The sequence below is a fragment of the Somniosus microcephalus genome, unplaced genomic scaffold, assembly GCF_052327205.1.
Source record: "Somniosus microcephalus isolate GS21.2 unplaced genomic scaffold, FLI_Smic_1.0 unresolved_chr9, whole genome shotgun sequence".
NCBI classification, from domain to species: Eukaryota; Metazoa; Chordata; class Chondrichthyes; order Squaliformes; family Somniosidae; genus Somniosus; species Somniosus microcephalus.
This window is the reverse complement of record NW_028225187.1, coordinates 23,902,422-23,974,510: the sequence shown is the minus strand read 5'-3', so window position 1 is coordinate 23,974,510 and position 72,089 is coordinate 23,902,422. Positions and strand designations below refer to the sequence as shown.

Genomic DNA, 72,089 nt, shown 5'->3' with positions numbered 1-72,089 from the left:
CCTTAACAACGGGGAACCTTCCTGTGGGCACTTATTATGGGGGCTGCATTGGTGGGGAACGTCCTGCTGCTGCATCATCTGCAAAGGGCACTGAGATGCAGGGAGAGAGGGGCAGGCATGACCAGACGGAGGAGGGCCAACAGACGTCGTCACACAGGACCTTATGCTGGCAGGGTTTTGCGTCAGCACTTTTCCTACATGAGCATGTCGGAGGAGCAGTGTGTCTGAAGGCTGCGATTTACAAAGGAGATGGTGACTGAGCTGTGCCAGCTGCTTCGGACAGATCTGCAGCCTCAGATAAGGTGCAGGACATCTCTGTCGGTGGCTGTGAAGATGACTGTTGCCCTGAACTTCTACGCGACCGGCTCTTTTCAGGCTGCATCTGGGAACATAGCCAGCATCTCGCAGTTTGCGGTTCATTGCTGCATCCGTCAAGTGACTGATGCCCTGTATAAAAGGAGGCAGCAGTGCCTATCCTTCCCAATGACCCCGGTCAAGCAGCGGGAGTGCGCAGAGTGCTTCGCACAATAGCGCAATTCCCCATGGTGCAGGGTGCCATTGACTGCATGCACGTGGCTTTGCGGACGCCTATTTTAAATCTGGAGGAGTTTTGCAACTGCAAGGGGTTCCATTCCATGAATGTCCAGCTGGTCTGTGACCATGGACAGCAGATCCTCGCAGTGAATGCGCATTTCCCAGGCAGCAGACATGACACCTTCACCCTGCGCCAGACTTCTGTAGCAGACATTTTCGAGGCCCCGGCTCACCCAGAAGGCTGGATTCTCGGGAACAAGGGCTATCCTCTGTGCCTGTGGCTGATGACCCCGCTCCGGATGCCCATTACCCCTGCTGAAGAACACTACAATGCGAGCCATCAGGCGACGAGGAAGATTGTGTAGCTCACAATCGGTGTGCTGAAGCAGCGGTTCCGCTGTCTGGACCATTCAGGAGGAGCACTGCAGTACTCGCCTGAGTGAGTCTCGCACTTCGTGGTTGTTTGCTGCATGCTCCATAACCTCGCAATCCAACGTGCCCAGCCAATGCCTACAGACATTGATGCACCAGCAGAGGAGGAGGGGGAGGAGGAGTAGGAGGAGGAGGCCCAAGATGGGAGGGAGGGACTTTCTGGAAAGGCCATGAGTCAGGGGCTCATCAGAAGTCACTTCTAGGCCCCTCTGACGGAATGCTTGTTGCCATTGCAAGAACCGAAATGAAACCAACCTCATACCACCAAGCCTGTGAAGGGCAAAATGCATGTAAATAGCAGACATGGTCATTGTAAATGAATAAAGGGTTTTATTACAAAAAATCTGCTTCCTTCCAACATGATAAAACAAGACGGACAGAAATGTAAACTTAAACACAGACACGTTAGGCTCTCCCTCCCGTGAGATTGGTCAAATGATAAGTAACGATACAGACAGCTCCCTTGGGCTTGAATCGACCTCAACAGAGGCTTCAGGTCCTCCCTTCAGTTCTGGCCCCTGATGGGGATCTTGCTCTTTTGCGAGTCTGTCCCCGTCCCTCGCTGCAGCTCCTCCTTAAGGGGACCCCCGTGGCTGCAGCAAGGCTGGGGGAGGCCTGCTGACTGTCCCTGAGCACAGGTGCCCCTGAGGTGCGGCTTGGACGACCTCTGGGCCTAGAGGGCCCAGCTGCTGACTGCTCCACCTGTGCAAGGGTGGAACCAGTCTGTCCTGCAGGTGGTGGCAGCTGCAGTGGAGAAGTGCCAGTGGTGGCAGCAGGAATGCTGTCATCTTGAGAGAGGACAGCACCTACCTGCTCCAACAACACACTGGCACTCCCACGGGGCAGCACTTCAGCATCCGGAGCAATCTGATGGAGCACAGATTGCTGGCCTGCTGTGGTGCTGTGAGGTCCCCGGGTAATCATGCCAGAGCCATCGAGGGTGGCAGCAGTCACTGGTCGCGTGGCCACAATATGCGGTTGCAGGAGACCAGCGAGTGACTGCGTGGCAGCACTGAGCACTTGCGTAGCAGGTGCCAGTGCTTCGGCGAAGCCCTGGACAGTCCTATCCATTACTTCGGCGAAGCCCTGGACAGGCCTTTCCAATGCTGACCCGAAGTCCTGCGCACTCCGGGCCTGTGCTGCGCCGATGTCTTGGACACTCCTCGCCAGTGTCTCGATGGTTTCAGGCAACCTTGCCACTGCAGCCATGATCTCAGTGTGCATCCGGCCAGGCTGGGTGCTAATCTCAGTGAGAGCACGCACCTCCTCTGTGCTCTCTGCAGCAGCACTGGTGGCCTGACTCGCCGTCCGGGGAGACGGCCCCCGAGCTTCCCTTCCCCCCCTGCGTTGCTGCAGCCCGCTGGTGCCTGGCAATGAGTCCTCCTCCGAGCTGACCCCCCCGCTCCCCTCTAGGGAAGGTGTGCCCCCGGTCCCCCATTGTGCTGGCTCGCCTGAGGCTGGTTCCGATGGGCCGGCTTTCTCCTGATCATTGCCTCTGGAGTCACTCATGGTGGCCACTTGAGGGCCCACCTCCTCACCGGACGAGTCAGCATCTGAAAGCAGGGAGGTACAGGAGTGGCTTTAGCGTGAGGACAGGGTGGCAGCGAGGGAGGCATGAGTGCTGCAATGAACAGTAGTGGATCGACAGGCAAGAATCATGCTGCTGGGGGTAAAAGTGGTAGGAGAGATTTCAAAAAGGGGAGAGCCTTACCATCGTAGGCCACTATGGGGCTGGCATGTCCAGAGGGGACAGGGTCAGTCAGCCAGTGTCCCATGATCCTCTGGACCCTTTCCTCCAGATCGCTGAGGATGTGGCGGTCAGGAAGGCCTCCACCAGTGCACAACTGGTCGCGCCTGTTGCTGGCCAGCTTCGCCTGCATGAGAAAGGAAGGGAAGTGTTGAAACATCCTGCGCTAAGCAGACATCACCTGCCCCCCATGATTGAATAGCCCTATCATCCTACACTAAGCAGATATAACCTGCCCCCCATGGTTGAATAGCCCATGCATCCTGCACTAAGCAGACATCACCTGCCCCCCATGGTTGAATAGCCCATGCATCCTGCACTAAGCAGACATTACCTGCCCCCCATGGTCGAATAGCCCATGCATCCTGCACTAAGCAGACATCATCTGCCCCCCATGGTAGAATAGCCCATGCATCATGCACTAAGCAGACATCACCTGCCCCCCATGGTTGAATAGCCCATGCATCCTGCACTAAGCAGACATCACCTGCCCCCCATGGTTGAGTAGCCCATCCATCCTGCACTGAGCGGCATGTGCGTGTGTGTTTCCTAAAAGGGCCATGGGTGCTGGCTGACAGATGGCCTTTGGGGGTGCGGGCACCCTCTAGCCATGAAGTCAGGTGCAGGTGGAGGATGAAGATGATCATGGAAAAGGCACTCACCCTGACGACCCGAGTGAGGTCGTTGAACTTCTTCCTGCACTGAACGGCTGTCCTGGGGACCAGGCTTCTGGATGCCACTCTGGTGGCCACATCCCTCCAGGCTCGCTGGAACTCTGCAGGTGGCGCCCTCCTCCCATCCTCAGGGTACAGAGTTTCTTGGCGGCGCTCAACAGCGTCCACAAAAATTTCAAGGGCCAGGTCTGTGAAGTGCTCTGCCCTCTGCCTCTGCCTCACCCGCTGCATGTCTTCAGAAGCTGTTGCGCCTCTGGCAAGTCTGCGCTGAATTTAAGTCATGCCAGGAAGTGCTGTGTCTGGTGATCCTAATTGACCTGCCCCTTTAAGAGCTGTCCGGCGCCAGTGTGTCTCGGGGTCAGTGATTATTGACAGCACCTGCGCTGCGCCTGGCCAACGCGAAATTGGGTTGCGCCGCCGGGTTAGCGCCTTAGGAGTCCCGTGCAGCACCTGATTTAATGCCGCAATCACCATCAGGGGCGCGACTACCCAATATCATGCTCGGTGGCGCTAAATTGCGTCTGGCGCTAAACTTAGCGCTTCGCCAGTACTAGCGCCCCAAACAGGGCATTAATATTGATCAATGTTTTCAATGGGAGACTCGATCGGCACTTGTGGGAAATAAACTTGCTAGGTGGGGGAAAATTCGGTATCGCCCCATTTGGGGCACCATTACTGGCGGTGCGCAAAGTTTAGCGCCTGGCACTAATTATCGCCTCTGGCAGCAAACTTGGCTGGAGGTGATTGGAGCGCTAAATCAGGTGCTTCACACCTGTCTTAAGGCGCAAAGGCCGAGAGCGAGGCGCTACTTCAGAGCGCTGGCGAAGCAAGGAAGGGCCAATCAAAATAAACCTGCAATGTGCTGCTCAGTACTCAAAACTCCTTCACACAGCGTTGAATCTCTCCAGAAGTCTCTCGCTCTCTCTCTCTCAGAATGCGTGGTGCAAAAATGTCACCGACGAAAAAAGGCAGGAAGCGGTCGCCTTTAAATAGCGCTCCCCCAGTCCCTTTCTGACAGCATATCGCTCCCCTCAACCTGTCATTGCTAGCGGCAGGCGGTAAGGCAGAGGGCGCCACTCAATGTCCGGTCCAGGGCGCTAACGGGACGTTGCGCACTCAACTGACGTCATGACCTGCCGGCGCAGGAGATCGTGGCGGTAGTGTTTCGCACCGCCGCAAAATGTCCAGTTAATTTCACGAGCGGCACAACCATCGCGGCGCCCGGCATCTAGTTGCTTTGCACCCCACTTGGTGCCCTCTTAAGGCACTAACGGGAGGCGCAAACAACTGAATTTTTCACCCTATGAGTAGGAATTTCTCCACTCAGAGGGTTGTGAATTTTTGGAATTATCTGCCCCAGATGCTTGTGCCTGCTGAGTCTTTGAGTATGTTCAAGGCAGACCCTAACTCTCTGTAGCTTTACTTAGTATTGCATTACATAGGACATACGGCACATACACAGGACATTCGGCCCAAACAGTCGATGCCTGCATTTACGCTCCACTCGAGCCTCCTCCTTTCTTTCTTCATCTAACTCTATCAGCGTAACTCTCTATTCCCTTTTCCCTCATATGCTTATCTAACCGCCCCTTAAATGTATCTAACCTATTCATCAGAACAACTCACCCTGGTAGCGAATTCCACATTCTCACCACTCTCTGGGTAAAGTTCAGATAATCGGCTTTTAGTGATGTTGGTTGAGGGAAAAATATTGGCTACTTCACTGGGCAGAAGTCCTCTGATCTTCCTCAAACTAGTGCCGTGAGATCATTTACGTCCATCTGAGAGGGCAGACGGGGCCTCGGTTTAACATCTCATCCGAAAGTGGGCACCTCCGACACTGCAGCACTCCCTAAGTACTGGCAGTCGTCCACTGAGAGAGCATTATTGTATAAATCTACAACGCTCTCACTCAGATACTTTCAGACATTAGTCGATGTAATACCATTTCTTATTCAGGGCATTTGCCCACATCAATACTTTCCCTGGATGAACCGTCGAGTGTAATGCTGATCGGAAGACTAGTTTCCTTCACTTTAAGCTGTCAGCGACCCGGTTGGAAAATTTATCTCCATGAATCCAGCTCCAGGTTTAAAGATAAGGATGTCCGTTCCAACTTTCTTTGGGATGCTAAATCAATGATAAATGGAAACAGCTTCACATGTCAATGCATGGTCACTAACAATTCTTAATTTACAGCCTTCTGGACTCAACATAGAGTTCAACAATTTCAGGCCATATTCTCTGCCCCTATTCTTTTTTTCCTTTTATTTCTTTATATATTTCTCTCTCACATGGCAACTGTCTTTCATTCGGCCAGTGCCACTTACACTTCGACTAGAGCCACATCGGTGGCAAAAACTGGAAGGCAGATTATTATCTGAACGGTAATAGATTGGAAGAAGGGGAACTGCAACGAGACCTGGGTGTCCTTGTGCACCAGTCATTGACGGTAAGCATGCAGGTGCAGCAGGAGGTTAAGGAGGCAAATGGTATGTTGGCCTTCATAGCGAGAGGGTTTGAGTACAGGCACAAGGATGTCTTGCTGCAATTGTACAAGGCCTTGGTGAGACCACACCTTGAGTATTGTGTGCCGTTCTGTTCGCCTTATCTGAGGAAGGATGTTCTTGCCATGGAGAGAGTGCAGCGAAGATTCACCAGACTGATACCTGGGATGGCAGGAATGAAGTATGAGGAGAGATTGGGTCGATTAGGCTTATATTCGTTGAGTTTAGAAAAATGAGAGGGGAACTAATTGAAACTTATAAAATTCTAACCGGAGTAGACAGACTAGATGCACGAAGGATGTTCCTGATGGCGGGCGAGTCCAGAACCAGGGGTCACAGTCTAATGATAAGGGGTAAACCATTTAGGAGAGAGATGAGGAGGAATTTCTTCACCCAGAGAATGGTGAAGCTGTGGAATTCTCTACCACAGAAGGCATTTGAGGCCAACTTATTAAATATATTGCAGAAGGAGTTAGATATTTTTTTTAAGACTAAAGGGATCAAGGGATATGGGGAGAAAGCAGGGACAGGGCACTGAATTTGGAAGAGACGCCATGATCTCATTAAATGGCGGAACAATCTCGAGTGGCCGAATGGCCTACTCCTGCTTCTATCTTCCATGTTGCTATGTTTCTCTGTTCCTTAACTTGTCCTATTACCATCTCTTTTTGCCTTGCACCATCTCTTAATGTCTCTTAATCTCTCCTGCCTTCCATCCTATCGCAGACCTTCCCTTTTGTTCTTTACTCCCCTCCCCACTTTCCCTGCCCCTGCACTTGCTATAAACCTGTTCCATCTTCAGCTTTTCTCATTTCTGACGAAGGGTCATCGATCTGAAACGATAACTGTGTTTCTCTCTCTGTTGGATCCGTGGTTCAATGGATAAATAATTACACGGACGCTGTACATTATCAAATAACAGGTCTTTACTGGAGGAGGGTAATCTCTAGACTGGGGGTACAGAAGCATGCGCAAAGCTTATATACTGGTGTGGTCACTGCCGGTACTACAGTATACAGGAGCTGTAAAAGTAGTTCTAACTTAAAGGCACATACACTACAATTCCTCCCCTTTTAGATTAATAATACCCCCTAATATTCAAATAACAATTAACATTTTTACATGTACATTAAACAACAAATGTCCATTTATAGATTCAATCTTTGGGGCGGCTTCCTGACCCTTTCGGGATAGCGCCTTTCCAGAGGTTCTTGCTCTTGGTGCAGAGGCGATTCTGACCCCTTTTCATTGGGTAGTTCATCGGGTTCCACTGCTATTGGGTCTGAAGTAGATACTACCGGTATGTCGGATTCATCCCCAGGTACTCGAGACATGGGGTTGACGCGTTCCTGTGATGCTAAGATCTGATCGACGTGGCATCTCACAATGTTCTCCCCGAAATCCACTGTGTACATCAATGGCCCCTGCCTTGTACATATCGTTCCGGGTTGCCACTTCTCTGTTCGATAGTCATGGGCCAAGACTGGTTGCCCTACATTGAAGCTCCTTGTCGGCTTCTCATTGATGTGCTGGAATTGTTTGTCCTCAACATTTCTTCGCACATTTGGTCTGAGCAAGTCCAGACGAGATCTCAAACTTCGGTTAAAGAATATCATGGCCGGGGTCTGGTTGGTAACTGCATGTGTCACGTTTCGGTAGGCTAATAAGAAATTGTCCATCTTATGCTGTAGTGGAATTTCATCATCGCACATGGCCTTTATCGCCTTCTTAAAGGTTTGTACGAACCTCTCAGCCAATCCATTTGTAGCTGGATGATATGGGGCGGATGTGTAATGCCTTACCCCAATTATTTTCATGAATTTTTGGAACTCGTCGGACACAAACTTTGATCCATTATCAGAGCAAATCTGCTCTGGCAAACCGTTTCTGGCAAATATGGTCCGTAGGACTGCAATCGTTTTCTCTGTAGTGGTTGAAGACATTTTTATCACCTCAGGTCACTTTGAATGAGCATCCACTGCTATTAAGAACATTGAGTCCATGAATGGACCAGCGAAATCAATATGCACCCGTTGCCATGGAGAGGAGGGCCACTCCCAGGGGTGTAGAGGGGCATGTGGAGGTGCATTTTGGACCTTCTGGCATCCTAAGCAGCTCTTAGTTAGGTCTTCGATTTGTTGATCGATTTCCAGCCACCACACATAAGCCCTAGCAAGGCTTTTAATTTTCACTCCCCCCAGATGACCTTCATGTAGCTCATTTAGCACTCTCTCCCTTAACTTGGGTGGAATCACCACTCTGGATCCACACATCAATGTCCCCTGGCATACTGACAGCTGTTCTCTTCTGGATGAGAATGCTGGCAACAGTGAGTCACCATGTGTTGGCCATCCCCTCACCGTCAATTCATATACCCATGACAGCGTCGGATCATTGCGGGTCTCCTTCTCTATATCCACATTTGTTACTGGCAATCGTTCAATTATCGATGAATAAAATATCTCCATAGGATCCACCACTGGTGCTTCCTCCACAGTAGGCAGTGGCAGGCGCGATAGCCCATCAGCATTCCCATGCTGTTTCGTGCCTTTATATTCTATTTCATATTGATTCGCCCCTAGAAACAGGGACCATCTTTGTAACCGCTGTGCAGTCATTACTGGAACGCCCTTCTTAGGATTAAAGATGGAGACAAGTGGTTGGTGGTCAGTCAGCAAAGTGAACTTCTGCCCATGCAGATAGTGGTTGAATTTTTTTACTCCCCATACTAGGCTGAGGGCTTCCCTGTTAATCTGGGCGTAGTTGCGCTCGGCTGAGGTTAGTGACCAAGACGCTAAGGCTACTGGCCTCTCCAACCCGTCTGGGCATTTGTGCGACAGCACCGCTCCAATACCGGAGGGTGATGCATCACATGCCAAACGAATTGTTAGTGCTGTGTTGAAATGGGCCAACACCTCTTTTGATGTGATCAATTCTTTACACTTCTGGAAAGCTCATCTACGTTCGTCATCCCACTTCCATGGTACCCCTGTTTGCAGTAGGGTGTTCAGCGGGTGTAATACCGTAGACAAATTTGGTAAGAACTGGTGGTAATAGTTTACCAGCCCGAGGAACGACCTCAGTTGTGACACATTTTCCGGTGCTGCAGCCTTGACTACTGCCTCAATCTTGTCAGGGGACTTATGTAACCCCTCTTCATCGATGACGTGGCCACAATACGAGATCTGTTTCTGGAAAAACTCGCACTTGTGGTGATTAGCTCGTAGCCCATACTCCTTTAATCTGGTGAGCAGCTTCTCCAAGTTGGCGAGGTGATCACTTTCATTTTCGCCCGTGACCAAGATGTCGTCCAAATAACACTGGGTCCCTGGAAACCCTTGCAGGACCTGATCCATCGCCCTTTGCCAGATAGCCGGAGCCGAGGCTACTCCAAACACCAGCCGGTTATATTGATAGAGGCCTTTATGAGTGTTGATCGTAAGGTAATGTTTCAAAGCTTCTTCTACCTCCATTTGCAAGTGCGCCTGGGCAAGTTCAATTTTGGTGAAGCGTTTACCTTCAGATAGCGAGGCAAAAATATCCTCAATTCGTGGAAGCAGATATTGCACCGTGTGAAGGACTGGGTTCACTGTCACCTTAAAATCCCCACAGATGCGGACCTTCTTTGGTTCCCCAGGCGTATTACTCAATGACCTCTTCATTACAGGAACGATGGGTGGAGCCCACTCGCTCCAGTCCACTTTGGACAGTACTCCTGAACGTTCCAACCCTTCCAGCTCTGCTTCAACAGCTGGTCTGATAGCATAAGGCACTGGTCTGGCCTTCAGAAACTTTGGTCTTGCATTTTCCTCTATTTTAATCGTTGCTGTTATTCCTTTTAGTGTTCCTAGTCCCTCCTGGAACACTTCTTTTGCGTCAGTTAGCATTTTTGACAGTCGTCCAGGTGTGACGTCATCATCCTTTTTGGCCTCAACCTTCAGTGCCTGTATGGAATGCCATCTAATTGTATCTTCCAGATCCATTCACGTCCTAGCGGTGCTGTCCTCCATTTGGCAATACATATATATCCATTTTAGGTATTTCCTGGCCTTTATATGTCACTTTCACCCTTATTTTTCCTTTGGGGCAGACTTTTTGCCCCGTATATGTCTTCAAGACAATCTCTGTAGCTTTCAAGGGTATGTGTGAAAATAGCCGCTTGTAGTCTCTTTGATTTATGACTGTTAGAGCTGATCCTGTGTTCAATTCCATTTCCACTTGGACTCCGTCTATCTTGAGTGTAACCCAGATAGTCTGGTGATCCTCCATTTCGGTTACCTTATGTAGTTTCAGACAACCCAGCTCCTTGTTTCCAGAGTCTGTGTCACTTTTCTGTTCGTCTGCACCACTGTCCATCACCTGGTGTACCTTTTTGTACTTCTCCTGTGGAGATTTCTTACTGTTGGTTATCTTCCCAGACCTGCAGATTTTGCTATGTGTCCTGCTTTCCCACACTGTCTGCAAACTTGGTCCTTGAACCAACAATCTTTCTGGTCATGTGTTGTTCTGCCGCAGCGATAGCACTTCCCTGTTCCATAGGACATTTCATTGGTGCCATATCCTTGCGGTCTCCGTTGTATCTCTGCAGCGCCCCTTGCGGCTGTTTCGTGTGATACTGCCATACTGAAAGCTTTGTCAAGCGTAATGTCCTTTTCTGAAAGAAGCCGTTTCTGGGTTCCTTCACTTTGTAGCCCACACACAAACTTGTCCCTTAACGTGTCTGCTAGTCCCGCTCCAAACTGGCAGTGCTTCGATAGCTTGCGCAGTTCAGTTAGGTACTCAGCATTGCTTTCGTCTTTGTGTTGGTTCCTTTTATGGAACTTAAATCAATCTGCTATCAGCAGCGGTGTGGGGTTTAAGTGGTCCTGTAGTATTTCTACTATGCTTTCAAAATTCTTGTTTACCGGCTTCTCTGGGGTTATTAGATTTTGCAGTAACCAAAAGTTTTTGCACCCATGGAATTTAACAGAACCAGTGCTTTATTAGCATCTGGCACTTCATTCGCCCTGCAGTACACCTCAATACGTTCCACATATGCCGCCCAATCTTCGACTTCATTGTCGAACGTAGAGATACTGCCACTCTTCGGCATCCTTGGGTGTGCGTTAAGTATCACCAATGGCGCCTCCCGCACTTCCCCTTCTTCACCGCTGCCACAAAATGGCGTCTCCCGCGCTTTCCTTCCTCCCCGTGCACGCCCTTCTTCTCCGCTGCGGCTTCTCAAAATGGCATCTCCCACGCTCTTCCTTCTTCTCCACGGCTCAATGGCATCTCCCGCTCTCTCCCTGCTTCTCCGCGGCTTAATGGCGTCTCCCACGCTCTCCCTGCTTCTCCACAGCTCAATGGCGCCTCCCGCGCTCTTCCTTCTTGTCCGTGGCTCAATGGCGTCTCCCCTTTCTTCACCTCGCGGACCCTGTTCTGCCTGTGATCCCTGGCTGTGCTCTGTGCGTTCTTCTTTTGATATTTTTCGACGCCGCTCATTCTAGAACCCGGCTATTTCTTACCCTCTCTCTCTCCGGTTTGTTTAATTTTCCTCAACGCCGCTCTGTGTTCAACCCCCGGCTGTGCCCTGCGCTCTTCACCCTCTGTCTTACCCCGTCGACGCTGCTCGGCTCTCTCTCCACCGTTGGTCGGCTCCAGCCTCCTCTGCTGGGGAAGGGTCTGCGCTGGACCTGTCATTGGTCTCTTACTGCTCATTTTGGCTGGGGAACCAAGTCCGGCTCTCCACAGCCTCCCCTGCGAAGTTGGATCTCTGCCTGACTGCTGGACGGTTGCTCATGGTCGACGCCTGTGTTCCTGGCCTCGACTATTTTTTTTTTCTTTCTTTTATGTTGCAGGTAGATTCGAATCGACACTCGTCGCCACCGTTGGATCCATAGTTCAATGGATAAATAATCACACGGATGCTGTACATTAACAAATAACAGGTCCATACTGGAGGAGGGTGATCTCTAGACTGGGGTACAGAGGCATGCGCACAGCTTATATACCAGTGTGGTCACTGCCGGTACTACAGTATACAGGAGCTGTAAAAGTAGTTCTGTCTTAAAGGCACATACACTACACTCTCCATAGTTTCTGCCTGACCTGCTGAGTATTTCCAGCATTTTCTCTTCTTAATTTGATAAATGGCCCAGAAATTCGGGTCCCAACACGTGAGTACGCACGGGGTATTCATGCGTAGACCTAACGAAAGTGCCAGTTTTATGCATGCACTGTGCATGCACGGGAAACCGGCACTTCTGTTCCCTTGGAAGAAGGGGTTCAGAAGTCGAACGCATGCGCCGGAGAGGCAGCGCGTGTGCATCGAACTTACAGGTTTCTCTGGGAGGGTAATTCTCCAGCAGTTACACTTTTAAAAAGCAGGTGCAAGGCCTGCTTTTAACAAGGTAAGTGGTGAATTATATTAAAATTAAAAAAAAATTTCCACAGGTTTATTATTTTTAAATACTTTAAAGAAAAGTAAGTTTATTTTTAGCCCCGTTAGAAAATGTAATTATTTTTTACTAAAAATTAAATTATTGTTTAAAATAGTTATTTCATGTAATTTATAGTTTATTTTAAGAATATAATTTTTAAAACATTTATTTGAGGTTTTAGTGATGTTTTGGGGCTTAAAGTATTTATAGGTTTGACAGCTCTTCCTGTCAAACTTATGAATGAAGCATTCCCTGCTACCATTCGCTCTGCATGGCCCACGTGATCCCAGGGGATGCAACAAACTAATTGCGCCCCTGGGATATGCAAGCACTGCGCGCCGGCAGTTGGAGGAGGCCCAGGATCGGAATCCGACGCGGGCGCACAGCACAATGGCCGGCGTGCCAGGTAAGTGCAGGTAACCACAGGAAGCCCCCGACCCGAATTTCTGGGCCATTATGTTTGTGCTCATTGTGAATTAATTAGTGCTACCCCTGTGTGTATAAATTTACAACAGTCACATTGATAAAGTACATTTGTTTTCCTGAATCTGTGGAGCATCGCCTCACGCATAGGTAGCTGAGTTTTCAAAAAAGCTGTGAAAGCAGTTACCTGAGCATGATTAATAATGTGCCTTAAAACCCATGTTACTCAGATGTTATTCCCAAGCTAACGCTGTACTTGGACCCTCCACCGGGTATGGTTATATGTGGAGAAAGCGTTACATTCATTTGCAGCACCCGGATTCCAGGTTTCAGATATTTATTCTTCAAAGAACAAATTATATTGGATTTCCGTGACAACCCCAAGGATACTTACAACACGACATTTGTCATCCAGAAGGCAAGGCTAACCGATACTGCGAACTATCATTGCAAGTATGTAAAACGCCTCAATGGGGTTATGATAGTTTCAGCACGAAGCGATCCGGTGCAGCAAATCATAGTAGGTAAGAAACCATCGTCATATACCTTTAACCGTGAAATATTTGATGCAAATCTTTATTGAAACCTGAGCTTTAAAAAATATTTGATGATGCCACATCAATTTCAATGAATAAATTATCTCCGCTTATAACGGTTGTGCAATGAAACTTGCATCTCGAGCATTGAGGCAACAATAAGTTATTTCGAACTGATCAGCATAGTGCAACCATGATGCATTGGAACGTGCAATAATTTACCTGGAAGTTGGGTTGGTGCGTTGATCACTCTGTGGAGATTATTTTACTGGGTGCAATGGCGTAAAATGGCCAATTTCGAATGATTCAGTAGAACGGGAAATCAAGCATGTCTTGGCTCAAAGTTAAAATTCGCTGCTTTAACCGCTGTTCTTGGTAGATGTTTGGTCCAAATGGCTTGCTAGGCCGTTTCAGAGGGCATTTAAGAGTCAAGCACATTACTGTGGGCCTGGAGTCACATATAGGCCAGACCGTGTAAGGACGGCAGATTTCTTTCCCGAAACGACATTTGTGAACCAGATGGGTTTCTGTGACAAACCGTTAGTTTCATGTAGTTAGATAGAAATATAGAAACATAGAAGATAGGAGCAGGAGTAGGCCATTCGGCCCCTCGAGCCTGCTCCGCCATTTAATGACATCATGGCTGATCATCCAAACTCAGTACCCGGTCCCTGCCTTCTCCCCGTATCCCTTGATCCCTTTAGCCTTAAGAAATATATCTAACTCCGTCTTGAATATATTTAAAGAATTGGCCTCAACCGCCATCTGTGGTAGAGAATTCCACAGGTTCACCAGTCTCTGGGTAAAGAAATTCCTCCTCATCTCAGTCCTAAATGGCATGCGCCTTATCTTTAGACTGTGGCCCTTGGTTCTGGACTCCCCCTCCATCAGGACCATCCTTCCTGCATCGAGTATGTCTAGTCCTGTTAGAACTTTATAAGTTTCAATGAGATCCCCTCTCATTCTTCTAAACTCCAGTGAGTATAAGCCCAATCGACCCAATCTCTCCTTATACAGGTAGACTATCCTTTATCCGAAAACCTCGGGACCAGCCGAGTTTCGGATAAAGGAGAATTTCGGACTTCGGAAGGTGGGTCGGCGGGGGTCCGCGGGGGGGGTCGGCGGGGGGTCGTGCGCACTACTTACGCTGACGCTCAGCGTAGGTCAGGCGGGGTCGGCGGGAGTCGGGGCCGGCGGGGTACGCGGGGGGGTCGGCGGTTGTCGGGGCCGGCGGGGTACGCGGGGTGGTCGGCGGTTGTCGGGGCTGGCGGGGTCGGCGGTTGATGGGGCCGGCGGGGTCCGCGGGGGGGTCGGCGGGGGGTCGTGCGCACAACTTACCCTTTATCTGAACTTCCGAAACCGGAACCCTCTAAAAACCGAAGGTTTTTTCGTTCAGCGTAAGTCGTACGCACGACTTACGCTGAACGAATAAGCCTTCGGTTTTTAGAGGGTTTCGGTTTTCGGAAGCCCGGATAAAGGGTAGTCTACCTGTACATCATTCCTGCCATCCCAGGTATCAGTCTGGTGAATCTTCGCTGCACACCCTCCATGGCAAGAACATCCTTCCTCAGATAATGGGGAACAAAACTGCACACAATACTCAAGGTGTGGTCTCACCAAAGGCCTGTTCAACTCAGCAAGACTTCCTAGCTCCTGTACTCGAATCCTCTCGCTATGAAGGCCAATATACCATTTGCCTTCTTAACCGCCTGCTGCACCTGCATGCTTACCTTCAGCGACTGGTGCACAAGGACACCCAGGTCTCGTTGGACTTCCCCTTCTCCCAATCTATTGCTGTTCAGATAATAATGTGCCTTCCTGTTTTTGCCACCGAAGTGGATAACCTCGCATTTATCCACATTATACTGCATTTGCCATGCATCTGCCCAGTCACCCAACCTGTCCAAATCATACTGGAGTTTCTCAGCATCATCCTCACAGCACACACGCCCACCCAGCTTTGTGTCGTCTGCAAACTTGGAGATATTACACCTAGTTCCCTCGTCCAGGTCATTAATATATATTGTGAATAACTGGGGTCCTGGCAACAAATCCCTGCGGTACCCCACTAGCCACTGCCTCCCACTCAGTAAAAGACCCGTTCATTCGAACTCTTTGCTTCCTGTCTGCCAACCAATTCTCTATCCAAGTCAGCACCTTGCTCCCAATCCCATGTGCCTTAACTTTACCAATACTGAAACTGGCTTTTTAACTCAAGCTCTATTTAATGAACTGAATTAAAAGTTCCCCGCTACCCTGGTGGGATTGGGAACTCAGGCCTCCACCTTACTAGTCCATTAACCATAAACACTATGCTACTGCTGCCAATATAAGAAGGCTAGCTAGGAGGATCTTCTCCTGCTTATCTCTGATGAATGCCATTTACTTGGTTTTTCTATCATTGACCCGAGATCAATTTAACCTGAATTTGTATTTGTTTTTAGAGGGAGATCACATATATGTAGGTGAATTAAAGTTTTCCATGATTACTGTACTAAATAGAGCTATTTGTCATACTCTGTCATAAACACCATCTATCCCTGGGGATTAATTTGATTTGAGCTCTTTGTAGCTAGCCGAGACCTTCTAGATCATTCATTTGGAAGTCATTCATGTTGAACACTCTCTTTCCCGAGGGCTTGCTGCTCATCTTTACTCTTCCTGTGCATTGCAGACCAACTCCCGAAGCCTACAATCTCCGTGGGCCCCACGGCTGGTGTAGTTACAGTGGGAGAGAATGTAATGATCACCTGCAGTGGTCTCACGCGTTACTCTGGTGACAGATATTATTTATAAAGAGAGGATGGGGCGAATCACATTCGCCAAAGGAATGTCTCAGCATCGGAGCATGCAGAAACCTTCATCATCACAACCATGAGCACAAATGACACTGGAAAGTGCACATGCAGTTATCAAACAATGATAGACAAGAAAGCACAAATGTCCCCAAGCAGTGATCCGGTGCAGATAACTGTGGAAGCTGAGTAGCATTAAAAGATTTTGTAAAGGTGGTTACTAATAAAGACCCATTTAAACATTGCAACTTACATTTTGGCAATATATTTTCAAAGTGACTATTTTCTGTCTATCCTGGTGGTGGCCTATGTTAATCACTAACAAAAGAAATAAAACAACAATCAGGATGAAATTCTTTGCAATTTCATTTAAACTTATACAATTCTGTCAGGACTGGACAGACTAGATGCAGGAAGGATGTTCCCGATGGTCGGGGAGTCCAGAAACAGGGGTCACAGTCTAAGGAAAAGGGGTAAGCTATTTACATAAGAACATAAGAAATAGGAGCAGGAGTAGGCCAATCGGCCCCTTGAGCCTGCTCCGCCATTCAATAAGATCATGGCTGATCTGATCCTAACCACCAATCCACTATCACAGAACCATCTCCTGAATCTAACAGAATTAGACACACGAAATAGGCGCAGGATCAGGCTACACGGCCCCTGGGCCTGCTCCGCTACCCACAGGGCCATGACCGATTCGAAACTAGACTCATGTCCAAATTCCTGCCCGCTCCCCGTAACCCTTAATTCCCTTTACTTCTAGGAAACTGTCTATTTCTGTTTTAAATTTATGTAATGATGTAGCTTCTACAGCTTTTTGGGGCAGCATATTCCATGTACCTACCGCCCTCTGAGTGAAGTAGTTCCTCCTCATCTCAGTTTTGAAAGAGCAGCCCCTTATTCTAAGACTATGCCCCCTAGTTCTAGTTTCACCCATCATCGGGAACATCCTCCCCGCATCCACCCGATCCAACCCCATCACAATGTTACATGTTTCAATATGATCGCCTCTTATTCTTCTGAACTCCAATGAGTAGAGTCCTAATCTACTCAACCTCTCTTCAGATGTCCATCCCCCCATCCCCGGGATTAACCGAGTGAACCTTCTTTGCACTGATTCGAGAGCAAGTATGTCCTTTTTTAAGTATGGACACCAAAACTGTACGCAGTATTCCAGGTGCGGTCTCACCAATACCTTGTACAACTGAAGCAATACCTCCCTATTTTTATATTCTATCCCCCTAGCAATGAAAGCCAACATTCCATTGGCCTTGTTAATTACTTGCTGCACCAGCATACAAACCTTTTGAGTATCGTGCACCAGGACCCCCAGATCCCTTTGTACTTCAGTACTTTCCAGTTTCTAGCCATTAAGATAATAACTTGCTCTATGATTTTTCCTGCCAAAGTGCATAACCTCACACTTTCCAGTATTGTATTCCATCTGCCAAATCTCTGCCCACTTACTTAGCCTGCCTATGTCCCCTTGCAGGTTTTTTTATGTCCTCCTCACTCACTACTTTCCCTCCAATCTTAGTATAATCTTCAAACTTTGATATGTTACACATGTTCCCCTCCTCCAAATCGTTAATATAGATTGTAAAGAGTTGGGGACCCAGCAATGACCCCTGTGGAACACCACTAGTTACTGATTGCCAGTCTGAGAATGAACCATTTATCCCAACTCTCTGCCTTCTGTTAGATAGCGAATCCTCTATCCATGCCAGAATATTACCACCAATCCCGTGATTTTTTATCTTAAGCAATAGTCTTTTGTGTGGCACCTTGTCAAATGCCTTTTGGAAGTCTAAATACACTACGTCCACTGGTTTCCCTTTATCCACCCTATATGTTACTTCCTCAAAGAACTCCAGCAAATTTGTCAAAAAGGACTTCCCCTTCATAAAACCATACTGACTTTGTCCTATTAAATTATGATTATCCAAATGTCCTGTTACTGTCTCCTTAATAATGGACTCAAAAATTTTACCTACCACATATGTTAGGCTAACCGGTCTATAGTTTCCAGCCTTCTGTCTACTGCACTTTTTAAATAAGGGTGTTACATTAGCAGTTTTCCAGTCTGCCGGGACAGAAATGAGGAGGAATTTCTTCACCCAGAGAGTGGTGAACCTGTGGAATTCTCTACCACAGAAGGCAGTAGAGGCCAATTCATTAAATATATTCCAGAAGGAGTTGGATATATTTCTTAAGGTTAAAGGGATCATGGGTATGGGGAGAAGGCAGGGACCAGGTATGAATTTGGATGATCAGCCATGATCGCATTGAATGGGGGAGCAGGCTCGAGGGGCCGAATGGCCTACTCCTGCTCCTATCTTCTATGTTTCTATGTTGCTATGCTTATATAAAGCGATATGCACGACCTCAGGAAGTCCAAAGCCGGCCTACTGCCATTTAACTAATTTATAGTTGTATTCAATGTTGTAATGTAAAGTCGCACGGATGCCAATTTGCACACAGTACGACCCCACAGGAGTAGGCTATTCAGCCCCTTGACCTGCTCCGCCATTCAATGAGATCACGGTTGATCTGCGAACTTACTCCATATACCTGCCTTTGGATCATATCGTTTAATACCTTTGGTTAACAGAAAGCTATCAATCTCAGATTTAAAATTAACAATTGACCGAGCATCGATTGCCATTTGTGGAAGTGAGTTCCAAACTTCTACCACCGTTTCTGTGTAGAAGTGTTTCCTAATTTCAATCCTGAAAGGCCTGGCTCTATTTTTTAGACTATGCCCCCAATCCGAGAATATCCAATCAGTGGAAATAGTTTTTCTGTATCTACCCTATCTGTTCCCCTTGATATCTTGAAAACTTTGCTTGAATCACCTCTTAACCTTCTAAATTCTAGGGAATACAATCCTAATTTGTGTAATCTCTACTCATGACTTAACCCTTGAAGTCTGGACATCACTCTAGCAAACCTACGCTGCACTCCCTCCAAGGCCAGTATATCCTTCCTAAGGATTGGAGCCCAGAACTGCTCACAGTGCTCCTGGTATGGTCTAACCTGGGCTTTGTATAGCTGCGGTACAATTTCTAGCCCCTTGCATTCTAGGACTCTAGATATAAAGGCCAGCATTCCATTGGACTTTTTGTTTGTTTTCTGTACCTGTTCATGACATTTTAATGATCTATGTACCTGGAACCTCAGGTCTCTTTGGACTTCCACTGTTTTTAGCTTTCAACCAATTAGAGAGTACCCTGTTCTATCCTTTTAATGTCCACGGTGGATGAGCTCACATTTGCTACATTGAAATCCATTTAGAAACATAGAAACATAGACGATAGGAGCAGGAGTAGGCCATTCGGCCCTTCTAACCTGCTCCGCCATTCAATGCGATCATGGCTGATCATCCAATTTCAGTACACGGTCCCTGCTTTCTCCCCATACCCCTGGATCCCTTTCGCCTTAAGAAATATATCCAGCTCCTTCTTGAATATATTTAATGAATTTGCCTCTACTGCCCTCTGTGGTAGAGAATTCCACAGGTTCACCACTCTCTGGGTGAAGAAATGCCTCCTCATCTCTGTCCTAAATGATCTACCCCTTATCCTAAGACTGTGACCCCTGGTTCTGGACTCCCCCGCCATTGGGAACATCCTTCCTGCATCTAGTCTGTCTAGTCATGTTTGAATTTTATAAGTTTCAATGAGATCCCCTCTCATTCTTCTAAAGTCCAGCGAGTATAAGCCCAATCGACCCAATCTCTCCTCATACGTCATTCCTGCTATCCCAGGTAACAGTCTGGTGAATCTTCGCTGCACTCCCTCCATGGCAAGAACATCCTTCCTCAGATAAGGCGACCAAAACTGCACACAATACTCAAGGTGTGGTCTCACCAAGGCCCTGTACAACTGCAGCAATACATCCTTGTTCCTGTACTTGAACCATCTCGCTACGAAGGCCAACATATGCATCAGATGCTTAATGCATTCGTCCAAATAATCTTCCCTTAGATATTTAAGCGGAAACAGATAACCAACTTTAAATGATCGAGATAAGGTCTCCAGTAAAATAACGGAAATTGGGCCTTCAGACCAATGTTATGTGTGAGGTTGAAACTGATTGAAGGATAACTTCAAGGGTCAATGTGGGTTGATGGAGGTTAAATGTAGACTGAGGATAGAGCAGAATAGTTTGAGAGGAGATTGGATAGAGGTGTTCAAAATAATGATGTGGGACTAGACATAGTAGCTAAAGACAAAGAGGTAAAAATTCAGCTGCTTGTGCCTCCCGTTAGCGCCTTAAGAGGGCGCCAATTGGGGCACAAAGCAACTAGTGCCAGGGCGCGGCAATGTTTGTGCCACTCGCAAAATTAACTAGACATTTTGCGGCGGCGCTAAACACTACCGCCATGATCTCCAGCGCTGGCAGATTGTGACGTCAGTCGAGAGCGCAACGCCCGGTTAGCACCCCGGACTGGATATCGAGTAGCACCCCCTGCCTTACTGCCTGCCGTTAGCAACGACTGGTTGAGGGGAGCGTTTTGCTGCCAGAAAGCAACTAGGGGAGCGCTATTTAAAGGCAGTCGCTTCCTGCTTTTTTTGGTCGGTGACATTTTTGCACCACACATTCTGAGAGAGAGAGAGAGAGACTTCAGGAGAGATTCAACACGGTGTGAAGGAGTTTTGAGTATTGAGCAGCACTTTGCAGGTTTATTTTGACCTGCCCTTCCTTGCTTCGCCAGCGCTCTGATGTAGCGCCTCACTCCTCGGCCTTTGCACCTTAAGAGAGGTGTGAAGCACATGATTTAGCGCCCCAATCACCTCCAGGGGCGATAAAAGCCAAGTTTCCTGTCAGAAGCGATAATTATCACCAGGCGCTGAACTTTGCGCATGGCCGACAACGGCACCCCAAATGCGATGATACCGATTTTTTCCCCCAAACCGTTCCCGTAGGCGGAAGAGTCGAGAACCAGAGGACAAAGATTTAATTGATTGGCAGAACAACCAAAGGCGACATGTTAAGATGTTGAATGCACTGATTGAAAGGGTAGTGGAGTCAAATTGAACCGTGGCTTTCAAAAGGGAATTTGATAATTACCTGAAGGAAAAAAAATAGAAGGCTATGGGGAAAGGGCAGGAGAGTGGGACTAGCAGAAGTGCTCTTGCAGGGAGCCGACACCGGCTCGATGGGCCAAAAGACCTCCTTCTGTGTGGTGACCATTCTATTCTAAATTGCAGCCACCTTTGATGAAGGATAAAGGTTCTGGTGTTTGCTTCTTCTGACAGCTAATTAAAATAAAGCCCATAATATCTGATTTTTCCATTGTTCCAAAAATATGGTCAGTGAGTCTTCATGTCAAATGTTTGAATCTCAGTGATGTTATAATATTGGCCTTGTTCCACATAAAAGAATTGCGGCACTTTGAACGTCCTCCCAAATATTAAACACTAGAATCAGCAACTCGATGGGTTACACTTCCCACAGGGACACGGTTGAACAGTGAATCTTGCAGAGTAATGCAATTTGTTGAGATGAGAGACTGAGGGATCTTCCCTGTGCCTTTAACATCGAAGCAGGCATGGCGAAGATAAATCGGAAAGCACTGATTAATGTTGAACATTCCTTTTTATGTTCGTTCACGGGTTGTGGGCATCGCTGACAGGGCCAGCATTTACTGGCCATCCCAAACTGAGAAGGTGGTGGCGAGGCGCCTTCTTGAAAAGCTGCAGTCTACGATACTTCTTTGAAGCGGTTTGGTACAAATGAGTGGCTTGCGAGGCCATACTCAGAGAAGCACGTGAGATTCAACCATGATTTTGTTTGTCTGGAGTCACATATAGGCCAGACCAGGAAAGGACGGCAGATTTCCTTTACTAAAGGACATTAGTGAACCAGATGCTTTTTTTTACAACAATCCGGTAGTTTCATAGAAACATAGAAGATAGCAGCAGGCATAAGCCATTCGGCCCCTCGAGCCTGCTCCGCCATTCAATGCGATCATGGCTGATCATCCAAATTCAGTACCCTGTCCCTGCCTTCTCCCCATATCCTTTGATCACTATTGCCTTAAGAAACAGATCCAAATCCTTCTTGAATATGTTTAATGAATTGGCCTCTACTGCCTTCTGTGGTAGAGAATTGCACAGGTTCACCACTCTGGGTGAAGAAATTCTTTCTCATTTCTGTCCTAAATGGCTTACCCCTTATCCTTAGACTGTGACCCCTGGTTCTGGACTCCCCGACCATCAGGAACATCCTTCCTGCATCTAGTCTGTCCAGCCCTGTTAGAATTTCATAAGTTTCAATGCGATCCCCTCTCATTCTTCTAAACTCCAGCGAGTATAAGCCCAATCGACCCAATCTCTCCTCATACGTCATTCCTGCCATCCCAGGTATCAGCCTGGTGAATCTTCGCTGCACTCCTTCCATGGCAAGAACATCCTTCCTCAGATAAGGCGACCAAAACTGCGCACAATACTCAAGATGTCGTCTCACCAAGGCCCTGTACAACTGCAGCAAGACATCCTTGTTCCTGTACTCGAACCCTCTCGCTACAAAGGCCAACATACCATTTGCCTTCTTAACCGCCTGCTGAACCTGCATGCTTACCTTCAGCGACTGGTGCACAAGGACACCCAGATCTCTTTGCACTTCCCCTTCTCCCAATCTATTGCCATTCAGATAATAATCTGCCTTTCATGGTCATCATTACTGATGCTAGTTCTTTATTCAGATTTATTGAATTAACATTCCCCAGCTGCCGTGGTGGGATTTGAACTCTCAGTCTACTAGTCCAAGCCCCTGGATAACTAGTCCAGCGACATAACCACTATGCTTCCATACCCAAATGTGACAGATCAAATCATCAGTGTATTGAATGCTGCAAATTCAAATGTCTGTCTGAGCAATATCCCCCTGTTTCTAGCCTGCCTTTGCTTTTCAAACGAATGTGAGGATCCAGATGAAACCCACTTTAATAACACCATATTATGAGGCGTTTTTTTTTTAAATGGCATGGGTGCAAATGATGAAATTATTATTGTGTTTGCTATGATTTCCTAATTTACTTGCGAAACTACTTGCTCACGATTATGAAACATCTTTGTTCCTTTATCCTTATGCTGCAGATGTTTACCCTCAGTTGGTTCATATGAAGAACTAACAATGTTTTTCTCATTTGTGATTATGATGGTTAGGGTCATGGAGTTGTTTAGTTTATATTCTTGATTAGTAACACATTTGTTGCTAAGAAACAAACAAAGAAAGATTGCATTGCTATAACGCTTTTCACGAACACCGGACGTCCAAAAGCGCTTCATCACCAATGTAGGAAAAGCGTCAGCCAATGTGCGCACAAGAAGCTCCCACAAACAGAAATGTGACAATGACCTGATAATCTGAATTATTTTTTAGTGATGTTGATTGAGGGATAAATATTGGCCCCAGTACACCGGGGATAAAACCCCTGCTCTTCTTCGAAATAGTGCCTTGGGATCGTTTACATCCACGCGACAGAGCAGATGGGGCATCGGTTTAATGTCTCATCCGAAAGACGGCACCCTCGACAGGGCAGCAGGGGTGTGAGCAGATGAGTTTATGGGCAAAAATAAGCATCGAGTGTCCCCCAGTAATATTTTTGATGTTCACATGAGGTAGTGGGACAGCAGGGATATGAGTTCATCATTGGAGATGGTAAGCGGGAACACATTGATGGCAGCCTTGCGCAATCCTGGCTCTACCACAACAGCTGTGGACGAGCAGGGCTTGGGTGAGTTATGCAGAGAGTACTAAGTTCTAAACAGTGCTCCGAGCCGGTTATTGTTTCTGCTTAATAAGGGTGCAAAGTCTAGGGGGTAGAATTAGTCTTTGCAGGTAAAGTAATTAAACATATCCAGTAAGAGTTTTGGGCATAGAAATTAACTGTAGCCCCGTTTGGGGTGCCAGCCTTACCAGGGCGCTAAAAGTAATGCCCCGGAAACCGTCGCGGCCGCCCACAGGAAATTCAGTTGGCGCACCCCAGAGGGAAGTGTGACGCTACTGGACGCACCCCGCATCCCTCTTGGGGCGCTGTAGCTGAATATTGCTGTGGCACGTCACGCTGCAGTACTGCAGGCCTTCCTCCCCTTCTTAAAAGGGAGGGGCTTTGTGCAGCGCGATCTGAGGCCCAGCTGGGCCCCCGAAGATCGCGAGTGCTGGCAAAGAGCCCGGCACCGAGGAGAAGTGCTGGGCTCTTGGAACGCATTCGGCACTCTGCGGGGGCGGGGGGGCTCAGGAGGCCGGGGACGGCAGCACGGAGAGGTGCTGGCAGGCAGCCAGCAACAAAAATGGCCAGCCCGCACCTCTCCTTCAATTAGCGCCTCTACCGCCGCAGGGAGGCCCCCCTGAACCGGTCGCACATAGCGTCCGGCGTTAAAGCAGGTGGCGCATCTAAATATCGCGATCGGGGTTTCAGCTGGGCGCTGCGCACACCGATGACGTCATCGGTAGTGGTGCCACGCTAACGGCTAGTGCCGCCATTAGCGTCCCGCTGAATTTAGCGGGAGGCACGGCCAGTGGCTTATGACCCACATCGCGCCCTCTTAAGGCGCTAACGGGTGGCACAGCCCACGGAATTTCTAGGCCTTGCTATTTTCCGCAGACACGGCAGCAATGCATTTTCAGGGTTTTTTTTTCCGCTCCATCCCTTATATGCTCATTAGGATTTTGACCTACAGCCATGCGTCATAACTTTATTAATTGGAGAGTAAAGAGCAACTTGAGTTCAGAATGATTTAAAATAACCAAAATTATACTAGTTTTGGTCAAATAAAGACGAGCACTTGCATAGCGCCTTTCATGACTTCAGGATGTACTAATGCACTTTACAGCAAATGAAGTACTTTTGCAGTGTAGCCACTGTTATAATGTAGGAAACGCAGCAGCCAATTTGCGCACAGGAAGCTCCCACAAAGAGAATTTTTTTCCACTCATTTATCATTTAAAAACTTTTAAAACAGTTACGTTTCTTTTACAGGCCCATAAAAAACTAATTACTTTTCGCTAAATATTAAATTTTTGTATAAAATATTTAATTTATTGTCATTTCAACTCATTTTAAAAATGTGATTTAAAAAAGAATGTATTGAATGTTTTACTCTGTTTTGGGGGTGATCGCCATTCATTTATTTGACAGATCTATCTGTCAAGTGTATGAAGGGAGAGTCCCTTCTCCTATTGACTCCCCACGGCCCACGTGATCCCAGGGATCCGCATGTGCCTCTGAGCTACATGGACCCTGCACATTTCGAGTTTGGAGAGGCCCAGGAATGGAAGTGTACGCACCTTGGGAGCCCTCAGGTAAGTCTGTAGATTTTTTCCAAATCGGAGGCCTCCGCACGCAGGAAGCCTCCGATCGGTAAATACGGCCCAATTCTCTCTTTGACTGGATGTCCATTTTAAGTTACAAATATCAATCAAACCCACCATATACCTGTGGGCTCTTGCAGTCGGATGCTTTACTTTACATTTTTACTGTTTGCTTCAGTTGAATTTGGTTTTGTTTGCGCATTTTTTTGCCGTTAACATATTTAAGCATTTCAAATGAGATGAGTCTTTGCCATCTCTGCTGAACCAGGCAGACCATCTGAAGTACGGTATTGAGTCCTTGTTTTCATTACAGATGACACAAAGCTGGGTGGGCGTGTGTACTGTGAGGAGGATGCCGAGAAACTACAGGATGTATTGGACATTTTGGATGATTGGGCAGAAGCATGGCAGATGCAATATAACGTGGATAAATGTGAGGTTACCAATTTTGGTGGCAAAAACAGGAAAACAGATTATTATCTGAATGGCAATAGATTGGGAGAAGTGGAAGTGCAACGAGACCTGGGTGTCCTTGTGCACCAGTCGCTGAAGGTAAGCATGCAGGTGCAGCAGGCGGTTAAGAAGTCAAATGGTATGTTGGCCTTCATAGTGAGAGGGTTTGAGTACAGGAACAAAGATGTCTTGCTGCAGTTGTACAGGGCCTTGGTGAGACCACATCTTGAGTATTGTGTGCAGTTTTGGTCGCATTATCTGAGGAAGGATGTTCTTGCCATGGAAGGTGCTCAGCGAAGATTCACCAGGCTGATACCTGGGATGGCAGGAATGACGGATGAGGAGAGATTGGGTGGATTGGGCTTGTACTCGCTGGAGTTTAGAAGAATGAGAGGGGATCTCATTGAAACTTTTAAAATTCTGACAGGACTGGACAGACTAGATGCAGGAAGGATGTTCCCGATGGTCGTGGAGTCCAGAACCAGGGGTCACAGTCTAAGTATAAGGGGTAGGACATTTAGGACAGAAATGAGGAGGAATTTCTTCACCCAGAGAGTGGTGAACCTGTGGAATTCTGTACCACAAAAGACAGTAGAGGCCAATACATTAAATATATTCAAGAAGGAGTTGGATATATTTCTTAAGGCTAAAGGGTTCAAGGGGTATGGGGAGAAAGCAGGGACCGGGTACTGAATTTGGATGTTCAGCCATGATCGCATTGAATGGCGGAGGAGGCTCGAGGGGCTGAATGGCCTACTCCTGCTCCTAACTTCTATGTTTCTACGTTTCTATTAATACAAGTATTGAGTTATTCATTAGATGTTTTTAATTTGAAGGTGCAAAGGTACAATGGTGGACGTGCACAGCGTGTCCACCTATCGTGGTGCCAGGAAGAGGTGGCATTTCCTTCATCTATCTTTTTAAATTTTAGCCCGACCTTCTGCAACCTTTGAAGATCTGAGTGTAGAAATGCTTTCATTCGTTGTTGCATATACGCCTACTGATGTATGAATGGTCTTTTAGATGTATTACCTGAGCTGTATATATTTTAGAGGGCTTCACATGGGAAAAAAACATCTTCACCGCACTTTTGTGTTGCAGTTTCCTTTCCTTCGCGCTTGGTCCTGCAACTACGCCCTTCGTTAAAAACATTCATTTCATCCTCTTTCGTTCTCTCTAATTATCCTTCATCCCTCTGCGCCCCTCCTCTGCCCCTTGTTCTCCCCTTTCTCCAACTCCTTGCTTATTCCTCTCCCCTTGCACTCACCCCCTACCACATCCACGACTCCTGGATTCCCATCTTCACCCTCCCTCTATCCTTATCCTCTGACATTGCTCCCCCCCTTACTTATCTAGCTACCATCCTCCTCTCCCACCAACAATCTGTACTCCGCTTCCACCTTCATTCGCTGTCCCTTTCTCCTCTCCCTTTTCCCTCTTCATTTTGCACCATCCTACGCTCCTCCAGTTAATGCCTCTCCTCTTCACATCTAAGCTATTTGCTTCAACCACCTCCTGTTGTAGCGAGACATACATTCTATCCATTTTTGAGTAAAGGAATGTCTCCTTGTTTCGCTATTGGATGTATTACTCCACACTCTTGGCCTGAACACTTCCCTTTGCAACTGGACCCTGGACTTCCTAACTAACAGTCCCCAGTCTGACAAATTAGGTAACAACACCTCCCCCCCCGACCCTGAACACGAGGGCCCACAAGGATGTGTGCTGAGCCCCCTCCTCTACTCTCTCTTCACCCACGACTGTGTGGCTGTTCATGGTTCCAACACCATCATCAAGTTTGCAGATGATACCACGGTGGTAGGCCAGATCACCAACAAGGATGAGTCAGCCTACAGGGAGGAGGTCCAGCATCTCGTGAAGTGGTGCGCCGATAACAACCTGGCCCTTAACATCAAGAAAACCAAGGAAATCATTGTGGACTTCAGGAAGTCTAAAGGCGGAAGTCACACCCCCATCCACATCCATGGGGCTGTGGTGGAAAGGGTGGACAGCTTTAAGTTCCTCTGTGTCGACATCACGGAAGACCTCTCCTGGTCCCTCAGTACCTCCTCTTTGGTAAAGAAGGCCCAGCAGTGCCTATATTTCCTAAGGAGGCTGAAGGGATGTAACCTGTCATAACAGATCCTCTCTAACTTTTACCGCTGCACAATAGAGAGCATCCTGACGAACTGTATCACAGTGTGGTATGGCAGCTGTAGCTCCTATGATCGGAAAGCCCTGCAGCGGGTAGTCAAAACTGCCCAACGCATTACCGGCACCCGGCTGCCGACCAAAGAGAACATCTATCAGAAACGCTGTTTAGGGAGGTCAGTGACCATCATCAAAGACCCTACACACCCCAGCCACATTTTGTTCACCCCGCTGCCATCTGGGAGATGCTACAGGTGCATTCGCACCCGAACGACCAGATTTAGGAACAGCTTCTTTCCCAGGGCTGTCATCCTACTGAACTCTACAAATAAACTCTAAAGCCTGCACATCTGCCAATGCACTTTATTATGTTTATGTTTATGTATTACAAGCCAAATGAATGTCGAATGTTAAATGTCTTAATCTAAATGTACATTCTCGGGAGCCGCAAGACTACATTTCGTTGTACTGCACTTATGCACTAACAATGACAATAAAGTTAATTGTTATTATTATTGTTATTATTATAATCTATTTTGTTTTTGATCTCCCGCAAGTGGAAACCTAATTTCACATTTACCCTAGACAAATGATTCATAATTATATTGACCTCGATCAGATCACCTTTAAAACTTCTCTGTTCTAAGGAAAAGAGTCTAAAGCTGTTCAATCTTTCCCAAATGCTGTAATCTCATTTATGTTACCATCTTGTAAATATTTTGTTCATTTTTTCCACTGATTCTGTGGCCTTTTCATAATGTGGAGGTCTGATCTGTGCAGCGTGAACAAGGTCCTATAAAGGTTCAACATAACTTCACTAATTTGGAACACTATTCCCCTGAAATAAATCCAAGTGCTCTGTTAGCAGTTTTAATTTTTTTGCTGATCTTTGATGCTGCATTTAATTATATGTTCACCTTTACCACTAGTTCATTGTACTCTTCGCCACATTCAAGTTCTTATATTACACGGAATAGGTGACATTTCTATCAATGCATCACATCACATTTATTTATTTTAAAGTGAATTTGACACTTATCTTCCAAGTCTACAATTTTTCTATACTGTATTATGTTAATACAATACTGACGTCATCTTATTGTATTTGCATATTTAATTAAATCTGACTTTGCAAAACAAAAAGAAACTTTCAAGACGACAAAAAGTTTACTCGCTACATTATTCATCTTACAGATTTGATAAACTCTTTCCTTCACTTATTGAAAACTATATGCAGCCAGTGAGGTATTTAAGAGGAAGATATTTTGAACACCCGTAGATAGTTAACACACCATTTGACAAATCTCTCATCTCCGAAAATGAGCCACTGCATTATTCCAAAAAAGTGCAGCAAGCAATTCAGTTTATCCGAAGTACATTGTGCCCTTCTCAGAGCAATAATACATTTTGTTAAATCTTTCCCTGTCTGTCTCTCTCTCTCTCTTATCTTAATTAATCCTTGAATGACTACATTGTTGAAAATGTATTATCATTGATATCCAGAATTGATTAACAGCCACGTTCTCTGAGCAACAGACTAATTTTGTTGTCTGTAATTGATTAAAGGGGATATGACTGATTCGATAAGTTAAAACTGTATATAGCTTCTTGTCCCAGGAAATAGCCTTCTGATGGCCGAATCCTTAAAACGTTCTCGGTCCCGAGGACACTTCTACAAATGTATATCCTTCCTACATCTAATAAATAGGCATTTTCAAGCGTAAATATTGTTTATTGTTCCAGCTTCATGCAAATCGAAATAAAAACATTGCTTTCAAGCTTTTTTAATCAACTGCTTCGCATCATAAATGTCACATATGATAAGAGATGCCCACAGCATTAGAACAAAAGGAATAGGAGCAGGAGTAGGACATTTGGCCCTTCGAGCCTGCTCCGCCATTCAATAAAAGCATGGCTGATCTTCTACCTTACCTCCACTCTCCTGCACTATCCCCATATCACTTGATTACCTTAATATTCAAAAATATATCGATCTCTGTCTTGAATATACTCAAAGGCTGAACCTCCACAGCCGTCTGGGTTAGCGAATTCCAAAGATTCACCACTTCCTGAGTGAAGAAATGTCTCCTCATCTCAGTCCTGAATGGCCGACCCCTTATTCTGAGACTGTGACCCCTGGTTGTAGAATCGCCAGCCAGGGGAAACCTCCTCCCTGCATCAATCATGTCAAGTCCTGTAAGAAATGTGTATGCTTCAATGAGATCACCTTTCATTTTTTCTAAACTCTAGATAATATAGGACGAATCTACTCAATCTCTCCTCATAGAGCAATCCCCCCATCCCTGGAAACAGCCTGGTGAAACTCCGTTGCACCCCCTCTAAGGGAAGTATATCCTTCCTCCTGGAAGGAGACCAACACTGTACACAATGCTCCAGGTGTGGTCTCACCGGGGCCCTATATAATTGCAGTAAGACGTCTTTACTCTTATACTCGAATCCTCTTGTAATAAAGGCCCTCATACAATTTGCTTTCCTAATTGCTTGCTGTACCTGCATGTTGACTTGCAGTGATTATTGTACAAGGACACCGACATTTCCCAATCTCCCACCATTTAAAAAATACTCTGCTTTTCTATTTCTCCAACCAAAAGGAATAACTTGACAAATTTCCAAGTTATATTCCATTTGCCATATTCCTGCCCACTCATTCGCCTGTGTAAATCCCCTTGGCGCCTCCGTACATCATCCTCACAACATACATTCCATTTTATGATTGAAGCAATTAGTATAAAACATGTTGCTACATGTAACAGCTTGCATGTGAAAAGCATGCAATCTTATATACCTACTAAAAAAAAACATGCTGAGCTAAAAAATAATGAGGCTATATAGTTGTAGATTTCTGTGTTTACCACTAGGGCATTAAGCATCTTCTGGGTGAAGCAGAAAATTGAAAATCCGGCGGGATGAATCGCCTGTAATAGAAACCAACTCATTTTCTATTTTGATATTAATGGAAAGGAACTCTGGCCAGTTCTGTCGGAGTTGTGGATAATATTCTTCCGGAATTTGGAGCCTGCCGTTCGCCCCGGTAATGCTTAATCTCCAAGCGTTAATTACGAAAATCGCGACCCTACTCCCACCATCCGTCCCGAGAAAGCAGTTGTCTCCACGGGTCTTGGTGAGTAACATATATCAAAGCTGCTGAGAACTTTTATTTCTTTTTCAATTCGGCATACACAATGCTGTCCGCAGCAGTGGCCAAGGCAGCTTCTTTCTGATTCAGAGCTTCCATATTCAAAGTAGCATAGGTGAGTTTCTGGTGGTCGCTCTCTGGTACATCAGCAGACGCTCCCTGCGATGAATAACATGAAGAAATGGCAGAAGTAGATAATATACGGATAATGTGTTTCTTTCCTCCTCTCCAACTCTCGTCGCCTCTCTATATCAATCTTTTTCTCTCTGTCTCACTTCCTCTGCCTCGCTCTCTCTCTCTCTCTCTCAGCTATCTTACTCTCCATCTGGCTCTCTGCCTTTCACTGTCTATCATTCTCTGTGTCGCTGTGTCTCACTCCAGCTTTCTCTCTCTCTTTCTCTCACTCTCTGCTTCTGTGTCTGTCTCTCTCGGAATCTGTCTGTCTGTCTCCTTTGTTTCTCACACCTCTGCCTCTCGTACGTTCGTTTGTCTGTTCATTCTGTCTGTCTGTTCTGTCTGCCTGTCTGTTCATTTTGTCTGGTCAGTCTGTCTGTCTGTCTGTTCGTTCTGTCTGTCTGTTTGTCTGTCTGTCTTTTTGTCTGTCTGTCTGTTTGTCTGTCGTTCTGTCTGTCTGTCGTTCTGTCTGTCTGTCTTTCTGCCTGTCTGTCGTTCTCTGTCTGTCTGTCGTTCTCTGTCTGTCGTTCTCTGTCGTTCTGTCTGTCTGTCATTCATTCTGCCTGTCGTTCTGCCTGTCGTTCTGACTGTTGTTCTGCCTGTCGTTCTGCCTGTATATATTTCTATCTATCTATCTATCTATCTATCTATCTGTCTGTCTGTCTGTCTATCTATCTATAAATGTATCGATCTCTATCTCTGTGTCCATCTGTTCTTCTCTCTGTTTTGTCTTTCTCTCTCCTTCTCTCTCACTCACTCTCAATCTCGTTCTTTCACTCTCTCACTCTCCCTCGCTCACTATTCTGTAAGTTTCCGACTCTCTCTACAGGAGCCAGCTCATCGGTGTTTGCAAAGCAAGAGGAGTAATGATTGGTATTTGGGAAAAATTGCACTTACGTTTTTGTCAGGATCTAAAGGAAGATTTGTAGTCTCATCTGAAAAGAAGGACATTTATTTCGTGAAGTCTCTGCCTGTTTTTCCAGCGAGTTTCAATGGGCTAGAATGTCAACTTGCTGCTCGGGCAGAAAACTGCCGTTGCCATGCGTAATAGTAAATGCCTAGTTACTAAATTCCATTAAAATCAGTTGATGGGCAGTTCACGCCCACGCTGAAAATCTTCCCCGATATTAAAAAATATCCTCAGTAATCACTCATTACCACAAATTTAGCGCAAAATTAAAATCATGTTTAGATATTTGTCTTTACCTAATGGGTAATAACAATCACAAGGCCACATTTCAGAAAGCGAAATATCGCAACAAGTATAACATGGCACTTCATTTCAAAGGAAGGGAAATCTGGCGGGTTACGTTACAAGCAGGGATCAGTGTTGCGGCCTCAGCTATTTACAATCTATATTAATGGGCGAGATGAATGGACCGAGAGAAAACAGGGAGGGGGGGAAGTACCTGGACTCTATGTTTCAGGAGGTAGTCACAACTATGAAATTAATTAATTCAGATGTAGTCCGAGGTCAGGGACAGGATGGTGTGACTATGAGTGAGGCAGGTACGGGGATCCAGGAGGCAGTGTTAAAGGAGCCGCAGCCCTTGCTCTTGTCAAACAGGTTCGAGTTTCTTACTCCCTGTGAGGGATGGAACGGGGACTGCAGGGAGGATGAGCAACCTGGCCACAGCACCGTGGAACAGGGGGCCATTCAAGTGAGGGGAGTAAAAAGAAATGTTGTAGTGGTAGGGGATAGTATCATTAGGGGGATAGATAGGGTTCTCTGCAGTCGAGGGCGGGAGTCCTGAAGGCTGTGTTGCCTGCCTGGTGCCAGGGTTAAGGACATCTCTTCTGGGCTGGAAAGACACTTGGAGTGGGAGGCGGAGGATCCAGTTGTCGTGGTCCATGTTGGAACAAACGACGTAGATAGGGCAAGGAAGAAGGTTCTGTTAAAGGAGTATGAGCAGCTAGGGGTCAAATTAAAAAACAGAACCTCAATGGTAATAATCTCTGGATTATTAACTGGGCCACGAGCGAATTTGGCTAGGATAAATAAAATTAGAGAGTTAAATGCGTGGCGCAAAGTCTGGTGTGGGAAAAATGGTTTTTGCTTCTTGGGACACTGGCACCAGTACTGGAACAGGAGGGAGCTGTTTCGTTGGGACGGGCTTCAATTGGCCAGTGCTGGGACTAGAATCCTGGCGAATCATATAACTAGGGCTGTAGAGAGGGCTTTAAGCTAATAAGTGGGGGGGAGCTTTCTAGAAAGCAAATAATAAAAATGACAACGGAGAAGGTTATAGACTTAGGTAGCAGTGGGGGAATTAAAAACCAGAGCGTGTCAGGAAGGGACAGAAGATATGGAGTAAAAGGTAATGTAGTAAAAGGGGAAAAAGCAGGAACTAAGTGTCACAAAACGTATTTGTAAGTTCTTTATCTGAATGCACGTTGCATTCGTAACAAAATGGACAAGTTAATGGCACAAATAACTACATATGGGTATGATCTTGTGGTCATTACTGAAACATGGCAGCAGGGTGACCATGACTGGGAATTACACATACCAGGTTATTTAACAATCAGGAAGGACAGGCAAAAAGGAAGAGGAGGTGGGGTGGCTATGTTAATAAAGGAAGGAATCACTGTAATACAGAGAAATGATATTGGGCCAAAGGATCAGGATAGTGAAACAGTTTGGGTGGAGATAAGGAATAATAAGGGGAAAAAAACACTAGTGGGCCTAGTCGATAGGCCTCCAAACAGTTGCAACACTGTTGGACGGAGTATTAATCAGGAAATAGTTGAGGTTTGTAATAAGGGAACAGCTATAATTTTGGGGGATCTTAACTATCATATTAACTGGATAAATCAAATTGGGCAGGGCTGCATTGAGGATGAGTTCATTTGGTGTATTAGGGATGGGTTTCTTGAGCAGTATGTAACTGAACCGACCAGGGGGCAACAACCTTAGATTTGGTCCTGTGTAATGAGACAGGATTAATTAAAAATGTCCTAGAAAAGGATCCTCCATATTCAATTAGAGGGTGAGAAGGTTGGATCTCAAACAAGCGTGCTGAGCTTGAATAAAGGAGACTATGCAGGTATGAGAGCGGAATTGATTAGAGTGGACTGGGAAAATAGATTAAAGGGTAAGACGGTACATGATCAGTGGTGTACATTTAAGGAGATACTTTAAAACTTCCAAAAAAAAAATATTCCACTGAGGAAAAAAGGGTGTAAAAGAAAATATAGCCATCCGTGGCTAAGTAAAGTAATTAAGGATAGTATCCTACGAAAAACAAGGGCATATAAGGTAGCTAAATCTACTGGGTGGATAGAGGATTGGGAAGTCTTTAAAAGACAGCAGAAAATAACTAAAAGATTCATTAAGAAAGGGAAGATAGATTATGAAAGTAAATTAGCAAAAAATATAAAAACAGATAGCAAAAGTTTCTACAGTTATATAAAAAGAAAAAGGGTGGCTAAAGTAAATGTTGGTCCCTGAGAGGATGAGACCGGGAAATTAATGGTGGGAAACATGGAGATGGCAAAAACACTGAATGAATATTTTGTATCAGTCTTTACAGTAGAAGACACTAAGAATACCCCAACACTGTACAAACAGGGGGATCTAGCGGGGGAAGAGCGAAATACGATTAAAATCACTAAGGAAGTGGTACTCGGTAAAATAATGGGACTCAAGGCGGATAAATCCCCTGGACCTGATGGCTTACATCATAGGGTCTTGAGGGAAGTGACGGTAGGGATTGTGGATGCATTGGCAATAATTTTCCAAAGCTCTCTGGACTCAGCAAAGGTCCTGGCAGATTGGAAAACTGCTAATGTAACACCCTTATTTAAAAAGGGAAGTAGGCAGAAGGCTGCAAACTATACAATTCACAATTCACAATTCAAATCGCTTTATTGGCATGATAAGTTACATCTTATGTTGCCAAAGCATCAAAATACATTTATGGTTGAGCACATAAACGCAGTTCTATTCATACAATGTATAAACAGGTATATCCCTGAGTGTATAAATATACATTCGCATTGTTTATATATATTCTTTTCTTAGTTTACTGGTTGTCCCTCTGTTCATGGCAAGCTGTAACATAGTGTGCCACCAGTGTTACACAGCTTCTCTCCTCTCCCAGCAGGAATGGGAGTTTTTGGTTGTCATTCAGATTTCTGAAATCAGGGCATATTTGTGAGAATTTTTGGTAGAAATTCTCCGTGATGCCCTGATATTTTCCGCAGGCTGTGAGGAAGTGCATCTCTGTCTCCACTACTCCCTGACTGCAGTGAGAGCATATCCTGTCTTCTCTTGGCAGCCTGGTCTGCCTGTGTCTGCCTTTTTCGATCGCTAGGCTATGTTCGCTAAGTCTGTACCTTGTCAAGGTTCTTCTCAGATTGTTATCCTTTACCATGGTCAGGTAATCAGCTATGTTGTATTGTCTGTTTAGGGCCAAGTAGCAATTGAGTTTGCTTTGGGTTTTTGTTGTTTCTTCCCAATATGTCAGATATTTTTCCTTTTGCTTAGCGACGATTGTGTTGGGTCGAATTCTTTGTGTTACCCTGTCACTGTCCTGGGGCTGGTTATTGTTAGTATTGTTAGTAGTTACTTCACTGAGTCCCAGGACTAGTTGACTGAGGGTATTCTTCTTTATGGTCAGCTTTTGGCATTTCAGGGCGTCGTAGTGATAGCATTGGGGATTGCTCATTTGTAGGTGATTCCAAAATTTGGTGGCTCTTTTTTGGATAGTGATTATTAATGGATATTGGCCTAGTTCCGCCCTGCATGCATTGTTTACTGTTTTCCTTTGAGTCCGGAGGATACTTTTACAGAATTCTGCATGTAGGATCTCAATTGGGTGTTTGTCCCATTTTGCAAATTCTTGTTGAGTTAGCGGTCCCCACACCTCACTGCCATAGAGTGCAATTGGTTCAATTACTGATTTGAAAATTTTGAGCCAAATGCTAATTGGGATTTCTATTTGGATTGATTTTTTGATGGCATAGAAAGCCCTTCTTGCTTTCTCTTTCAGTTCATTCACAGCCAGTTTGAGGTTTCCCGTAGAACTGATTTTTAAGCCCAAGTATGTGTAGTTAGTGGTTTGTTCAATTTTGGTTGTTCCTACTGTGAAATTTATTTTGGGTCCCTGATGTTTGAAGCTTTGCTGGAACACAAGGAGTTTGGTTTTTTGGGGATTTATTGTCAGGGCCCAAGTCTGGCAGTACGACTCTAGCAGGTCCAGGTTCTGCTGTAGCCCCTCTTTAGTTGGTGACAGCAGAACCAGGTCGTCTGCATAGAGGAGGAATTTAACCTTGGATTAATATAGGGTGAGGCCGGGTGCTGTAGATTGTTCAAGTAGTTTTGCCAATCCATTTATATAAATATTAAAGAGTATCGGTGAGATTGGCGAGCACTGCGTCACCCCCCGCCTCTGTGGGAAGTATTTTGTTTGTTTGTCTCCAATTTAAACTGCACATTTGTTGTTTGTATACATTGATTTAATTACATCATATGTTTTCCCTCCTACCCCGCTTTCGATAAGTTTCAGGAATAAACCGTCATGCCAGATGGAGTCGAAAACCTTCTGGAAATCTACAAAGCATGCGTAGATTTTGCTTTTGTTATGGTGAACGTGTTTGTCAATTAGGGTCTGTAGGGTGAAGATATGATCGGATGTTCTATAGTTTGGCAGGAATCCAATTTGGCATTTACTCAAGACATTGTGCTCCTCAAGGAAGTTTATAAGTCTTTTGTTTATGATGCTACAGAATACCTTCCCCAGGTTACTGTTTACACAGATGCCTCGATAGTTGTTTGGGTCGATTTTGTCCCCACTTTTGTATATGGGCGTTATGAGTCCTTTGTTCCAGATATCAGGGAAATAACCGACACTCAGAGCCAAGTTGAAGAGTTTTAGGATAGCCAGTTTCATTTTGTTGTCTGTGTATTTAATCATCTCGTTTAGTATGCCGTCTGTCCCGCAGGCTTTTCCTGGTCGCAGGTCCTTGAGTTTTTCAAGAAGTTATTTTTCTGTTATTATGGCGTCTAGCGGGTTTTGGTTATCTTTTATGGCCATTTCTAGCTTTTCCAGTTTTTTGCATATTTGGTGTTGCTGTGGTCTTAGTGTGTTTTTCTGGTATAATTTTTCAAAGTGGTTTACCCATGTGTCCCCATTTTGAATGGCCAAATCGTCGTGCTGTTTTTTGTGTAGTGTTTTCAAGTTTTCCCAGAAACAATTGGAATCAATGGATTCCTCCATGGAGCTGAGTGTATTCTTAATATATTGCTCTTTTTTGGTTCTGAGTGTGTTTCTGTATTGTGTTAGTGTCTGACAATAAGTAAGGCGTAGTTCCTCGTTTTCTGGATGTCTGTGTTTTTGGTTTGATATTTTTCTAAGTTTTTTCCTCATGTTATGGCAATCTCGGTCAAACCATTTTTCATAGTTTTTTGTTTTGGCTTTGTTCATGCGAGCTTTCAAGTTTGCATTTGTTGCCAAATTATCAAAAATATTGTTTAGTTTACTAACTGCCCGGTTTACGCCTTCTTTATTGTGAGTGTATATGTTATCCAGAAAGGTGTCTAAGAGAGCTTGAGTTGATGCATTGCTAATTGTTTTCTGGTATTTTTCCGTGTCGTTTTTGGCCCATCTGTACGATTTTTTGGTGTTGTACAGTTTACTGGGTTGTGTTTCTATGTTGTTTGTTTCTGTCTTTTTGAGGAACATAGTAATTTGACTGTGGTCTGACAGTGTTGTTTGTGGTTTGACTGTGAATGCTCTGAAAGAGGATGGGTCTAAGTCTGTAATCATATAGTCTACTGTGCTGCAGCCAAGAGGTGAGCAATAGGTCGATCTTCCTAGGAGGTCTCCTATGAACCTACCTTTGACAATGTACAGACCCAGGTTTCGACAGAGCTGTAGTAGCTGTTTTCCGTTGGTATTTGACTGCTTGTCGCAGTTATGCCTGTATGGAAGGGAAGGGATGTCAAAGTGGTTATTCCCGAAAACGTAATTGCTTCCCTGATTATTGGTGAAGTCTGGTTCTTCGCCCGTTCTTGAATTGAGGTCCCCACAGATCAACACGTTCCCCTGGGCCTGGTATTGGATAACTTCCCCCTCCATGTTGGAGACGGTGTCCTCTTTAAAGTACAGGGAATCGATTGGAGGGATATAAAGTGCGCAAATGTAAACATCTTGGGTGTTTGAGATAATCTCCCTCTCAAGTTTGAGCCACATATGGTTTTCGCCCTTTTTTATAAATTTGATGTAATTCTTAAGTTCTGTTTTAAACCAGATCAGTATGCATCCGGAGTCTCTGCCTTGGGTTACACTTGGTAATTTATTGGAGGGGACCACCAGCTCAGTGTACCCTTGGGGACAGCCAGTGTGTCCTTTTCCTTTATACCAAGTTTCCTGTAAAATGATAATATCTAGGTCTTTAGTTTCATCTATGAACTCTGGGGTCCTACTCTTCACTTCTCGCACTGAAGAGCGTAGACCTTGGATATTCCAGGTCGAAATATATAAGGATTTCATGTTAAGTTTGCTCTTTTACTATGATAGGTTAAAGAGTGGTACGTGTTTGTCGTGTCTAAGTGTGGGGAAAAAAAAGATCACTTCAGTTGTCCATAAAAGTTAATACAATTTGGTTACAGTTCTTTCTATTAATTAGTCCTTGATCCATAAGGCGGAAGTAGATGCTGCTGCACATCTGCTTATTGTCTCTTAATGGATTGTTTCTGTCTGAGGTATTGCGTACGTCCTGTGCATCTCTCCCTCTGTCTGGCTGGGAGCGGTCCCATTCCCCTGTGGGACAGGAGTGGTGCAGGTCTGATATTATTGTTTTGCATGGGGATCCTCTCTGGTCTCGGTTGGTGTGTTGGTGGTCCTTGTAGTGTTCCTGATATGTACCCCGCTGATCTCTGGTGGTCGGGGGGGGTCCTCTTGGAGTCTGGGTATGGACCCGATTAAAAGCGACGTCCTTCAGGGCTTTAGCAAAGATCGATATTCTTTGCCTTTGGATGTGGACGTGGTCGTAAAGACATTCCTCATCGAGGGTGGGGTGTTGGGCCAGGTGTACGTTGTGGTTTGATTCGCAGTCTCTTGCTATGCTGGTATTTATCTCATGAATTGTGTTGTTGTTGAAGTCTGTTCTCGGCAATATTGTGGCAGTGATTCTAGTGTTTGGAAATGTATTGCTTGCCTTCCTAATCATTGCTCTGAGCGATGTTGCTACTTCTTTCTGTTGGGTCTTTAGGTCATTTGTGCCCGTGTGTATTATTATGTGTTGGGGGGAGCCTCATCTGGCTTTGGTCAGCCATCCCATGGCTCTGTTTGTTGTTGGGCACCAGATCTTTTCTACTTTACTTCTAGGGAATAGCTTTTTCTCCCATAGAAATTTCCCATTTGAGTCTATGAGTATTACGACGTCAGCCTTGTTTGTGTTTACTGTCTGGTGGCTTTCGCTTGGACTCATAGTGTGTGTGCTGGGCTGGGGTGTCTGGTGTGTGCGTACCTCTTGTGAGCGGCTCGCTTGTGGTTCCACGGTGGTGGGGGAAGATTGCGAATCAGTATGCTGGTCGGTCTGTGTGGCACCCCTTGTATTGTGTGTCTGTTGCTTTTGTTCCATGTGGGAGTGCAGCCGTTCCGTCCGGCTCTGTGTTGTCTTATCTCTAGCCTCTGGTTGCTGGTCTAATGGTGTTATCTCTCCTCTATGGCTCTCTTCTTTTTCTTGCAGCTCTTTCACCTGATTCCTAAGTAGATTCACCTGGTTCTCAAGTAGCTTCAGCTCTCTCTTGTGTCTCTCCCTCTCCTGATTTTGATCGTCATTCATTTTGAGGAACTCCTCTCTAAGTTTAACCATCTCTATCTCTAATTGATTAAATTTATCTTTTGGTTGTATCTGGCTGTGTGATCCCGGGGTATGTGTCTGGTCGGCCCTAGAAGGTTCACTCACTTCCTGGCTAGGCTGGTCGGCCCTGGAGGGCTCACTCACTTCCTGGCTATGCTGCTCTTCTCTTGGTGAGCTGGGAATGGTAGGGGGACTATGTGTGGCTTCCTCCCTGGTAGTTATGCTGGGGTTTGTCAGTTGTATCGTGTGGCTGTGGTTCCCCGGGGTTAGTGTCTGGTTTGAACTGTGTGGCTCGTTCACCTCCTGACCAGGCAGATTTTCTCCTGGTAAGTTGTCAATGTTGGGGGGAGTGCGGGCCACTCTGGGGCTGTTCCTTCCCCCCTTAGTTAATCTTTTCAGTGTCCTGAAGGCCGTTGCAAATTTGTCGAGGTTGCCTTGCACTAATATTGTTCCGGTATTGTACGCGTTGACCGTCGTGGTTGAACTGTCTCCTGGTGTGTTAATTTTCATTATGGACCCATTTGCGGTATTTTCTAGCTTAACATTGGTATAGTGTGATTTTATTGCTGTGATCCAAGCCGCTGGCTGATCTGAGTAGAAAATGAGGTTACTTTTTGTCCCATTGTTGTAACAGTCAGCAAAAAGTGTTTCTGGTTTTTCTCTCATCTGCTCATGCTTGATCGCTTTTATAGCTTTTTTTGCGGTGTTGGGGGGAATCTGGAAGCGGGGCTGTTGTGGATCTTCTGATTCGCTCATTTTTGGTAAAGTATTGTTGATCTTAGAATAAGCTTTTCTGTGGCCCCGGGTTTGGTGTTTCCCTCTCCCTGTTCGTGAACTTTCCCGGTCCCCCTCTCCGACCCCGTGGTCCCTGGGCCTCGGCTTCTGGGTTCACCCTTCTCAGGTCTGGGTCTGTGAGCCGCTGTTTCCCGGTGCCTTCGGGCTGTTCCCCTCCCCCTCAGAGGTCTCTGTGCCCCTGTCTCGGCCTGGCTCCTCGGACCTTTCCCTGGCTTCAGTCTCCCTCCCTGGTCCCTGTACTCACAGTCTTGGTTTGCTTCTGGAAGCCTTCTGGTTGCTCCCCTTCTCCTCAGAGGTCTCTGGGCCTGGCTCCTCGGGCCTTTCCCGAGCTTTCTATCCCAGCCGCCGCTCGGGCTGTGCCTCGTTCGCCGTTCGGGTGCTGGAATGCGGCCGTCGCTCAGGTGCTGGACTGCGGCCGTCGCTCGGGTGCTGGATTGCGGTCGTCGCTCGGGCCGTGTCTCGTTTGCCGCTCGGGCTCCCCGAGTCACCTCGTTCCGGCTGCCGCTGCGTCTCCGTGCGGCCTCCCCGATTTGCCTCGTTTCCCGAAGCGGCCTCCCCGAGTCTCCTCGCTCCGGCTGCCGCTGCGTCTTCGTGCGGCCTTCGCCGAGTCACCGCGCCTCGGTTCCCGATGCGGCCGAGTCACCTCGCTTCTGCTGCTGCTGTGGCCCCGTGCGGCCGCTGTTCTTTGGTTTGTATATTTTTTTTTCCCTTATTTCTTTTTTTTCTTTGGCATTTTTTTTCTAATTTCCTCTTGTTTTTTTTTTCCTTTAGTGGTCTCTTTGGTGGTCTTTTCCTTCCTTACTTAATCTAGACTAAACTAAACTTAAACTTAACTAAACAAAACTGAACTAACTTAACCAGAACTAAATTTAACTTTAAAACCTTTTTAAACTTGAAATGAACCTTTTTTTCCCCACTTTAAACACTAAAAACACTAAAAATTCAGCAGCCCATCTTCAGCGTGTGTATTCACTCTGTCTGGCTGTACACTTCCCCCCTAACATCTGTGGTTGGTAAAATTTTAGAGTCCATTATTAAGGAGACAGTAATGGGATATTTGGATAAAAATAATTTAATAGGACAAAGTCAGCATGCTTTTATGAAGGGGAAGTCATGTTTGACAAATTTGCTTGAGTTCTTTGGGGAAGTAATATACAGGGTGGATGAAGGGGAACCAGTGGACGTAGTGTTTTTAGACTTCCAAAAGGCATTTGACAAGGTGCCACACAAAAGATTATTGCTCAAGATAAAAAATCACGGGATTGGAGGTAATATTCTGGCATGGGTGGAGGATTGGCTATCTAACAGAAAGCAGAGATTTGGGATAAATGGTTCATTCTCATACTGGCAATCAGTAACTTGTGGTGTTCCGCAGGGGTCAGTGCTGGGTCCCCAACTCTTTACAATCTATATTAACGATTTGGACGAGGGGACCGAGTGTAACATATCAAAGTTTGCAGATGATACAAAGATGGGAGGGAAAGTAGTGAGTGAGGAGGACATAAAAAACGTGCAAAGGGACATAGACAGGCTAAGTAAGTGGGCAGAGATTTGGCAGTTGGAATACAATACTGGAAAGTGTGAGGTTATGCGCTTTGGAAGGTAAAATCATAGAGCAAGTTATTATCTTAATGACAAGAAACTGGAAAGTACTGTAGTACAAAGGGTTCAGGGGGTTCTGGTGCACGAAACTCAAAAAGTTAGTATGCAGGTGCAGCAAGTGATCAAGAAGGCAAATGGAATGTTGGCTTTTATTGCGAGGGGGATAGAATATAAAAACAGGGAGGAATTGCTGCAGTTTTACAAGGTATTGGTGAGACCGCACCTGGAATACTGCATACAGTTTTGGTGTCCATACTTAAGAAAAGACATACCTGCTCGCGAATCAGTACAAAGAAGGTTCACTCGGTTAATCCCGGTGATGAGGGGGTGGTCATATGAGGAGAGGTTGAGTAGATTGGGACTCTACTCATTGGAGTTCAGAAGAATGAGAGGCGATCTTATTGAAACATATAAGATTGTGAAGGGGCTTGATCGGGTGGATGCAGTGAGGATGTTCCCAATGATGGGTGAAACTAAAACGAGGGGGCATAATCTTAGAATAAGGGGCTGCTCATTCAAATCTGAGATGAGGAGAAACTTCTTCACTCAGAGGGTAGTAGGTCTGTGGAATTTGCTGCCCCAGAAATCTGTGGAAGCTACATCATTAAATAAATTTAAAACAGAAATAGACAGTTTCCGAGAAGTAAAGGGAATTTGGGGTTACAGGGAGCGGGCAGCAAATTGGACATGAGTCTACGTTCAGAACGGTCATGGCCCTGTGGGTAGCGGAGCGGGCCCAGGGGCCGTGTAGCCTGGTCCTGCTCCTACTTCTTGTGTTCTAATTCTGTGTTGATTTCAGGAGATGGTTCTATTCACAGGGATTAGTGGAGACATCGAACATGCTGCCAGCTCGGTGTCCTTCAAGAGTAAATTGGGCCTGTTCCTGGCTGGGGTGGAGATCACCTTTTACAGAAGGTAAGTACTGTAGGAAATACAGGGATAGAATGATCTCCTGGACGAGTTTCGATCGCCTAGATGGGTCGGAGAGGAATTTCCCAGATTTTCTCCCAAATTGGCCATTGGGTTTTTTAACTGATTTTTCGCCTCCCCGGGAGATCACATGGGTTTGGGTGGGATGGAGAGTGAAAGTAGATTTGAGGTTAGGATCAGATCAGCCATGACCTTATTGAATGGTGGAGCAGGCTCGAGGGGCCGATTGGCCTACTCCTGCTCCTATTTCTTATGTTCTTATGTTTTTCAATGAATCCAAAATTGATCACGATACAATGCAAAGTGGGACAGTAAGCTGTGAGGAGAACTAAAAGAGTATGCAGAGGGATACAGATAGATTAATTCAGTGGGCATTAAGATGGCAGACGAACTATAATGTAGGGAAATGTGAGGTTATTTACTTTGGTCGGAAGAATAGAAAAACAGAATATTTTATAAACGATGAGAAACTTTCAAATGTTGGTGTTCAGAATGATTTGGATGTCCACGTGCAAGGAACACAGAGAACTAGAATAAAGGTACAGCAAGCAATATGTAATGGAAATGGAATATTGGCCTTTATTGCAAGGGGGGTTGGAGTATAAGAGCAAGGAAGTCTTGCTACAGTTGTACAGGGCCTTGGTGAGACCACACCTGGAGTACTGTGCACAGTTTTGGTCTCCTTATCTAAGGAAGGAGATACCTGCCTTAGAGGCGGTGCAGCGAAGGTTCACTAGATTGATTCCTGGGATGAGAGGACTGTCCTATGATGAGAGATTGTGTAGAATGGGCCGATACTCTCTGGAGTTTAGAAGAATGAGAGGTGATCTCATTGAAACATACAAGATTCTGTAGGGGATTGACAGGGTAGATGCTGAGAGGTTGTTTCCCCTGGCTGGAGTGTCTAGAACTAACGGGTATAGACTCAGAATAAGGGGTCGGCCATTTAAGGCCGAAATGCGGAGGAATTTCTTCACTCAGAGGGTTTTGAATCTATGAATTCTCTACCCCAGATGGCTGCAGATGCTCAGTCATAGAGCATCTTCAAGGCTGAGTAGATAGATGTTTGGAATCTAGGGGAATCAAGGGATATGGAGATCTGGCGCGAAAGTGGAGTTGAGGTCGATGTTCAGCCATGGACTTATTGCATGGGGGGAGCAGGCTCGAGGGGCCGAATGGCCCACTCCTGCTCCTATTTCTTATGCTCTTATGTTCTGATACCTGGGATGGCTGGAATGACGTATGAGGAGAGATTGGGTCGATTGGGCTTATACTCGCTGGAGATTAGAAGAATGAGAGGGGATCTCATTGAAACTTTTAAAATTCGAACAGGACTAGACAGACTAGATGAAGGAAGGATGTTCCCGATGGCGGGGGAGTCCAGAACCAGGGGTCACAGTCTAAGGATAAGGGTTAAGCCATTTAGGACTGAGATGAGGAGGAATTTCTTCACCAAGCGAATGGTGAACCTGTGGAATTCTCTACCACAGAAGGCAGTTGAGGCCAATTCATTAAATATATTCAAGAAGGAGTTAGATATATTTCTTAAGGCTAAGGGATCAAGGGATATGGGGAGAAAGCAGGGACAGGGTACTGAGTTTGGATGATCAGCCATGAACTCATTGAATGGCGGAGCAGGCTCGAGGGGCCGTATGGCCTACTCCTGCTCTTATTTATTATGTTCTTATGAAAGATTTTTGGACTCTAATGGAAACAAGGGAGATGGAGATAAGGTGGCAAAGTGAAGTTGAGGTCGATGATCAGCCATGATCTCATGGACAGGCGGAGCAGGCTCGGGGGCCGAATGGCCTAATCCCGCTCCTATTTATTATGTTATTGTGTTCTTATGTAGGCATGCATCCCTTCCATGGAGCTATTTCCTTTTCCATCCCGCTCAGAAGATGCCGGGTAGCCAGGCTCCAAAGCACTAAATTTGACTCCATGACATTATTAATTGTTTCACATATTTGGGGGACAAATTTGTACATGGGCGGGACGTAAAAAATGCATTATCGCTCCTGTCATCTGTAATCCGCTCAAGTCGAAATGCAGTTCCATTAACTTGATTAGATTGGAATATCGGACGTGTCGTACAACTGCTGATATTCAACGGCATTACCATCGCTGAATCCCCCACTATCAACATCCTGGGGGTCACCATTAACCAAAAACTTAACTGGACCAGCCACATAAATACTCTGGCAACCAGAGCAGGTCAGAGGCTAGATATTCTGCGGCGTGTGTCTGAACTCCTGACTCCCCAAAGCCTTTCCACCATCGACAAGGCACAACTAAGGATTGTAATGGAATACTCTCCACTTGCCTGGATGAGTGCAGCTCCAACAACACTCAAGAAGCTCGACACCATCCAAGACAAAGCAGCCTTCTTGATTGGCACCCCATCCACCATTTAAACATTCACTCCCTCCATCACTGGCATATCTTGGCTGCAGTGTATACCAACTATAAGATGCACTGCAGCAGCTCGCCAAGGCTTCTTTGGCAGCACTTTTCAAACCCGCGTCCTCTTCCACCTAGAAGGACAAGGGCAGCAGGTGCATGGGAACACCACCACCTCCAAGTTCCCCTCCAAGTCACACACCATCCTGACTTAGAAGTATATCACTGATCATTCATCTTCGCTGGGTCAAATTCCTGGAACTCCCTCCCTAACAGCTCTGTGGGAGGACCTTCACCACACGGACTGCAGCGGTTCAAGAAGGTGGCTCAGCATCACCATCTCAAGGGCAACTAAGGATGGGCAATAAATGCTGGCATTGCCAGCGATGCCCTGATCCCATAAACGAATAAAAAAAAAATGCGAATCCGCCTGTTTGTTTCCAGGCCCTTGTCAAATTTCACCCGCATTGTATCTAATTCAATCGTATGCAGGGTATTATTTTGCGTTTTTTATTCCATATTAGTTACACCAGTGCATTAATAACTAAAAGCCAATCCAGGTACGAGTATTACAAATTAAGCTATTAAGATATCTGTCGCTGTTAGCGTCACCTAGAATCATATTGACCTGGATCTTACGGTCGGTGGCGTAACTACTCCGAACACAATGCGCACTTAGCTCAATGTACCAAGCACTTCCTTGGAGCTTTTCTCGGACATTAGAAACATTGCCTGGACAAAATCCGAAAATGCTTCCATTTCCGGCCACATACAGCTTTTAGAAATCTTTGGAATTGTCAGGCGGTATGTGTCAGGCCCTGTGCCCGTTTGCATAAGCTGTTAAAATTGTAATGTTGCTGAGCAATTAGCCCCTACTCTTTGGCCAGTACTTAGAATATCCCCATCGGTGCAAATCATCTGTCAAGTCGGAATGGAACAGATAGCAATTTCGGGATGTTGTGCACGTGCATTCGCATGTGGAAATTCCAAACGTGCTGTACATTTCCATGGCATATTCTGGCCCATTATTTTTAACCTTATTCATTAAAGCAACACTGCACTTACACGTGTTATCAGCGTCGTCGTGACTCGTGACTCCACCTGCAGAGGCCGCCCTTTTGTAACATACACAGAAATGTTATATTATCCTAAACATAGCCCCAAATTAATGTTTATTCTCTGCACCAGTACCTAAGTTGCAATGAACTTGAGTGATTAAAGTATAATGTCATAATTTGCAGAAAACTATGAGTATCAAAATAAAATGTGTCTCATGGTATTCTCACCTCTCAATATTTTGCCTTCTTAATTGTCCTGCAAGGTTAACAACGGGAACATATAAATCACTATGTTAAATTTCGCAATAAAGTGACCCAAACTATCAAAATTTCCACTGTTGAATATTAATACAAGTGAAGTAGATTCAATTGTTTAATATGCACCCTTCCCAGAAGAAATCAAGGAATGGAGACGTGCATACGCACAAAAGGTGCAAGAAAATATGGAATGAGAAAGAAAAAAACAGTTTCCTCTACTTGGTTACCTCACCAACAACGCGAACTGCTTGCTGTTATAGGTCTAGAAATTCGTCTCTTCCTACCCCAAAATATTGACAACAAAATCGGAAGCTATTACCACCTTAAATAATATTGGGCCTAAATTTGCGGTCGGATGTGTACCTCCGGAGTACGCCTCCAACCCGAAAAATAAATCCAAAAGTACCTGCTGGCTCTCAGGAAGGATATACTTGCCTTGGAGGTGGTGGATCGAAGGTTCACTAGATTGATTCCTGGGATGAGAGGGCTGCCTATGGTGAGAGATTGTGTAGAATGGGCCGATACTCTCTGGAGTTTAGAAGTATGAGAGGTGATCTCATTGAAACATTCAAGATTCTGTGGGGGATTGACAGGGTAGATTCTGAGAGGTTGTTTCCCCTGGCTGGGGAGTCTAGAGCTAGGGGTCATAGCCTCAGGATAACGGGTTGGCCATTTAAGACTGAGATGAGGAGGAATTTCTTCACTCAGAGGGCGGTGAATCTTTGGAATTCTCTGCCCCAGAGGGCTGTGAATGCTGAGTTGGTAAGTATATTCAAGGCCGAGATCGATAGATATTTGGACTCTAGTGGAATCAAGGGATATGGAGATTGGGCGGGAAAGTATAGTAGAGGTCGATGATCAGCCATGATCTTATTGAATGGCGGAGAAGGCTCTCGGGGCCATATGGCTTACTCCTGCTCTTACTTATTATGTTCTTATGTCACGGGCGTCGGAGTCATTGCGTCCTCAGGCTGCATAAAGGCCCACGGATCCCAGGTAGGCAAGTGGTTAGGAAGCGTCCCTCGATTCCCATGAGTCAGATCAGCACCCAATAATAGGCTGATGAACAAGATCAGAGAATGCGGAGTCAGGGGACAAGTGGCTGAATGGATTGCTGGCTGTCTTCAGGACAGGAAGCAGTGAGTAGGAGTAACGTGTAGCTACTCAGAATGGCAGGTGTGTCTAGAACGAGGGGTCACAGTCTCAGGGTATGTGATAGGACATTTAGGACTGAACTGAGTAGAAATGTCTTCACTCAGAGGGTGGTGAACCTGTGGAATTCTCTACCACAGAAGGCTGTGGAGGACAAGTCACTGAATCTATTTAAGAAGGAGATAGATCGATTTCTAGACACAAAAGGCATCAAGGGGTATGGGGAGAGAATGGGAATATGGTATTGAGATACATGATTAGCTATCATCATATTGAATGGCGGAGCAGGCTCGAAAGTCTGAATGGCCTACTCCATGTTTCTATGTTTCTATAGTGGCTGTGGGATCTTTTCCGTCCACCTGAGAGGGCAGACGGGGCCTCGGCTTAATGTCTCATCTGAAAGACGGCACCTCCGACAGTGCAGCACTCCCTCAGTACTACACTGAGGACTGTCAGCCTAGATTTTTGTGCTCAAGTATCTGGAGTGGGACTTGAACCCACAACCTACGGACTCAGGCGAACTGAACCACAGATGACACTATCAAGGGTAAAGGGTAGCTATTCACAGTGGCAGAAGGTGGGTAGTGGTGTTCCAGAAGGATCAGTGCTGGGACCACTGCTGTTCACAATTTACATTAACGATTTAGACTTTGGAATCAAAAACACTATTTCTAAGTTTGTGGATGACACGAAATTGGGGGGGATAGTCAATACTGAGGAGGACTGCAACAAATTACAGGGGGACGTCAGTAAATTTGGAGAATGGGCATATAATTGGCACATGAAGTTCAACACGGAAAAATATGATGTACTACATTTTGGGAGGGATTGTGGGGAGGTCACTGGTCACTTGGAGGATGCGAGGCTCGGTCGTGTAGAGGATTAAAGGGTCTCGCAGTACAAATTCACAAATCTCTAAAAGTTGCGACACAGGTTAACAAGCGTATAAAAAAGCAAACCAAGCATTGGGTTTATTTCTAGAGGGATAGACTTGAAAAGTAGGGAAGTTATGCTAAACCTGTATCGAACCTTGGTTAGACCACACTTGGAGTACTGCGTACAGTTCTGGTTGCCATATTATAAAAAGGATATAGAGGCACTGGAGAGGGTGCAGAGAAGATTTACAAGGATGATACCAGAAAGGCGAGGGTTTACATATCAGGAAAGGATGAACAGGCTGGGTCTCGTTTCTCTTGAAAAAAAAGGCTGAGGGGTGACCTAATAGAGGTCTTTAAAATTATGAAACATTTCGAAAGAGTGGTTATAGAGAAAATGAATCCACTTGTGGGGAAGAACATAACTGGAAGCCATCAATATAAGATAGTCACCAAGAAATCAAACAGGGGAGTCAGGAGAAACTTCTTTACCAAAAGAGTGGCGAGAATGACGAACTCGCTACCACAGGGAGTGGTTGAAGCGAATAGTATAGATATATTTCAGGGAGGCTGGACAAGCATATGAGGGAGAAGGGAATAGAGGGTTACGCTGATAGAGTTAGATGAGGAAAGATGGGAGGAGTCTCGAGTGGAGCATAAACACTCGCATGGGCTGCCTGGGCTGAATGGCCTGTTACTTTGCCGTATATCCTTTGTAATCCTACGTAAACACATTAGAAGGGAGAATCCACATAAGCAAATGAAAAATCCCCAAACAAATAATAATTTACAAAATTCTAATAAAAATAAATATTCTCATGTTCAAAATTAATTAAAAGCTCCAAATTAAGCATTTAAAATAAAAATTGAATTGTCTGAAAAATAATTTTAATTCAGGACAAAATTTAGATGAGTTAATTTTAAAGGTTTTTGTATATTTTTATCATTTAGAAAATGTAATTTAACATCTATTTTAACCCTTACGCTGGTAAAAGCAGGGCCAGTGCCTGCTTTTACCAGGCGTCAGTGTTTTCCTGGGCACTCACTGAAGTAGATGAGTCATCTCAGGAGTAGTGACCAACAAATGACACGATTTCAGGTCCAAATAGAAAGAGAAAAGGTCTATGCAAAGATGAGTGAGCGGATTGAGGCAATGTGAAAAGACAGAGCTTGACAGACAGGACTGTAGATCAGCAATGGGATTTTGTTTTAAATTGCAAGGGCATGTAATAAATATCTACCATTTGAAAAAAGAGAGCAATTCTGGACCCCGTATGCGCACAGCTTCTTTTTAATCCCGAGATAGTCAAATCCAAATCTGCTCCAGCAATAGAGTTTTTTTATGGCACATGCGATGATCACCGCGACAGGTCGCCAATTCCGGTTTATCGGGCATGCGCAGCGTTACGCCAAAAACTGGAACTTGCGGGGCCATTCTGAGGGCTTCCAATGGTGTGTACGCTGTGCATACGCCGTCATCGGCCCCGCAATATCCGGGCCAATATATTCTGGAGATCCGACTAGACAGAGAAGCCTTTCCAAAGCAAGCAGACAGAACTCTTCAACATTTGCCTTACCGTCACCTTTCACAATCTTAATGCTGGACTGAGGACTGCAGGCTGTTTGAAAGGCCTGACCAGCTTTTCAACGATCCTAGTTCATGTGAAAATTCGTACTTTTTTCCCCCATGATCACTTACTTCTCTTCGCGATCAAGAACCAGGTCAGCGGCACAACCAGTAAAACGATGAGCCCAGCAGCACATCCCAGGCCAATGTTCAGCAATAAACTGTTATCTGCACCTATACAGTGATAGAAAGATGGAAGATTGCTAAGATTTCATCAGCACACAAGAAATGTCAGCGTTTACGTCCAGCAGAATGTCCAGTGCATAAAAGGGCACTAGATGATATTCTCTGCTTGACTGACTGCTTTGCGTCAGTGACACATTCTACCTCACGCCCGAAATTAAGTTCATTTGATGTGAGTATGATTATATGGGGGTGAAATTGAACATGGGTGGAAAATTCAAAGAAAACATCAGTATGGCACTGTTCGCTTATTTTACGCCCCGTTTGAGATCCAGTTACATTGCGCTCGACATTACACTCGGGCGGTGGCGCAGGATCGGTGATATCAGATCGGCCGTCCATTATATGATGCTCATGATATTCAATTCCATTGCAGACCGATACCGCCCATATGGCGCCCATTCTGCGCCAATGCCCGAGTCAAATTTCTAAGCCCCATATCCTCACATCTCTCTGTATAGAGGGACTTTTCCTGCTGTCTCCCCTCTAATATTGTATTTACTACACTTTCTTATAGACCCCTAACTATTGACACTAGTTTGCTTCTATCATGATTTTAAATTATCATAGAAGCCAACTTCCGTGCTTTCATAATTTAAAAAACATAGGCCCAGAAATTCGGTTCCCCACGGGTGAGTACGCACGGGGTACTCACCCGTAGGCCCAATGGAAGTGCCGATTTCGTTCATGCACTGCGCATGCACGAGAAACCGGAACTTCTGTTCCCTTAAAGGAAGGGGTTCACAGATGGAACGCGTGCCCCGGAGAGGCAGCGCGTGCGCATCGAACTTACATTTTTTTCCCAGGTTTCTCCGGGAAGGTAAGTCTCCAGGAGTTACACTTTTAAAAAGCAGGCAGAAGGCTTGCTTTTAACAAGGTAAGTGGTGAATTAATTAAAATAAAATAAAAATTTTCCACAGGTTTTTTAGTTTTAAATACTTTAAAGAAAGGTAAGTTTATTTTTATCCCCGTTAGAAAATGTAACTAAATTTTCAAAAATTTAAATCATTGTTTAAAATAGTTATTTTATGTAATTCATAGTTATTTTTAAAATTTCATGAAAAAAAAAATTATTTGAAATTTTAGTGATATTTTGGGGCTTAAACTATTTATAGGTTTGACAGCTCTTCCTGTTAAACTTATGAATGAAGCATTCCCTGCTAACATTGGATCTCCATGGCCCACATGATCCCAGGGGATGCATTGAACTAACTGCGCCCCTGGGATACGCAAGCACTGTGTGCCGGCAGTTGGAGGAGGCCCAGGATCAGAATCCCACGCGGGCCCACAGCTCAATGGCCGGCGCGCTAGGTAAGTGCAGGTCGGGGGCTTGCACCCGCGGGAAGCCCCCGACCTGAATTTCTGGGCCATTGTAATTGTCATTTTTATAATGGCCCGTATTTTCCAATCGCAGCGTCCCTTGGATCTCGTGGGCCTTGGGGAACCAATCGCAGGAGGGAAGACCTGTCAAATATATGAATGGAGATCAATGAAATAACATAGCAAAACTTTAAATAATATTTTTGATATGCCTATCAATTAGTCCAATAAAAGGCGACGAGTTAAGAACGTAACTGAAGGTTTTTATTGGCTAAATAACAGAGCCCACCCTCGTGGGTGATCCGATCCAACAGGGAGGAATACTAGCCAGTCAGCTACCTTTATACCTGGGCAGGTAATGGGCGGAGTCGGAGGTGGTCAGCCCAGGTATAACAGTGCGACAAGAGGCGACCTCGTGTAGTGATGTGACAGTGAGAACAGTGAGAACAATATACAGTGATAACTATAACAGTGGTTTACCACATTCACCCCTTGTTTAGATTAGAGTCCGGCGGGGTGAAGTGTATTACCAGCTCTGGTATGTCAGTCTGTCCGGAGGCTTCGTTAGCCTCTCCGATCGTCGCAGCGGCGGTGTTACATTATCCGGTGTTAAAGCTGGTGTCTGCGTAGTCGGCAAAGGCTCGTGGGGTTCCGGCATGCCGTCTACCTCGGCTGGACTCGGGGGGTTGGGAGGGGGGGGTGAGGGTGCGAGGTCTCGTAAGGAGACAGTGTCCTCCCGTCCGTCTGGGTAAGCCACATAGGCGTACTGGGGGTTGGCGTGCAGGAGGTTCACCTTCTCGACCAGGGGGTCCGTTTTATGGGCCCTCACGTGCTTTCGCAGCAAGACGGGTCCCGGAGAGGTCAGCCAGGTTGGTAGGGTGGTTCCCGTAGTCGACTTCCTGGGGAAGACAAACATTCGGGCATGGGGGTTGGTGTTAATGGCAGTGCAAAGTAGTGACCGGATGGAGTGCAGCGCAATCGGGAGGACCTCTTGCCAGCGGGAGGTTGGGAGGCCCTTAGACTTTAAGGCTAAGAGGGTGGCCTTCCATACCGTCGCGTTCTCTCTTTCCACCTGGCCGTTCCCTCGGGGGTTGTAGCTGGTGGTCCTGCTTGCTGCAATACCCCTCTCCAATAGGAACTGACGGAGTTCCTCGCTCATGAAGGAGGCGCCCCGGTCACTATGTATATAGTTCGGGAACCCGAACAAGGTGAAGAGTTTGTTCAGGCATTTAATGACCGTGTTACTGGTCATGTCTGGGCAGGGGAAGGCAAAGGGGAAACGGGAGTACTCATCAACGATGTTGAGGAAGTACACATTACGGTCGGATGACGGTAGGGGCCCCTTGAAGTCGATGCTCAGACGCTCGAAGGGGCGGGTGGCCTTGATCAGGCTTGCTCTGTCCGGCTTATAGAAGTGCGGTTTGCACTCAGCACAGATCTGGCAGTTCCTGGTCATGGTCCTGACCTCCTCGATGGAGTATGGCAGGTTGCGGGCCTTAATGAAATGGTAGAGTCTGGTGAATCCGGGGTGGCAGAGGTCATTGTGGAGGGTCTGAAGTCTATCACTTTGCGCGCTGGCGCATGTAATGCGTGAAAGAGCATCAGGGGGGTCGTTCAGTTTACCGGGCCGGTACAAGATCTCATAATCATAGGTGGAAAGCTCGATTCTCCACCTCAAGATTTTGTCGTTCTTGATCTTGCCCCTCAGCTTGTTATTCAACATGAAGGCAACCGAGCGTTGGTCGGTGAGGACGGTAAATCGTTTGCCTGCCAAGTAGTGCCTCCAGCGCCGTACTGCCTCCACAATTGCCTGGGCTTCCTTCTCGACCGACGAGTGTCGGGTCTCGGGGCCCTGTAGGGTCCTTGAGAAGAAGGCTACCGGCCTACCCTCCTGGTTAAGGGTAGCGGCTAGGGCGAAGTCGGATGCATCGCTCTCCACTTGGAAGGGGATTGACTCATCCACTGCGTGCATTGTGGCCTTGGCTATGTCTCCCTTAATGAGGGAGAAGGCCGTGCACGCCTCTTCCGTGAGGGGGAAGGATGTGGTTTTCAGGAGGGGTCTGGCTTTGTCCGCATAATTGGGTACCCATTGGGCATAGTAGGCGAAAAGCCCCAGGGTTCTCCTAAGTGCTTTTGGGCAGTGGGGGAGGGGTAGCTCCATGAGGGGGCGCATTCTTTCGGGGTCGGGGCCGATGACTCCGTTCTCTACTACACAGCCAAGGATGGCAAGGCGCGCTGTGTTAAACACGCATTTCTCCTTATTGTAGGTGAGGTTCAGCCGTTGGGCCGTACGGAGGAATTTCTCCAGATTCACGTCATGGTCCTGCCGGTTGCGGCCGCAGATGGTGACGTTATCGAGATAGGGGAAAGTGGCCTGTAGTCCGTTCTGGTCAACCATCCGGTCCATCTCCCGTTGGAAAACCGAGACCCCGTTGGTGACACCAAAGGGGACCCTAAGGAATTGGTAGAGGCGGCCATTCGCCTCGAAGGCGGTGTACTGGCTGTCCTCCGGGCTGATGGGGAGTTGGTGGTAGGCCGACTTGAGGTCGATGGTCGAGAATACGCGGTATTGTGCAATCTCATTGACCATGTCCGATATGCGGGGGAGGGGGTATGCGTCCAGCTGGGTGTATCTGTTTATGGTCTGGCTGTAGTCGATAACCAGGCGATTTTTGTCGCCGGTCTTGACTACCACCACCTGGGCACGCCAGGGGCTGCTGCTCCCCTCAATAATGCCCTCTTTCAGGAGTCGCTGCACCTCAGAGCTAATGAAGGCTCTGTCCCCAGCACTGTACCGCCTGCTCTTAGTAGCGACAGGTTAGCAGTCGGGGGTGAGGTTAGCGAACAGGGAAGGTGGCGGTACCTTGAGGGTGGATAGGCTGCAGGTGTTACGCGGTGGGCGGTTTAACTTTCGCTGGTTGTCGACTGTGAGTGGGGGGAGGGGTCCACCGTATGCTAGGGTTACACTTTGGAGGTGGGATTGGAAGTCCAGCCCTAGTATGACGGCAGCGCACAGCTGGGGGATTACAAGGAGTTTAAAATTTTTATACTCTGTCCCTTTAACCGACAATATCACGACACAGTAGCCGCTGATGTCTGTGGCGTGCGACCTCGATGCCATCGAGATGCGGCTGCGCGTTGGCAGGACGGGGAGGGAGTAGTGGCTCACCGTGTCTGGGTGGATGAAGCTCTCCGTGCTTCCGCTGTCGAACAGGCAGGTCGTGGCGTGGCCGTTGACTTTGATGTCCATCATTGAGCTGGCCAGGTGGTGCAGGCGGGCTTGATCCAGGGTCACGGAAGCTAGGGTGTAGATGAGCACGTCGTTGTCATGACAAGATGGCGGGGAAGATGGGGGCCCCCGTAGTTCACATGAGGCTCTGTTTAAATCGTTTGCCCCGCACAAAGATGGCCGCCCCTGCTGTTCCCATGAGGCTCTGCAGGCTTCGGCTGCCCCACACAAAGATGGCCGCCCCTGGTTTTCCCATGAGGCTCTGCAGGCTTCGGCTGCCCCGCACAAAGATGGCCGCCCCTGGTTTTCCCATGAGGCTCTGCAGGCTTCGGCTGCCCCGCACAAAGATGGCCACCCCTGGTTTTTCCATGAGGCTCTGCAGGCTTCTGAGGATTTGCTTCTGCAGGCCTTGGAGAAGTGGCCTTTCTTGAGGCAGGTTTTGCAGGTCGAGTTTTTGGCTGGGCAGCGCGACCTCGGATGCTTCTGGCCGCAAAAGAAGCAGCCAGCGGCCCGATCGGGGTTGCCTGATGTCGGGGCCGGTACCGGGGCTAGCGGGCCCGGTCGGATCCGTGATGCAGACGCTGAGGTAGGTCCCGGGGGCAGCGCTGTGAAGGGTGGTGGGGTGGGGGTCGGGCCCGAGTCCCAGGGTCGCGAATAGTACCTGGCAAACGCTTCCTGGTCTTGCTGGGTGGCCTCTAGGGTGAGGGCGAGGGCTTCGGCCTTGTCCAGGTCTATGTCCTTAGCTTCAAGCAGTCTTTGCCGTGTGTAGTCGGAACGTAGGCCTCTCACCAAGGCGTCGCGGACATTGTCTTCCATGTTCGCAGTAGCCGTCACCGCTTTAAAGTCACAGTTCCTGCCGAGTTGTCTCAGCGCTCGTGAAAATTCAGCTATCGATTCTCCTGGCTGTTGCTGGCGAGATCTTAAGAGATGCCTAGTGTACATGTAGTTTACCGGGCTCCGGTACTGCTGTTTCAGTAGGTTGATGGCGTCGTCGTACGTAGTCATCTCCTGGATGAGTGTATATACTCTCGGGCTCGCTTGGGCTTTCAGGACTCTTAGTTTGGATCTCTGAGGGACGACGGCTTCCTCCAGGTACGATTCGAAGCAGTCCAGCCAGTGTTTGAAGTCGTTGGCTGAGTTTGGTGCCTGTGGGTTTAGATCCAGGTATGGCGGTTTCAAGGCTTGCAGCCAAGCCGGCTGGTGTGGCCCGTTGTCTGGAGGCTGCTGTTGCTGTGCTGCTGGGTGAGCTCCTTGCTGTTGCTGTTCATTATCAGACATCTTTAAAATTTAGTCAATAAAATTGATATGCCTATCAATTAGTCCAATAAAAGGCGACGAGTTAAGAACGTAACTGAAGGTTTTTATTGGCTAAATAACAGAGCCCACCCTCGTGGGTGATCCGATCCAACAGGGAGGAATACTAGCCAGTCAGCTACCTTTTTACCTGGGCAGGTAATGGGCGGAGTCGGAGGTGGTCAGCCCAGGTATAACAGTGCGACAAGAGGCGACCTCGTGTAGTGATGTGACAGTGAGAACAGTGAGAACAATATACAGTGATAACTATAACAGTGGTTTACCACAATTTTTTTTTAAAAACACATTTTTAAAATGATTTGAAATTAAAATAAATTAAGTATTTTAAGCAAAAAAATAATTTTTTGAAAGAACTAATTCAAGTTTTTTACAGGGCTACATATAAACTTACCTTTTTTAAAAAAGTATTTTAAAATGATAAATCAGTGAAATGTTTTTTTCTTTTTTGAACTCTTATCCTGGTAAAAGCAGGTCTTACTCCTGCGGGTACACAGCGCATACCCACCCGTAGGAATCAGAATATCTGGGCCAATAAAACTAGCCTGTAGATTTGAAGGATTTTTTCGTATCTCTATCTCATCATACCAGGCAGCATCACAGTGAATTTGCGTTGCGCCATATTTAACGTGTAAATATCATTCAAGTTGTGATCTCTTGACTTGGATGGATCACAGATAGTCCGAGTTGGCCTTCCACGCCCATCAGACCATGCAGAAAATGGAGGAGTGCCCAAGTTAAAAATCAGAAGATATCGATGGGCGAGATATTCGACTGCTGATTAAGACGGGCGGCATATCCGATACCGCTGCTTTCGTACCTCTGCCCTGGGAATTTTCTCAGCCGCAGACTGGTTCATGTATTATTAATCTTTTGCACAGTTCTCTTGGTGGAGACAGACACAAGAACTGTGGTGCACCCTATCAGGCAGCACTGAATGTATGCAGAGACCATTCCCTGGTATGTTTGCTGCTGATGCACGGCGCTCAAAGCGAATGGAAATCAAATTCAGGAGCTTTCTGGCGTTTCAACGCTTATGAAGAAACAGCGTTAAATAACGCTTCCAGCTCTTAATTCGTGACCATTATTTCTGGATAACAGGCGGAGGGGTTCAGCCTCTGCAGGCTATGCAGAACTAATGGGAACTTTAAGCCAGCAGATAACAGAACGATCCCCAGTTAACAGCTGCAGCGAAATATGTATGTCTCAGTTCGATTTTAAAGGGAATTGGTCATCTATATTTACAATATATGAGCGAACGAGACAGACATTGAGATACAAGAACACACAACCTCATTTTGAAATGTGTTGGTCCCTACCTGTCTCCATAATCGGGACATCTTTTCTGAATGGCGAATTTATCGAACGTCCTGCAACATCTGTTTGATATCGACAACTGTAATTTCCCACAAAGCCTTTGCTTCGGGTATTTATGTTGAAGGTCACATTCCGCTCATCGCCAGTCACAGTGCGAGCCTGTACATGGTTTATTTTCTGATCTTTGTACAATAGAAATGTACCCCCTCTTGAGCGAATGTCGCCTTTGCAGGAAATGCCAACATTTTCCCCATTTGAAACTGCACCGGAATGTGGGTCCATGTAGAAAGTCGGCTCCGGGAGTTCATCTGTATCAAAAATACCGCATGAAATTGTGTGTCAAAAGTCTACTCAATAACATATCAGGACACTTTTGTGAAAATGGAACAAAATCTGTCGCCTTCATTCCAATGCATACTTCGCTTTTTATTATTATTTCAAGGAAAGGACAGATGGGACACAGGGTGAACCAGAATGTGCTGATTTTTTCTATTATGCAAGTTATTTAATTCAGTCTTTATTTTTCTGCTTTCAATAATCACCTTTGGTTAGCCGCTTCCTGAACATCTCCATTCAATCTACAAAACCCGACCTTCTTTTGGCTCAACGCTTTAAATGACCTCCCATTCCCAGGCCGACGTTCCATTTATCTGATTCTGTTGGAACTCGGATTAATCGGCTTCTGAAAGGTTTTCATGTATAGTTCATTCAGTACACAGCAAATAAATGCTGTTGGCATCATTGGAGAGAGAATGAGAGAGAGAGCGAGAGAGTGATTTCACTTAGCAACAGCCAGTGTTCAAGATTGATGTTTATTGTATTGCCTTAATATAAACATCCCATCAACTAACCTTTTCGGGTCCCCACGGGTAAGTATGCGCTGGATACTCATGCGTAGGCCCAACGGAAGTGCCGGTTTCGTGCATGCACCGGAAACTGGAACTTCCATTCCCTTGAAGGAAGGAGTTCGGAGGTCAAACGCATGCGCCAGAGAGGCAGCGTGTATGCATGGAAATTCTGTTTTTTTCCAGGTTGCTCAGGAGTGTAAGTCTCCAGCAGCTATGCTTATAACAAGCAGACATAAGGCCTGGTTTTAACAAAGAAAGTGGTGAATTATGTAAAATTAAAACATTTTTTCCACAGGTTTATTATTTTTAAATACTTTAAAGAAAGGTAAGTTTAATTTTAGCCCCGTTAAAAATTGTAATTAATTTTTTTTTAATTAAAATTATTGTTTAAAATAGTTAATTTATGTAATTTATAGTTATTTAAAAATGTGATTTTAAAAAATGTATTTGAAGTTTTAGTTAGGTTTTGGGGCTGATCTCTTTTCATAGATTTGACAGGTCTTCCTGTCAAATTGATGAATAGAGATTCCCTGCTACGATTGGCTCTCCATGGCCCACGTGATCCCAGGATACGCTTTGAACTAACTGCACCCCTGGGATATGCAAGGACTGCACGCCGGCAGCTGGAGGAGGCCCAGGATCGGGATCCCACGCGGGCCCACAGCACAATGGCAGGCATGCTAGGTGAGTGCAGGTCGGGGGCTTGCACCCGCGGGAAGCCTCTGACCCGAATTTCTGGCCCAATTGCAAACTAAGCAATGGGATGTTAATCTACGAGAAGTGTAAACTTGTGTGCATACAAGGCGTCTGAATTACAGTGCAAAGACCAGTAACTACTGAATATTGATGTATGAGAAATGTCAACATGTGTGGGTATGAATCTGCTGATGGAATGTGCATTGACTGGACAATACAGAATGTTGATGTACGAGCAACAAGATCTGAAAAGCACTGCCTGAAAGGGTGGTGGAGGCAGACCCAATCATGGCTTTCAAAATGGAATTGGATAAGTACCTGAAGGGAAAAAAATTGCAGGGCTATGGAGAAATTGCGGGAGGAGCGGGAATAGCTGAAATGCTCTTGAAGAGAGCTGGCATGGGCTCGACAAGCCGAATGACCTCCTTCTGTGCTGTAACCAATCTAAGGTTCTACTGTGAAATAATATAACCTTGTAGAACAGTTATATAAAATTAATGTTAAAAGTGTATGTACTAAACCTGTTAATAGAAAAAAAAATCGTGTGTGAATCTTAAGTTGAGTTATTGTCACCGGATAACCCTTTGCTGTGCTGGTAACCATTAAGAAATCCGCTCACACCATGTAAAGAGGTTGGGTTTGAAAACTAACATCCAAGGTCCAATATAACTGCAGCGCAAGTGTCCTTCTGTTCCACTGGATCGTTTGATTGCTGAGTAAGCACAAATTGTTCTAATCCCATTGGGAGAATAGGTTTTGTTAACATACCTCGAATAATTATCTGAATAGTGTTGCTCGGTCTTGAAGATCTCCATTGTTCATTCTCTGAGTGTAGACATACACATGAGTAACGATTTTGATAGCCATGATCTGCGATGAATTCACAAGCGGTATAACATTGTCCTTCAGGAGCTTCCAGTTCCGTGAATAAACCTTGCCTTCGGTAATAACGGTTCATTGTGAGGGGACACTGACAGCGACAAGTCATAGTTACTGTCTCTCCATCTAAAATGACTTCATATGGTGGATTCACAGTGAAGATTGGCTTCGATAAATCATCTGAGGAAAGCACAGTCAAAAGAGTTTAAGCACCGAAAAGCTTCAATCAATTAACATCAATATCACTGCAATAACCTAAGTTCAACCTGCCCTTTACCAATGTATGCCCCCGCACTGAAATGGTAAATGTGTCAGGAGATAGCGAGCTCTCCGCTTTGTAGATCATTGGAATTAATGTGCAATTTTTAAATTGCTGTAACAGTGACATGATGTTTCAAACAACACAACAGGAAAGTGCAACAGCAGTCATATTAGAAACGGGTAAATTAGGTGGATTAGCGCCTCCCGTTAGCGCCCACAGGGGCATACCAGATTGTTTTAACTGCACCCCGCTCCCTGGTGGTCTAGCAGGGCCCCGATATGTGCGGCGCTAGATTCCACCCTATTAATCAGGGGAGGAACCCTGCAATGAGGCAGCGGTATGCTCCAACGCACGTGATGCTGTTGCACATAGCCACCCGATCATCCGTTATGGCAGCCCAAGAAGGAGGTGGGGCTCTTCCAGTCGCTCTCCACATTCTGCTTGGGACACTACTAATGAATTTCCGGCGGAGTGGCGCTAACATTTACGGGGCGCAAAAATTAGCGCCGGCGACTTTGGCATCCCGAAAGGGTCGCCAACCAATTGATCCACGCAAATACTGAATATCAGGCGCTGTGTATTACGGGCGGCTGATCCGATGCTGCCCGTTTTGCGCCCCGCCCGAGATGAATGTTGAGCCCTATCTAATAATAGTGATGGACAGTGTTAATAAATACAATTTTACAAAACGCGTACAAGCCGTGATCGCCATTCAAATAAGTGCAATTTTTTTTTTTGAATATCAGAATTTAAGAAACAATTGCGGGATGTTGCACAACACTTCCTGCATTAGATCAGTGCGCCCTGGAGTTAAACGAAATTCCAACTATGAAGTATTAATTTCGGCTAACTGATGACTATATTAATGAATTGACTATTCATTTTAATGTCGCATACATACATTTTATTTTCTGTCCGAACAACGCCTGGAAATGAACTGAAAGAAAAAAAATGAATCAATGAAAAGTTTTTGCCTATCAATAACCGGTTGACTTGTCGCATTAACCAACTGCTCCCAGAGCTCGCATGTTATCACTTCCGAAATTGCCATCAGATTTTCTTTCCCAGAATTAGGTGTACCTTTGTAATTCAGTACAGGTATGGCACAAAATTCAAATTGAATCAAAATTATCAGACAACAACAAGCATAATTATACTACTACATAATTAAACAGATCGTATACACCGAGAAAAACATTTTGAAATGCCATTTTGTGTTTCGTAGTTGATATAAATGTTAATACATTTTGTTCTAGACTGTTGCAAAAAGAGATAGTTGCAAAGAAAGAAAGAGAAAGTAAGAAATAGAGAATGAGCACAAGAAAGAAACAAACAAAGGAAGAGAGAAAAATAAATTAAAAAGCAATAAATAACGAAAGAGATAGAAACAAAGAAAGAATGAATGAAAGAATGAAAGAATGAAAGAAAGAATGAAAGTCAGGTAGATAAAGAGATTGATGCATACATCGAGATAGTCATATAGACAGAAAGAAAGAACCAAAGAAAGAAAGAGCAAATAAGAAAGAAAGAAGGAAATAAAGGAGAAAAAAGAAAGAAAAAAGGAGATGGTAAGAAGGAAGGAAAGAAAGAAAAAAGAAAAAAGAAAGAAGAAGGAAAGAATGAAAAAAGATAGAAAGAAAAAAGAAAGAAAGAAACAAGGAAAGAGGGAATGATCGACAGAAGAAAAAGAGGGAAAGAAGGAAAGAAAAACTAAGAAGAAGAAAGAAAGAAAGAAAGAAAAACATTGTCAGGTAGATAAAGAGATTGATGGATACATCGAGGTAATCAAGTGAACAGAAAGAAAGAAAGAAAGATAGTCAGGGGGATAAAGAGATTGACGGATACATCGAGATAATCACGTAAACAGAAAGAATGAAATAGAGAATGAGCAAAGGAAAAAGATAGAAAGAAAGAAACAGAGAAAGAGCGAAAGAACAACAGAAAGAAAGACGGAAAGAAGGAAAGAAAGAAAAAGAAAGAATCAGAAGGAAGGAAAGAAGGAGGGAGTTAAAGATCATAAGAAACATAAGAACATAAGTACCAGGAGCAGGAATCGGCCAATCGGCCCTTCGAGCCGGCTCCGCCATTCAATAAGATCATGGCTGATCCAATCTTGCCCTCAACTCCACTTTCCCGCTCTCTCCCCATACCCCTTGGCTCCCCTGTAGTTCAAATGTCTGTCAATCTCCGCCTTGAATATATTCAATGACTCCGCCTCCACAGCTCTCTGGGGTAGAGAATTCTAAAGATTCACGACCCTCTGAGAGAAGAAATTCCTCCTCATTTCCGTCTAAAATGGGCGACCCCTTATTCTGAAACTATGCCCCCTAGTTCTAGATACCCCCATTAGGGGAAACATCCTCTCAGCATCCAACATGGCAATCCCACTCAGAATCTTATATGTTTCAATAAGATCACCTCTCATTCTTCTAAACTCCAATGGGTATAGGCCCAACCTCCTCAAACATTTGTCAAGAGAGAATGAAAGAAAGAAAGAAAGAAAGAAAGAGAGAGAGAGAGAGAGAGAGAGAGTTAAAGTTTTAGGTGTATAAATGTAATGAGAAGTAGCAGATATTAGAGATGAAGAGCATTTATAATAAATATCCGCCCCCCTTGGGAGTCTAACTACCTTCCGTCTGCCACATTGCCGATCCAGGACAAGCCTCTGCACTTTGAACAGGGCAAGCCTCCGAACCACATGAGTCCCTGGGATACATGGTCCTCCTCGCATTTTGTAGTGGAGAGAACCAGGATCGCAATCCTCGGCACCTACAGAGCCAACAGGTTAATGCGTAGATTTTTCCTGATCGGAGACATCCGCACGCACAAAGCCACCGATCGGAAATACAGGGCCAATGTGTCTTTGACGTATGTCTATAGCAGCCTCACATACCTTCTGCTTTCTTCCTTTAATAAGCTTTTAGATTGTACGATAAGATTGTCCAGATCATGAGAAACATCTGTGCGATTTATATTATAAGCTACTAGAGCACATCATCCAGTTTGTATCCTGTGAATTGCTACTTCATGTATTTAAAATGTCAAAGAAATGTCGAATATGATCAAATATGCACTTTAGAGAAAAAACAGCTGTGTGCTGAACCCTGTGTCGGCAGTTCCTCATTTCAAGCAATAAAGATCTTCGAGTAGTTAATGTTACCAGACAGTACACCCATGGCCACTGATCACAAGAGCAACTGCGAGAGTAAGCATGTTCTAATTAGATTCGTGCACACTGTTCGGATCTTCCAAAATACCGAGATATTGTGTTTTGTTAATTGCCTTTGTTATTGATTTGGAGATAATGGATATGACAGGAACGTTGCTGTAGTAACCGAGATTTCAACACAGACTGAAGTCACTTATTAGGGCACTGGGTTAACATTAGTCAAGTTGTCATAAAAAGGAATGGATAACTTCTCTTATTCTTTATGTTGGATTGTAGTAGGGATTTGGGAGGGTAGACTATCCAAAAGTGGAGAGAGGGAAGGAGGCAGAACAACAGGAGGGCACGGTCATGGAGGGATAGCAAGAAAAGTAAAAGGGGAGAGAAAGTGGAAAAAGAAATGAACGGCTCGGGTCCAGACTGCCAGTCAAATAGCTCACGGGAATAGACACAGGGGAACAACCTGTGGAATAGTGCAAAAGGTGATAGATGCACACATCGATATAGACACAGAGCAATAAATAAACAGAGAGAAAGGGAGAGAGAAAGAGAGAGTGAAAGAGAGAGAGAAAGAGAGAAAGAAAGAGAAAGAAAGATTGAAAGTTTGAAAGAAAGAAAGATTGAAAGAAAGATTGAAAGAAAGATTGAAAGAAAGAAAGAAAGATTGAAGGAAAGATTGAAAGAAAGTTTGAAAGATTGAAAGAAAGATTGAAAGAAAGATTGAAAGAAAGAAAGAAAGATTGAAAGAAAGATTGAAAGAAAGATTGAAAGAAAGATTGAAAGAAAGACAGAAATATTGAAAGAAAGATTGAAAGAAAGATTGAAAGAAAGAAAGATTGAAAGAAAGAAAGATTGAAAGAAAGATCGAAAAAAAGAAAGATTGAAAGAAAGAAAGATTGAAAGAAAGATTGAAAGAAAGATAGATTGAAAGAAAGATTGAAAGAAAGATTGAAAGAAAAATAGATTGAAAGAAAGATTGAAAGAAAGATTGAAAGAAAGAAAGATTGAAAGAAAGATTGAAAGAAAGAAAGATTGAAAGAAAGATTGAAAGAAAGTTTGAAAGAAAGAAAGATTGAAAGAAAGAAAGATTGAAAGAAAGATTGAAAGAAAGATTGAAAGATTGAAAGAAAGAAAGAAAGATTGAAAGAATGAGAAGGAAAGAGTGGTAGAAAGAAATGAAGAAAGAAAAAAGAAAGAGGAGAAAGAACGAAAGAAAGATAGAAAGAAAGTAAGAAAGAATGACAGAAGAGAGAGAAAGAAAAAAGGAATGGTAGAAAGAAAGTAAATAAGAAAGAAAGAGGGAGAAAGAAAGAAAGAGGGAAGTAAAGAAAGAGGCACAGAAGGAAAGAGAGAGTGAAAGAAATAAAGAAAGAAGGAAAGAAAGAAAAAGAGAGTGTAAGAAAGAAAAAACAACGAGATAGTGAGGCAGATAGATAAAACAAAACACTGTGATCCTGGAATCCTGAAATACAAACAGGAAATTCAGGAAACACTCAGCAGGTCAGGCAGTATCTGTGGAGAGTGAAACAGAGTTAACGATTCAGGTCGATAATTGAAATGAGAACTAGAAGATATTAGAGATGAGGTGCTTTTAAAATAAGAGCAGGGACTGGGAACAACTCCCAGAAACCTCTTTCGCACACTTCCACCATCAGCCCTTCCCTCCCAGAAACAATTTCCGACCACCAACCGCACCCGTGGGAGTCTACCTACTATCTTCCGCCTCATTCCCGAACCAGGTTAAGCTTCTCCACCTTGTTAGATTTTCCACGATTCCTTTACCTGTTGCTGTTCTACTGTAACCATTAAAAATCCTTCGCACCCAATATGTGTTTGTAGACTTGCAACATTAGCACTCCCATTTGCCTTACACCATCATCCATTTTGTCACTGAATCACTCATGTCCTCCAATCTATCACAGACTGCCTCCTTTTATTAATTTCCCGTCGACTTTATCCTGGCACTTTATATTCTTAAAAGCTGCTCATCACTAACAACTTCCAGTTCTGATGAAAGTTCTTTGAACTGAAACAATAACTCTACTCTCTCTCCACAGTTGATGCCTGACCTTCTGAGTGTGTCCAGCACTTACTGTTTGAAGTAAGTTAGATAGACAATGTGTCTTTGAATTAGTGATACAGCAGCCACACATACCCTGCCCTTACTTCCTTTAATCCGCTTTTAAAACTGTACGAGAACAGTGTCCAGATCTTGAGAAACGTCTGTGTGATTTATTGTTAAGCTACCAGAGCACATCATCCAGTTTGTAACCTGTGAATTGCTCGCCCACCTTTTAACAATTACAAATACAGGTCGAGTTTGACCGACTATGCTCATTAGAAAAAAAAACAGCAGCGAGCAATGCCCTGTGTAGACTGTTCCTCAATTCAAACAGTTTGCGTAACTCTCTATTTCAACTTTTCATTGAAATAAAAATCTTCGAGGTGTTAAAATTAACAGACACTAGAATCATACTCACCGATCCCAAGAAGAACTGAGAGAGTATACATGTTCTAATTAGATTCGTGCACAATTTTCGGATCCTCCAAAGGACTGAGATAGTTTTCTTTCTTAATATCCTTATTCATTGGTTTGGACATAACGGATATGATGTGGCTGTTGCTGTAGTAACCGAGATTGCAACACAGATATCACGTTAATCAAGTTGGTACTAAAGGAACGAATAATCTTCTTCTTCTTCTTCATAGGCAGACCCTCGGAACCGAGGATGACTTTCATCCACAATAAAACTGAGCTCGCAGGTGACTGATGAGTCCAATGCAGGACCTACAGTCTCTGTCACAGGTGGGGCAGACAGTGGTTGAAGGCACGGGTGGGTAGGGTGCTTGGGTGGACGTGCGCTCCTTGATCTTGCTCCCGGCGAAGGGACTCGAGGTGTTCGGTGCCGTCCCGGATGCTTCTCCTCCACTTTGTGCGGTCTTGGGCCAGGGATTCCCAGGTGTCAGTAGGGATGTTGCTCTGTTTCAAGTAGGCTTTGAAGGTGTCCTTGAAGCGTTTCCTCTGCCCACCTGGGGCTCTCTTGCCGTGCCGGAGCTCCGATTAGAGCACTTATTTTGAAAGTCTCGTATCGGGCATGCGGACAATGTGACCCATCCATCGGAGCTGATCCAGCATGGTCAAAGCTTCGATGCTGGGGCTGTTGGCCTGAGCGAGAATACTGACGTTGGTGTGCCTATCCTGCCAAAGGATTTGCAGGATCTTGTGGAGGAACAGTTGGTGGTACCTCTCCAGTGTTTTGAGGTGCCTGATGTACATTGTCCATGTCTCTGAGGCGTGCAGCAGGGCGGGTATCAATGCTGCTCTGTAGACCATGAGCTTAGTGTCAGGTTTGAGGTCCTGGTCTTCAAACACTCTCTTCCTGACCTGTCAGCTCATATAATTACTACACACTCATTCTGAACATGAATTTGACATGTTACACCAGTGTGTGTGTGTGTGTTTAATATATTGATTTACCAGGAGAGATTACACAAATTAGGATTGTATGTCCTAAAATTTAGAAGGTGAGGGTGTGATCTGTTCGATGTTTTCAAGATAGCAAGGGGAACAGATAGGATAGATAGAGATAAACGATTTCCGCTGGTTAGGGATTCCTTGACTAGGTGGCATAGTCTTAAAATTAGAGCCAGACCTATCAGGAGTGAAAATATGAAATTCCAAAATTTTACACACAAATGCTGGTCGAAGATTGAAACTCTCTCTCGCAAACGGCAATTGTTGCTAGATCAATTGTTAATTTTAAATCGGAGATTGATAGCTTTCCGTTAACCAAAGGAATTAAGGGATATGGGCCAAAGGCGGGTTTGTGGAAATAAATCGCAGATAAACCATGATCTCAATGAATGGCAGAACAGGCTTGAGGGTCTGAATGGCCTCCTTTTCCTATATACCTATATATAAGCCTGTAGCTCATATTAAACAATGTATTGAAACAATCACCTACAATGACAGTGCGTTTTAGGCAATCACATATAACTTACCGGCGCCTCTCTGAAGACCTTTCAATATTAAACATCTTGTTTCAATGATAAAGGACTGAAAACCATAATTTAAAAAATCAGAGACTTTTCTAGGATCGCAGAGAGAAGCTCAGAAGGATTAATTTCTATTCCAGATTATGTTAATTGTATGTTGACGTTATCTTAATATATTTGCATATATATGTACATATTATTACATTTAATTGCTAAACACACAACAATGCTGTTTATTTCTCTGTACAACAATAAGATTACTCACTACATTATTCAAAGTGCAGATTTGTTTAAATATTAGCTTCACCTACTGTAGCCTATCTGCAGCCATTTCAATATTTAGGAGGAAGAAATGTTTAATACACATGGATAGTGAACAAATCACTTTACACATATTTCATCTCTGATAATGATACCCTGTATTATTCCAAAGACATGCAGCAAACAATTTGTTTAATCAAAAGTGTTCTGTGTACTTTTCAGAGACATTTTACAAATGATTGTATATATATAATAAAACAGCACAGAATGTGGACATCGCGCCGGTGCAGTCTCTTTGAAAGAACTATTTATTTGACCCACTCCCCCGTTGTTTCACCAAAGCCCTGTAAATGTTTCATTTTCAACTATAAAATCACTTACCTTAAATTAACTCTGAAATCTGTTTCTATTTTCCTTTCAAGCCATGAATTCCAGGTAATAATTAATAGGGTACTAAAAAAATATCCGCAACTCCCCTCTTTGTTTGCCAATTACCATACATGTGTATCCTCTGGTCAATGATCTCTAGCCAGTGGGAACCGTTTGTCCTGATTCAACCTATCAAAACCCTTTATAATTATGATCACTTTAGGTTCTTCTCAGATACATGATGCAGATTGTGGTATCTCTCTCTCTCTCTCTCTCTTTCTCTCTCTCTCTCTATCACTCTCTCTCACTATATATATATTGAAGTGGATTTTTAGAAATCACACTTAGCAGAAGCATAGCTTCATGTATAAGAATAAGTAGTCAATGCATTTCTGCCTGGCAACAACAGCCAGAAATAAAGAGGCTTTGCATATGGCTCAGAAGTGAAGCATTGGCACCCTTCAGGAATTAAGGGGTTAACAATGCAGCTTGCACACGAGACAACAGCGGAGACAGTTCAGACATGTTAACCGCAAGGACTTGATGCTTTTGCAAGATTAGATAAAACAGGTACAGAAGCACCAACCACAAATAATGGAACCTAGAGTTAAGTAAAATCAAACGGGGCACAGTGAGATAGAAATGTAGACATGCAACTTTACTAGAGGTCGCAAAGATACAATAATAGGTGAGGTCATAAAGATCATGTGACAATAAATACAGGGGAAAGATTATGTGATGCGAGATAGGGAATCAGCCAATTAGCAAATGTGCACGTGGGCTTTAAGCCAATTAATGGATTATGCACCAGCCTGCCACGGTTATTGTACACTTAAATACCAGAGACCAAAGACAATCGGGGAGTCAGCCAGCAACAATTGGCAGGAACTCTAAGCTGTACTCCCTGATCAGCCCTCAGATACCTGCGCGGACTGTCCATATTGTACTGTTAAATAATTTTGTATTTTAAATAAATTGCTTGGCTATTTTACTATTTACAGACTAGTGTGCGGATTTAATTAATTTTATTTCCTCACTACATATATAGTAGCTGGGGGGGGGCCCGGCGTTGCCAAGGCTTTTTTATAAAATGGCAGTTTACAGGGCCGCGCTGTTTACGGCCGGCCGCTGCCACTCCCCCGCTCTGTGTCTCGGGCCGATCGGTTGTGAGGCCCGGCCCGAGTGACCCCAACTCACCTCCTGCTCCGGAGAGAGAGAGAGAGAGAGGCATTTATACAAGCTTACATATATACAGGACAAACATAAAATTAAACCGAAAATGAATACATTGCTGAAAATGTAATGATTGATATCCCGAAAACATATAAACGCACCTTGTCTGAGCCACAGTTTTCCTTCGCTAATTGATTAGAAGGGAGCTGTATTATTAATGTATCGCTTCAGCGGCACTGATCTATCTGCAAAGAAGACAGAAGGAAAATTGAAAAAAAAGAAAGAATTGCATTTATATAGCGCCTTTCACGACCATCGCACATCTCAAAGCGCTTTACAGCCAATGAAGTACATTTGAAGGGAAATCACTGTTGTATTGTGGGAAATGCAGCAACCATTTTGCACACAGCAAGGTCCCACAAGCAGCACTGTGATAATGACCAGATAATCTGTTTTTGTTAGGTTGGTTGAGGGATAAATATTGGCCAGGACACCGCGGATAACTCCCCTGCACTTCTTTGAAATAGTGGCCATGGGATCTTTTTAACATTCACCTGAGAGAGAAGACATGGCCTCGGTTTAATATCTCATCTGAAAGACGGCACCTCCAACAGTGCAGCTCTCCCTCAGCTTTGCTTTGGAGCATTAAGCAAGGCTTTACGTGCTCAAGACCCTAGATTGAGACTCTGAACTCACAACCTTCTGCCTCAGAGGCGAGTGTGCTAGCAACTGAAGCACAGCTGACAGAGATGTGAATACAGAAGTTATACTTCCCTAGATACACTGCTCTGCACAAAGCAGTTGTATTCAAGGCATATTCCTCAACTGATGGTGTTGCTATGAAATTGCAAGCAGCAGCTTTCAGCAGAGGTGTCAGTTTCACAGGAAAAATGTTAAATTGAGCAATGATTGAACGAAACTTGCTCTAACTGCCGGCATCTGGCGTATCAGCCCAGTGAAGTTTTTGACAAATTATTCTGCATCTAATAGTGCATGGGCCAGGAAACCTCAGTTAATTATCTCATTCCATGCTTTAATCTATGGCCCTTACCCAAGATATGCATGTTGATCAGTTATTCTCCATTGTGTTTTATCTCATAATCATTTGTCTTCAAACATTCAATTGCTCATCAACGGATATTTTGACACTTGCTTTTTTTTATATTGCTTCATGCCTGAAGTTCCTCTTCCTTTTCCAAGGCAGGACATTGATTAACGTCGAAATGTTGGAAGCATTCCCAACGTGTGAGACCAGACGGCCAATGTCGGGAAGTTCCTGGGTTGGTTTAGGGCTCACTAGTCACTAGGTAGTCACTAGGACACCAGTGAAACTCTTCTGCTCTTAATTGAATAATGCTCTTCAAGCTGAGAGAAGAGATGGTGCTTCGGTTTAACGTCTCATGATAAAGGCGGTAACTCCGACACTGCTGCGCTCCCTCAGGACTGCACTGATGTGTGAGTCTAAATTACGTGATCAAATTTCTCACGTTAGAATTTAACCCATGCGCTTCTGATTAAGATGAAACAGTGTTACCACTTAGACAAGGCTGACACCTGGGATAGGTGGGCGAGCTGGACAAGATATTCCGCTGCCTGCAACTATTACTAGGTTACAATATTACTAAAAGCAAAGGAAAGGTGGCATCCCTGGGCACAACTCTACTAAATGAATTAGGAATATGGGATTATAAAAGAGCCAATATGTCATTAGGCAGGCCGTTAAATGAATCTGAAAGCAGATAGTCAACAACAATGTCACTGTACTGGAAATAAAAAAGTCAACTTGGATGAGATAAAAGGTAACCGCTGGATAAAATTGGGAAGAGAGTTTGGCAGATAAGATGGCGAACAAACACAATGGGAATGTATCAATTGGCAATATTTGGGAGAATCAAGAGATACATTCCAGTATATGAAAAGAACGTGATGCAAACGTTTTTTCCGATTAATAGATTAAATCAATTATGTTAAAACTTTAGAACAAATACAGTGAAGTTATAGTGATGGTAAAAATTATAAACAACGTGTTTGGCCTTAGGTGGAGTATTGTGTGCAACTGTGGCACTACACTTCAGTAAGTGTGTCAAGGCCTAAATGAGGTACAAGAAGTTATTTAATAGAATGGAACCTGGGTTGAGGGACTTCAGTTATGTGCAGAGACTGGAGAAGCTGGGGTTCTCCTTAGAACAGAAAAGGTTAAGGGGAGATTGACCAGAATGGTACCAGGGATGAGGGACTTCAGTGA

The 72,089-nt window shown here is 45.2% G+C and overlaps 1 protein-coding gene across 1 annotated transcript; it reads right to left on the bottom strand.

The window, feature by feature from the left end:
- Positions 1-30,996: 30,996 nt before the first annotated feature.
- Positions 30,997-60,804, bottom strand: LOC147084929 (immunoglobulin superfamily member 1-like; the record flags this gene model as incomplete). The annotated part of the gene is made up of 7 exons (XM_085979377.1): positions 30,997-31,311; positions 32,224-32,261; positions 46,930-46,979; positions 47,151-47,178; positions 50,907-51,008; positions 58,197-58,502; positions 60,507-60,804. Coding segments are annotated over 7 exons (963 nt in total), but the record flags the coding sequence as incomplete, so codon positions are not given.
- Between the last annotated feature and the right edge of the window lie 11,285 nt (positions 60,805-72,089).